Raw genomic sequence first — 62,046 nt, 5'->3', positions numbered from 1 at the left:
CAAAGGATATGACCAAAAAAAGGGTCAAAGGTAAAGGTGCATTTTCATGAAGTAGTAAGTCCCAGTTGGACACCGACTACATTGCATTAGTACATGCTAGAGTATGAAAGTAAAAATAAATAGTATGAGACTCTGAACGCAGCTCGTGTTACGCTTCCAGAGGCCTCACCTGAATGGAATGCGGCCATCATTAATCATCAGTCATCACTTACATCTGTGATCGATCACAATTCATGTCTGAATTCAGCCTGTAAACAGGTCACAGCCCCTTGTCACTGTTCATGAGGTTTTACAACAGACACCAACAACAAATACAGAAACTGAAGAGAAAACCTAAACTTCAGTCTGTAGCCACAAAATGACAGATTCCTACATTCATCAACATCAACCTCCACATCATAATTCTAACTGTGAAAGTCTCCGCTGACTCCAACATGGTGATAAAAAGTAGGGATTGTGGTGTTAGAGACAAACAAACATGAAGGTCTGATGTCAGAGAAATGTGCTGAAAATGAATAAACACACTAATCTTTCTGTTATGAATCCACCAGACTGAAGAAACATCCTTCAGAGAACCTGATGTTTCCAGGCTGAGCAGAGCCTTCCGTAAACTGATATTCATGTGCAGAAGGAGTGAAGTGCCCCTTTAATATGAGCCTCTGTTTCTAAATGTGGACTGGGACAGAGAGCAGTTTGTCGTCGCTGGTAAGAAGCTGTCTCTCTCATGAATCAGAGGATGTCTGCAGACGGCTGCGTGATGGCGCTCGCTGATTTTGTTAAACGTGGAAAAACTGTGCTGGAGCTGGCTGAGCAGCAGAGCAGCGAAGGTAGGAAACACTCTGAGAGGACATAAAAATAGACACAGCGGACGCTCTGCAGCTGGCGGATGATTTACGGGTCGTACCGAGAATTGGGGATGAGGGATGGGGGGCGGAGGGGCCGGGAGGCCTGTCAATCATTACACATGTAGAATCAGACTAACTTCATGTTGTGTTTCCAGGTTCTGTCCAGGAATACATCAGGCGGGAGATCAGCATCGAGCAGAAGCAGTCGCTGCTGGGTCTGATCGAAGCAGATGCAGATCTCTACAGAAGGTTCTCCGTCTCCACAGACGATATGAAAACTGTTCATACTTCCACTGCTGCTGTTTAAATATGTGGTAGAAGGAGGCTTACGGGCCTCAGAGGAGCAGACTCAGCTTTGCTCTTCTGTTTCACAGGCTCAGTGTCACCAGGAAAAAGGATGCAGAAGCTCTCTGGAGAATAACCAACAGTAAGAGGAAAAAACAGCTGCTCCTGGTCTCCAAAAATACACATTCAGCTTCTACGTTTATGGCCTTTAAACAGTGTATAACAGTAAATATACTGTATGTAACTCAGGCCTTTAAACAGTGTACAACAGCACATATACTGCTTGTAACTCAGGCCTTTAAACAGTGTATCACAATACATATACTGCTTGTAACTCAGGCCTTTAAACAGTGTATAACAGTAAATATACTGCTTGTAACTCAGGCCTTTAAACAGTGTATCACAATAAATATACTGCATGTAACTCAGGCCTTTAAACAGTGTATAACAGTAAATATACTGCTTGTAACTATCATGCATGTAATCATATGTTCCCCTCTACTCAGCCTAAAGTGAGTTCTTATACATTTTTTTTTAAAAACAATAAGGCCCAGGGTTATGTTTTGTTTTACTGACTGCAGCCGGTGTGTTCAGGTGCAGTGTGACACCCAGCGTTTGGATGATGAGTTACAACTGAGCTCTAAAACTATTTTGTTCAGTGTGTTGCTGCTGTGTTCTTCTGTGTTACTGTTGTGTTCTTCAGTGTGTTACTGTTGTATTCTTCAGTGTGTTACTGTTGTGTTCTTATGTGTGTTACTGTTGTGTAGTTCAGTGTGTTACTGTTGTGTTCTTCAGTGTGTTATTGTTGTATTCTTCAGTGTGTTGCTGTTGTGTTCTTACTGTTGTGTTCTTCTGTTTTTTTGCTGTTGTGTTCTTCAGTGTGTTACTGTTGTGTTCTTCAGTGTGTTGCTGTTGTGTTCTTCAGTGTGTTATTGTTGTATTCTTCAGTGTGTTAATGTTGTATTCTTCAGTGTTACTGTTGTGTTCTTACGTGTTACTGTTGTATTCTTCAGTGTGTTACTGTTGTGTTCTTATGTGTTACTGTAGTGTTCTTCAGTGTGTTACTGTTGTGTTCTTCAATGTGTTACTGTTGTGTTCTTCAGTGTGTTATTGTTGTATTCTTCAGTGTGTTGCTGTTGTGTTCTTACTGTTGTGTTCTTCTGTTGTGTTCTTCAGTGTGTTGCTGTTGTGTTCTTCAGTGTGTTATTGTTGTATTCTTCAATGTGTTACTGTTGTGTAGTTCAGTGTGTTACTGTTGTGTAGTTCAGTATGTTATTGTTGTATTCTTCAATGTGTTACTGTAGTGTTATTTAGTGTGTTCCTGTTGTGTTCTTATGTGTTACTGTAGTGTTATTTAGTGTGTTCCTGTTGTGTTCCTCAGTGTGTTACTGTTGTGTTCTTCGGTGTGTTGTTGTTGTATTCTTCAGTGTGTTATTGTTGTATTCTTCAGTGTGTTACTGTTGTGTTCTTCAGTGTGTTATTGTTGTATTCTTCAGTGTGTTACTGTTGTGTTCTTCAGTGTGTTATTGTTGTATTCTTCAGTGTGTTACTGTAGTGTTCTTCAGTGTGTTATTGTTGTATTCTTCAGTGTGTTACTGTTGTGTTCTTCAGTGTGTTACTGTTGTGTTCTTCAGTGTGTTATTATTGTATTCTTCAGTGTGTTACTGTTGTGTTCCTCAGTGTGTTCCTGTTGTATTTTTATGTGTTACTGTAGTGTTCTTCGGTGTGTTACTGTTGTGTTCTTAGGTGTTACTGTTGTGTTCTTCAGTGTGTTACTGTTGTGTTCTTCAGTGTTACTGTTGTGTTCTTCAGTGTGTTACTGTTGTGTTCTTCAGTGTGTTATTGTTGTATTCTTCAGCGTGTTACTGTTGTATTCTTATGTGTGTTACTGTTGTGTAGTTCAGTGTGTTACTGTTGTGTTCTTATGTGTTACTGTAGTGTTATTCAGTGTGCTACTGTTGTGTTCTTCAGTGTGTTACTGTTGTGTTCTTATGTGTTACTGTAGTGTTCTTCAGTGTGTTATTGTTGTATTCTTCAGTGTGTTAATGTTGTATTCTTCAGTGTTACTGTTGTGTTCTTCAGTGTGTTACTGTTGTATTCTTCAGTGTGTTACTGTTGTGTTCCTCAATGTGTTACTGTTGTGTTATTCAGTGTTTTACTGTTGTGTTATCCAGTGTTTTACTGTTGTGTTCTTCAGTGTGTTATTGTTGTATTCTTCAGCGTGTTACTGTTGTATTCTTCAGTGTGTTATTGTTGTGTTCTTCAGTGTTACTGTTGTGTTCTTCAGTGTGTTACCGTTGTGTTCTTCAGTGTGTTACTGTTTTGTTATTCAGTGTGTTACTGTTGTGTTCTTCCGTGTGTTGTTGTTGTATTCTTCAGTGTGTTATTGTTGTGTTCTTCAGTGTTACTGTTGTGTTCTTCAGTGTGTTACCGTTGTGTTCTTCAGTGTCTTACTGTTGTGCTATTCAGTGCGTTACTGTTGTGTTATTCAGTGTGTTACCGTTGTGTTATTCCGTGTGTTACCGTTGTGTTATTCAGTGTGTTACCGTTGTGTTATTTAGTGTGTTACCGTTGTGTTCTTCAGTGTGTTACCGTTGTGTTCTTCATTGTGTTACCGTTGTGTTCTTCAGTGTGTTACCGTTGTGTTCTTCAGTGTGTTACCGTTGTGTTCTTCAGTGTGTTACCGTTGTGTTATTCAGTGTGTTCTTCAGTGTGTTACTATTGTGTTCTTATATGTTACTGTTGTGTTCTTCAGTGTGTTACCGTTGTGTTATTCAGTGTTTTACTGCTGTGTTGTTCAGTGTGTTACTGTTGTATTCTTCAGTGTGTTACTGTTGTGTTCTTATGTGTTACTGTTGTGTTCTTCGGTGTGTTATTGTTGTGTTCTTCATTTAGTGTTGTGTTCTTCTGTGTGTTATTGTGTTCTTCAGTGTTAGTGTTCTTCATTCTTCTGTTGTGTTATTCAGTGCGTTACTGTTGTGTTCTTCCGTGTGTTACAGTGTGTTATTCAGTGTGTTACCGTGTTTCTTCAGTGTGTTACTTATTCAGTGTGTTACTGTTGTGTTCTTCAGTGTGTTACTGTTGTGTTTTTATGTGTTACTGTAGTGTTCTTCAGTGTTACTGATGTGTTCTTCAGTGTGTTACTGTTGTGTTCTTCAGTGTGTTATTGTTGTATTCTTCAGTGTGTTACTGTTGTATTCTTCAGTGTGTTACTGTTGTGTTCTTATGTGTGTTACTGTTGTGTAGTTCAGTGTGTTACTGTTGTGTTCTTCAGTGTGTTATTGTTGTATTCTTCAGTGTTACTGTTGTGTTCTTCAGTGTGTTATTGTTGTATTCTTCAGCGCGTTACTGTTGTATTCTTCAGTGTGTTACTGTTGTGTTCTTATGTGTGTTACTGTTGTGTTCTTATGTGTGTTATTGTTGTGTTCTTCAGTGTGTTATTGTTGTATTCTTCAGCGCGTTACTGTTGTATTCTTCAGTGTGTTACTGTTGTGTTCTTATGTGTGTTACTGTTGTGTTCTTATGTGTGTTACTGTTGTGTTCTTCAGTGTGTTACTGTTGTATTCTTCAGTGTGTTACTGTTGTGTTCTTATGTGTTACTGTAGTGTTATTCAGTGTGTTACTGTTGTGTTCTTCAGAGTGTTACTGTTGTGTTCTTATGTGTTATTGTTGTGTTCTTCAGTGTTACTGTTGTGTTCTTCAGTGTTACTGTTGTGTTCTTCTGTGTGTTACCGTTGTGTTCTTCAGTGTGTTACTGTTGTGTTATTCAGTGCGTTACTGTGGTGTTATTCAGTGTGTTACCGTTGTTTTCTTCCGTGTGTTACCGTTGTGTTATTCAGTGTTTTACCGTTGTGTTATTCAGTGTGTTACTGTTGTGTTCATCAGTGTGTTATGGTTGTGTTCTTCAGTGTGTTACCGTTGTGTTCTTCAGTGTGACTGTAGTGTTATTCAGTGTGTTACTGTTGTGTTCTTCAGTGTGTTATTATTGTATTCTTCAGTGTGTTACTGTTGTGTTCTTCAGTGTGTTACTATTGTGTTCTTATATGTTACTGTTGTGTTCTTCAGTGTGTTACCGTTGTGTTATTCAGTGTTTTACTGCTGTGTTGTTCAGTGTGTTACTGTTGTATTCTTCAGTGTGCTACTGTTGTGTTCTTATGTGTTACTGTTGTGTTCTTCGGTGTGTTATTGTTGTGTTCTTCAGTGTTAGTGTTGTGTTCTTCTGTGTGTTACCGTTGTATTCTTCAGTGTTACTGTTGTGTTATTCAGTGCGTTACTGTTGTGTTCGTCCGTGTGTTACCGTTGTGTTATTCAGTGTGTTACCGTTGTGTTCTTCAGTGTGTTACCGTTGTGTTATTCAGTGTGTTACTGTTGTGTTCTTCCGTGTGTTACTGTTGTGTTATTTAGTGTGTTACTGTTGTGTGTTATTCAGTGTGTTACTGTTGTCTGTTCTTCAGTGTGTTACTGTTGTGTGTTATTCAGTGTGTTACTGTTGTCTGTTCTTCAGTGTGTTACTGTTGTGTTCTTCTGTGTGTTACCGTTGTGCGTTCTTCAGTGTGTTACTGTCTCTGTGTCGTGCAGAACGGTGACACTGCAGAAGTTTCTCTGCCAAGGTCAAAAGACTCTGCTGGTGTTGATCCGTCGGTTCTCCTGTCTGCTCTGCCGTCTACATGTTCAACATCTGGAGAAGAATTAGGTAAAAAAAAAACACACTTTTTTAATGCTAGAAATTGGATTTGACATCCACATGAACCCATTTGTACGACTTGCTGTCGCTTTTCTAACATACAAACATCCTGCTGAGCTCCTGCAGATTCAAATTACAACAAATCTGGTCCATTAACTCTGTTTGTTTATAGTATGAACAGGGAATGATATCTTTAGTTTGTTTTCCTGCCTGTCACAACTGTAATGATTTATTAAGACTTCAGAGCGCTCTGTGAACACTTCGAGGCTGCAGTAATCTTCTGTTACAAGCACATAGCTCAATTGTTTCTTGTCTTTACAGCTGAAGACAGAAATCCTGCAGTGACTTTAATCAAAGATTAAAAAATTTAAATGAATCGACTGTTGCTGCTCAGTCTGTAATACACACACCTGGCCACTAGATGGAAGTGTGAGAAGAACACGGAGAGAAAGATAGTTCACGCAGTTCATGAAACATCGTTCAAATGCTCCTGTAGTCCATGTAGGAGGGTGGAGGGGTGCCTCGATGGAGTGAAAATCACAGATGTACACCCAAGAGGACTGGGTTTCGGGTCCCTGAGATGACAAAGGTTTTCTTTTTCCGAACTGTAACCATGTCGTTTTTTCAAAGACCAGAAAGCTGATCCAATAATTGATCAAATAATCAGCAGATTAATAGATGATGTTGCACAACTACTGAGTCACTGACAGCAAAAATGCTTTACATATATACCAAACTTCAACAAAAGGCAAAACAATGTCATGACTAAAAGCTGTTTGAGCAGCTGCATCAGGCTTTGAATGAAAGAAAAATATCAGCATGCTGACAAAAAGACAAAGAGACGAGCACATCATGTTCATCACGTTTATCTTCTGAGGGTGGATCAAAAAGTTCAGAGACTGTCCAAAGAACGATAGTCAGGTCAGGAGACACCAGCGGGTTTTCTTCGTCCCCCAGGGTCAGACTGTCAACACTGAGTTCTACTGGGACCTTCTGAGACGTCTGAGGTTAAAACATTCACTGTGAAACCACCCTAACTGCGGCGCCTTGGCAACAGGCTTCTCCAGCACGATGACATGCCGCTGACAGCACGTTGAAAAGGAGCGAGAAAGTCGCGCTGTGATGTTGAAGATAAAGCTGATGTTTCTCTTTTTGCAACACCAGCCGTCTCCTCACGTTTCGATCCACCCTCATATTCACCTTCTTCATCCAACATGTGAGGGTTTGTATTTGCTAATTAACTCAATGCGTTGCAGAGCTTTGGGCTGATGGAAGTGCTATTAATCTTGTAAGGTTTTCAAAGTGGATCACTTATGATTGATTATCTGGGATGATGTCATTTGGAGATATTACGCAGAGTTTTTGGAAAGTGGATTCATTCATGATAAACTCAAGTCCGATGAAATTATAGAAGATGGCGTAAAAACATGAGACCAAACAATAAATCAGTGGTCATGAGTGTGTGATAATGCTACCTGTTTAACTGCGTTAAAAGTTGACTGAATTCCTTGAAAATATTAACAGTGAACTGTGAAACAGGGACTTTGCCCAGCTCTCGGCCCCCTCAGTCCCTTTAAAACAGAGACTCCTCCGACGGCTTCAGAGCGCGGCTGCTTGAACCGACCGGAGATGGCAAACATCGACCGACTCATCGAGCACGTGGGAGCCTTCGGGACCTTTCAGAAGAAGATCGTCATACTGGGTTCATTTCTGTTGGTATTTTTTGCCTTTGTGCTCGTGGGAGTTGTTTTCTTAGGGCACGCGCCGGATCACTGGTGCCGGAGTCCCGGATCCAAGCGCCTCCGGCAGGACTGTGGTTGGACGGAGGTGGAGGTGTGGGAGGTGGCCGTTCCCCGCTCCGACCAGTCCGGATCCTTCAGTCGCTGTCTGAGGTTTGACGGGAACTGGAGCGAAAGCATGACTATGCGATGAACTGGAGTGGCAGCAGACTTTTAATGCCATGCATGTTCGATGGAGGCCACTGCACGGTTGTTTCTGAGGTTGGTACTTTCTGTTCTACTGAGCATCGTGAAACCAGTTAGAAGTCTGAAACAGGAGATCATTTATCTGTAGATACACTACAGGCTCTACAAAGGCGCTCTGCCGTTGCTTCCGTTGTACAACAAACAGTAGATCACATGTAATATTCATGTGATGACGTGCAAATGAACCGAGCTGCCGTATTATCCCCACAGACTGTATATAAAAGTGGACGTAGCTAACGGGTCTAAAAAGTGAAGCCAATGCAGAAGAGCCTTAAAGAGCAGTACCACTGAGGGCCACTAGGGGCTGGCTACAAAAAGTCTTGACCTCCTTGGACTCCCATTCAACTTCTCTCATGTGTTGTTAGCTAAAGTCACTCCTTCATATTAGTTTTCTGGTCCATCTGAAAATAATCCATCATTAATTAGAAAATAAGCTTCATAAAGATGTGTTTTTGGGGGCGTGTCTGTTTGATTGACATGCCTGTGGTGCAGTCAGGTTACAGCTATCAGTGACCGGGACGTAGTATCGTCAGATTTCCAATCAGATCAGTCAGATCCAGCGCTCGCTCCTCCTCCAGCTCATCCAAATATGGTCCCTTCCTGCTCCAAAGATAACGACGTCCCTGTCGGTCATACCGTGAGAATTTTTTAGATAAATTGTCTTCAGACTGAATTTTATTTGCATTTCTTATGTTGTAAAAGTTCAGCCTCGATTATAAAACCTTTCTCTGATGTAAACTTTTTAATTTGTGTTTCTGGATCTTCACTTATTTATTTATTGGTGTAATAATCATAAACTCACAATCTGTGCTAACTTTGGTTTTGGATGCAATTTCTTTCCACTCAGTTCTTAATGGTTTGTGAGAAATCCTGGCTTGCCGATCTGAATCAAGTTTTCTTGGCATGTGGATTTTTTGTCGGAGCGTATGTCACTGGTTACCTGGCCGACAGGTACGTTATGCTCCAACATTTTCCATGTGAGTTTTGAATAGTTTCGACATAACAGTCCTTGGTCTTTTTCCCAGGTACGGTAGGAAGCTGTGTTTCATTGCGCCGATGCTCAGCCTGGGTGTTTCAGGTGTCAGGGTGATGCTATCGCCATGGTACCCGCTGCTCCTCATCTTTCGATTTCTCCAGGGGTTCTGTGGGAAAGGAGCGTGGACGGCCACCTACGTACTCAGTGGGTTCAAACATCAGAAGTCAAAGTGAAGAAAATCTCTCTTCCGTGTCGAGCAGCTGAACCTTGTCTTGTTCAGGAGGCTACCACAAATAAAATCACATTTTAATGATATTTTTTTATGTTGTTCGGGGATCATTTTCTGTGATTCTGCTTCCTAAAACGATACGATCTTCTCTCACAGCGATTGAGTTCTTTGGATCCAACAACAGGAAGTTTGTGTCCATTGTGAGTCGGACTTTCTACTCCGTGGGCATGGTCATCCTCCCGGGCCTGGCCTACTCTCTGTCCTCCTGGAGGACTCTGCAGCTGGCCATGAGTCTTCCCTGCATCCTGTTTGTCTCATACCACTGGTATGGATGTGACTTTCCTTGAACATGTCAGTTTCTAGTTTCTATCCTGTTGATGTTGAGTATGAATCTGAGGTGTGTCTGATTTTTAAGGATCATTCCTGAATCTCCTCGCTGGCTGTTCTCTCAGAAGAGAACGGCAGAGGCCATGAAAGTCACTACGAGCATCGCCAAATGCAATGGGAGGTGTTTACCGCACAATCTTCAGGAGGTGAGACGACACTTTGATAGACTGGCTCTTTCTGATCGATCACGTCCGATTAATGGTTCATTCTGGCATTTTTCAGATGATTCTGTTGGAGGAAAAGAAAGAAGTGCATCCTGTGTCGATTCTGGATTTGTTCAGGACACCAATTATAAGAAAAAACACATTAATTTTAACTTACGCCTGGTGAGACGGTTTGCTTCTCATTTAATAAGACCTGATCCTCCACATGCTGATCGGAGGAGGAGCATGTGTTTGTAATTTCTAAAAATATTTCCTCCCTCCAGGTTCACCAGCACCGTTGTGTTCAAGGGTCTGGTCCTGCGGCTGGGAATCACAGGCGACAACCTCGTCCTGGATTTCTTCATCTCTGCTGTGGTAGAGCTTTTCACTGGACTGATCTTCTACCTGCTGGTTGACAGAGTCGGGCGGCACTCCCTCATGGCCATCACCAACTTCACCGGCGGCCTGGCGTGCCTCGTGGTGCCCTTTGTGTCCAGCGGTAGGTGCGGCCGAAGGGAACCGAGGCTCTTTATGGAGGCTTGACGGCATTGTGTTTTCACGTCTGTCTCCCGCAGATTTCTCCTGGTTGAAAAAGTCGATCGCCATCGGATTCGAGACGGTGAACTTTGCGAACACGGAGATGTATCCCACTCCTCTTAGGTGTGACATCACGCAGCGCTGACGGACATGAAATCATTACATTCATTACAATTCAAGTCTGCATTTACATTTATTTGTTCTACTAATTTTAGGAGGTCCAAATATTCCTCCATCAGGGCTAGTTTTCCAGTTTAAATTCTCCAGTTTTTTGGCTTTATCTAAAACTAACAACATCTCCATCAGCCTCAGCTGTAACTTGGGTTTAGAGCTACTTAGCTAATGTAACACTAACATGCTAATCTGATGGTAAACATTTCTGTTTAGCATGTGAGAATTTTTAATCGTGGGTATATTAGCAGGCTCGTGTTAGCATTTAGTTCAAAGCCCTGTCCAATAGGGCTGCATAATATAATCCTGATATTTTCCTCTAAATTAATTGTTCAATTTTAAGCAGGTGCCTAAAAAAATTTCACAATAAAAGCGTCATTAAGAAATTAAGGTTTTCTGATTTCCTGAGGGCTTTTAATTTCAAACCGATACAGGAAGTGTTTGTATTAATGGTGTAATGCAGTAACTTTAACAGGGCAAATGATAGCGGATGAAAACTAGGAATCGAGTTGACGTCGAGAATCAATCAACACACTTTAAAATATCAATATGACAACTTTAACTACTGCGTTTGTTTTTATCGACACTTTATGGATGGTTGCATCTTTAATGACTTAAAATATATAAATAAATCTAAATCGTATGTCGTTCGGGCAGCTCTACACCTGCAGAACACCCATCTTGGTTTTAAACCTTAATTTTTATGAAAAGTTCTCTGATTCACAAAAGAACAACCAACAATGAATTTAGAGACTATAATTAAATCTGTTTGTTTCTTACAGAAATCTGGGCTTGTCGGTGTGTTCATCCACCAGTGACCTCGGAGCGATAGCAGCCCCCTTCCTACTCTACAGGCTGGCCAGTGTCTGGCAGGAGCTGCCTCTTTTTATTTACGGTACATTTATCCTCCACCTGCTAACATTTTGTAATCGTTCATGTTTCTCCGTCCCCGAGAATAAAAAGCCTGCTGTGTTTGTCGAAGGTGTAATGTCGTTGCTGTACAGCGCGCTGGTGACGATGCTGCCGGAGACGAGCGGAGTCGCGCTACCTGAGACCATCGAGGACGTCGAGAACCTGAGAGGGTAAATGATGGATCACTGCTTATAATTTATCAGTCTGAGCTGACGTTCATCTTCGGAGGAGACGATACTAAACAACAAAAAGACAACAGGGAGACATGTCCGAGAAAAGACAAAGTTAAATGCTCGAAACAGAAAAGTGTTCACGTCAAAATTGACTGAGGTCTGAGAGACAAGAATCTGCTTTTAAATGTATATTTACAATCAAGCTGCAGCACAAAGATTCCTGCTCACATAATTAATGTGTTTTTTTGTGTATTTTTCTGCAGGAGTACAGAAAAGTCAAAGGAAGCAGCGGGAAACAATTTGATAATATGAAGACAGACGGAGGATGAGAGGTGGATTACTTCCTCCAGATAGCACGTAATGTCTACAAGTTAGACTTCTAGATGAAAAGAACTGTAAATATGAAGAACTGCAGAGTTTTATCAATACGACGTGTTTAAAGGTGTTCGCTAGACTTTTGTACTGTGAGGAGTTGAGACACAGCAGGTGGGAGGAATTCAAATGTCTTTGCGACTTCACACTTAAACTAAGAGAATTATTTCTGTCTGGAGAGACAACTTTGCGTCACATTCAGTTGTCAGTTAGAGCGACGAGTCACAGATTAACAGCTGTTATATTTGTCTGTTACTTGACAGAATATCTCCAAAACAGACTTATAAAACACAGAAAGTATCTCAGTCTTTCCAGGAGTTCACAGTTTTTTTGCAATTGTTTTAATTTAAAAATGTTTGATTTTGCGGTGGCTATTCCCCAAAATGTACGATGTCATTTTTTTTGTTTTAAGTGAGATCATATTTTGCAATTTCTTGGAGGGACTGTTTTGGGTCCAATGGTAAACTGTTTGTTCACTGTGAGATGCTCCTTTGTTCAGATCAACATGAGTGCTGTATTTTATTATTTTTTTATCATACTATATCAGCTAAAACAGTATCGAAGAAATACACTATTTACTCCTCCCCTTTGTTACAATTTAAATGTCTGTATCCATTAACCTGTTTTTAAATAAAATATTTAGCATGTTTTGGTTAATTTATGGGATTAATTTAAAGACCACCTCCAATGAAAATCCAGTTTTTAATCACTGAAAACACGGATTCAAACAGACAGGGTTTCATATGTCACACACCTAAGGACCCAATCGCATCCGCTTGGGGGCGGGGCTTATCAATAAACTACAGGCCTGCTGCAGAGGGGTGGGGAGACAGACTATGTTCACATTCATAGGCGAAAGTGTCGAGTTACATCTCGGCCAATTTAAAAATATTTAGGGATCTTTTTCCTAAAAACTTAATTTGATAACTTGAATGACTTTTTAGAGGTTTAATCAATAACAGGGTAGGTACTTCATAATAAGAATATTATCGATAATCACCAGTTTTATTCTTTATCCTAAAACTGTAAGGAATCGAGATCCTTATTATTTTTCTACTTGTATATTTCTTGCTTTAAATTTCTTCCAGTCTTCACCAAACTAACAAATATTACAGCTATCACCAATCAGATTAAAACTATCTGACACAACGTCATGAACTTGTTTCCAAAACGTATGAAACATGTATATATCAGCTGCAAACTCTGGACTAATGTTGACCATAAAGAGGATTGAGACATCCTTCAGAAGTCACATCAGGATTAAGGATGTTGCTTTAACTTTACTTAAAAAAATTATTATTATTTTTTTTTTTTCAAAGATGATGTAACCTCAGCTGTTATTCCCTCTCTTGGAACTAAAATATAAATAAATGATGAATTATCCCGAAGGACTGAAGCCTTTTTTTTTTTTTAACAGAAACCGTAATGTTTTCCCAACTAAAAGACCTTCAGTCATCCAGACAACAATCCCTTTATTGTTCCGTGTGTGTTTTTAGCTGTACTGTAGTGTATATCTAATTGAGGGTAGTTTTTGTTCAGGCTTTTGTTCCATTGAAGGTTCCCCAGAAAGCCAACAAAAGCTGCCCCACATACGTAGCGCTGCCTGAAAGGGAAGACATGTAAGCATAAATTGTGCTGAAAATCACTGGCATGCATGAGAAGTGGGATTCCCTGAAGCGTAAATATCCGTGTCGCTGCGAGAAAGAAGAGGAAAAAGATCTCTCAGGGTGCCCGAGGAAGTATTTGTGAGAGCACAGTGATGTCATCGTGAAAATATATTAAAGACGGTGAAATTGTGCAGTTCTGCTCGTAGAAATCATGAACAGACTGATTGTATCTGGTGGAGGAGGAGCAGTGAGGATGGGAATCAGATGTACGAAGAGGAAACTGTTTGCTTCACATAACAAAGATGCAGTGACCTGTTAAATGAGGGCTGGAGGGGCAGTGGGGGGCGGGGGAGTGGGGGCTCTAAGAGGGGATGAGGAAGGTGGGGATAAATTATGTTTAAGAACCCACTCCAGAGGACAAAGAGTTGATAACGAATGGGGGACAGATAGAAGGAGAGGTCTTCATAGCCCCAGCGCGCCGGTCGGGTCAGAACTTTTTCTGGTTACAAAACAAAATGCCGGAGGAGGAAGAACGAGAGAAATTAGCCAAAGTCATCAGACAGTGGAACAACAACAGACTGGACCTTTTTGAAATCAGCCAACCAGATGAGGTGAGTCGCCTGCAGGCGTCCGACAGGGTCGACGTATCACGCGGATAAATCTGAGTTTGATATCATTCACCTTCAGTTCTGTCTCTTTAAATGTGAAGCTGTGCAGTTATACAAGATACCAGCTGACTGACTAATTAGATGTTACATTTATAGATAAAATGATCAAACAATTCATCAATCGTTCAAATTGACAGACAAATTATCTGCAACTATTTAGATTATTGATTGTTTTAATAACTTTGTAAGCAAAATAAATAAAAGCGTTTCCAGCTTCCTAACCTAAACTACTCGTTGCTCATCTTCATCTGAACGTGCACACAGTTTCCTGAAGTTGAAGAATATTTCACATTAAATGAAACATCTCAGGAAACAGATTCTCTCTCGTGGTATCGACTGTGTTCCTGTTTTTACCTCTACTGAAGGAACATTTTGAAATCCTAAATCAAAGCAGCACAGGCTGACTGAACAGAAACAACAGGAGACCATTTAAACCGTTTCCCGACAGAAGCTGCAGTTCCATGGAGTGATGCGCTTCTACCTGGAGGACCCCGACGGAGACAACGTGGCCACCAAGTGCCTGCGCGTTTGCGGAAGCTCTGCGGCTCGAGTGGTCGTTGAAACTCTGTCAGAGAAGTTCAGGCCCAACATGAAGATGCTGACGACGAGCTACTCGCTGTACGAGATCCACGGCAGTAAAGGTGAGAGCTTAAATCCAGTCAACACAGAGAGGTGAGACTCCGAGTCCAGCTGCTGCTCATACCGCTGACCACTTTGATAATGGATTTAATGGTTTAAGGAGGATTTCCTGTTTTATTTCGTTCTGTGCGACAGTTGAATAAATCCTGGTTCTGAACTAATTTTAGGGACAAAACACCATGTCTGAAAATGTTAAATTGGGCTCAAAGAACTTTAAAAGATGAAAAATAAACTGAACGTATTCAGAAGATTAATTTCCATTTGCAGTCCTAATCTGTCCAACATGTTGCTGTATTAAGGAATCTGCTCTCTCTATTTTTATGTTTTCTATGAGAGCGTAAACTGGATCTGGATGAGAGGCCTTTAGTCGTACAACTGAACTGGAACTCAGACAACAGAGAGGGACGTTTTGTACTGAAGAAGGACAAGGACGGTTTGGAGGTGCCACATTGTGAATCAGGAAGTGATGTCGCTCAGAGGGCAGTTACACTTGTATCAGATGTAATCAGGTCTGTTTATGTGTTGGACGATAAAGGAAAAGTGTCCGGAGAAAGAGAAAGGGGGCATGATCAAAAACTTCAAGAGGACGCTGTCGAGAAAAGGAAAGAAGAAAGACAAGAACAAAACAACTGTAGCTGACAGAGATGAGGACGAGTAAATATTCTTCATCCATCACTCTGTATTAATCTGCACCGAACGGTCAGAATAACATCTGCTTTTTAAATTCATATTCAGGTTGACTGAAAACACACTGAACAACAGCGTTTGTTTGTCTGAGGCACAAAAACTCTGCGCAGAAAATAAGAAGCAACAGAAGCATGCGGCTATGGGTGAGTCATCTCACACACGACTACTACAAACTACTAAACAACTACTACAAACTACTCTAAACTACAACAAACTACTATAAACTACTACAAACTACTCAAAACTACTATAAACTACTCGAAACTACTACAAATTACTACAAACTACTCAAAACTACTACAAACTACTCTAAACTACTACAAACTACTACAAAACTACTACACAACTACTAAAAACTACTACACAACAACAAGCTGCTACAAAACTACAACAAACTACTACAAAACTACAACAAAACTACTACAAACTGCTACAAACTACTGCTTTCCATCCAGTTCATACAGACTATAATCTGCTCCATGAACATCAGAAACAGGATTTCATTTGTCCGTTTCTGACTCTTCAGATCACCCCGGACTACCAGTTGGGATTAAATTCTGCGACACCTGTGAGTGTTAATGTATTTTTTTAGTTTGACGCTTGCCAGTTGCGTCTCTGCGTCTCTCAATGCCCTCCTGCTGGTGTGTTTCACCCTGCAGCGGAGGAGGCCGTCCTGTCGGCAGTCATCAACTACGCCAACAGCTCCACGGTTCACTTCAAGCTGTCTCCCGCCTACATCCTCTACGCCGTGAGCCACTTCACTCTACAGCGACATCATAGCCGAGGCTCAGGACGCACACACAGCGTCACCGCCGTCACCAACAAGATGGTGGCCATGACGGGGAAGGTCATCCAGGCAAGCCGTTTTATTTGTTAGTGCGCGAAGGTCGATGCAGTTCAACCTCAAGAGTCTCACGTCGTCTGCCATGCGGGACTGTTTGTCTTCCAGAGGCAGCAGACCATCGCCGGGGCGCTCGCCTTCTGGATGGCCAACTCCTCCGAGCTGCTCAACTTCCTGAAGCATGACAAAGACCTGAGTCCTCTCACATGCCAGAGTCAGCTGGACCTGTCGCACCTGGTGCACGAAGCCTACAGGTACGCAGACAGAGTAGAACACTGTCTAGAGGTCCTCAAAGACGGCCTGCTCCTCACGGCAGCAACACGTCTCACAAAAGTTGGGACGGGGCAACAAAAGACACATTTCCGTAGTGGAAATCACTACGTTGGCTCAGGAACAGTTCTGAAAACTACTGTCAACAATACAATCATTTTTAACATTTAATATGTTGTCTTTGTTCTATTTTCAATGAAATACCAGTTTACATTATTTGCGAATCATCACATTTGGTTTTTATTTACATTTTTACACGGCCTCCCAACTTTTTTGAAACAAGGTTGCGCACCTTTACGTAAAATGAACAGATTCAAATTATGCAGCTTAACTTCGATACACTTTATGCAAAGTGTTTTGTCTTTACATGTTTCCATAGTCACCTGCTGCAGTGTCTACAGAACGAGTTGAGGAAACACCTGCCAGCTTTTCTGATTGACCCAGAGCAGCACGGCCCGCTGCCGGCTGGTATAGGTACACGTTTGACATGATTTTACTCGGTCCACCTCTCTAAGAAGAACTGCGAGAACCGTTTTCTTTTGTCTTGCCGCTGCAGAGATGGTGCTGAACACCCTGATGAACGCCATGTCTCTGCTGCGCCGCTGCCGGGTCAACGCCGCCCTTACTATCCAGGTCTTCTCCCAGCTCTTCCACTTCATCAGCGCCTGGCTCTTCAACCGGCTCATGAGGCCGGAGGCCGGCACCCCGGGCCTGCGCTCCCACTACTGGGGAGCCGCTCTCCGCCAGAGGCTCACCGCTATTGAGGCCTGGGCAGAGCGGCAGGGTCTGGAGCTGGCCGTCGACTGCCACCTGGGCCACATCGTCCAGGTACGAGAGTCCGAGTAGAAACCGGGCCTGAACCTGCGGGTCTGACACCACAAATACCTACAGATTTCTATCACCTGAATCGGGGCTGTTCTATCCATCAGCAACACTCAGGGCTTCATCTCAGAGCACACGTTTTGTTCATGTACGAGCTGTTCAGATTGCATTAATAGGCTGTTTCTAGGCAACCACGCTCCTGACCATGAACAAGTACTCAATGCAAGACGCCGAGGACATCCAGAGAAACTGCTTCAAGCTGAACTCCCTGCAGTTGCAGACGCTGCTCTCCGGCTACCTCTACGCCACCAGTGAGCCTCACATCCCCCCCGTGAGTACCTTCGGCCTCCTCTTCCTCTTTCTCTTCATCTCCTCTCGGGAGGGACAGACATCAAACCACTGAGGATGATGCTGAGCTGATGTTTTAGGGCCCAATAACACACAGAACATGAAGGTTTGTAAGAGTCTGAGTGCTGCAGCAGCAGCAGCAGGAGCTCAGCTGTACAGATTTAACAGCATGAATAATTGAAGATGATGAATATGATCATAAATAACATATGAAGAACTGGAAAGTGAGTTGTCACATTAGCCTATTGCTCCTGAGTGAAGTATTTCCCAAACATTGTGCGGTGAGGTGTGGGAGGAAAACTGTCCTTGAGAGACTAAGGTCAAAGGTCAAAAGAAAACGGGGGGATTATTCTGTAAAGAATTACAGTCATACTCATCTTCATACAGCAGCAACAACCCAGCTGGAAATATTCTACACTTCTGTCCACGATGCTCAAACCCAAACTCTGAATTTCTTTACTATAATTATCAAAAACACTCAACTGAAACTGGTCTTCAGCTCTTTTCCGTCTGAAAGTCCGGCCCCTCCATCACCGTCACCCTCTCTGCAGGGTCTGATGGACGCCGCGGTGACGGCGGCCGAGGCCTCGGCTGATAGGCTGCTCAGGAGTGAAGGACGGGACGTCCAGGCGGAGGAGAGCCTCGACCTCCATCTGCCTTTCCTGCTGCCGGAGGGAGGATACTCCTGCGACACCGTCACAGGAATCCCTCCAGGCTTCGTTGAGTTCCTGGAGCCGATCTGCCAGAAAGGTATCCAGACTTTATATTTCAGGGGCTGTGATGTATTTATTCTGATATCCCTGGACTTCTAAACGTCCTCCTCTCACAGGTCTCTGCTCTCTGACGTCACGGCTGAACTCCAAAGGGGATTGGACCGTGCACTTCAGTGAAGCTGCACCTTCTGAGGAGAACACATACGCGGTAATCAGATTACATCCTGCGGTCTCAGACGTCCGGAGATATGATGTAACTCTGAGGTCAAGTTCTTTACATCTTCCCCTCCGACAGGCAGCCGACAGGCAGCCGGAGATGGTGACCATCACTCTGAACAAACCTCTGAACAGTGGGATGGGTGTCAGCATCGTGGCCGCCAAGGTGAAGGTCCAACATCTGATTAAATGCTTCCTAATACCTGTAAATGTTTCAGTGAGTGACCCGCCTCCGTCCGGTTCTGCTGCAGGGAGCGGGGCAGGAGAACCTCGGGATCTACATCAAATCCATCGTCAGAGGAGGACCGGCGAAGATGGTGAGATCTGAGCTTACGATGTAAAACATGGAGAATCCTTTCATGAAGGTGACAACAAAGACTGAAGTAAAGGAGGCGTGTTTCCACAGAACGGCAGGTTAACAGCTGGAGATCAGCTGCTCTCTGTCAACGGTCGCAGCCTGGTCGGAATCAGCCAAGAGAGGTAGAACAGAATCGAACCGAACCGAACCGCCGGTTGCAAGAGAACCTTTGTGGTTTGAGCTTTTATTTTGAAACTCTTTCCTGACCTCATCGATCTCACACCTGATGCAGGGCTGCAGCCATCATGATGCAAACTGGCCCCGTAGTCACCTTACAGGTTGCAAAGTTGGGAGCGAGCTTCCACGGGCTGCAGGCGCTGCTGAGGGACCTGACTCCAGACAGAACCACAGGTAAGAACCAGCAGTCGGCCAAACTCCTGTTTACTTTTACTGCAACCCTGTTTCCAAAGAGAGTTGGGACACCGTGTAAAATGTAAATAAAAACAGAATGTGATGATTTGTAAATTGTGTAAACACTGATTTAATTAAAATGTTGAAATGGAGAAATTTGGAACAGGGGCAAAAGACAGAATTCTGTAGTGGAAATTACTGCACGGGCTCAGGAACACTTCCTAAAATCACTGTTAACAATAAAATATTTTCATTCTGTCTGAGTTTTACATGATTCACAAATCATCACTTTCTGTTTTTAATTTACATTTTACACGGCGCTTCCACTTTGTCGTAAACCGGTTTGTACCGAGAGTCAAACCTCTGGTTGTTTTACTTGCTGCTCTAATTAGACTTCGTTTTGCTCCACAAGGCGACCGAGACCACATCCGGCCAAACAGGAAGGCGCTGCTGCTGTACGGGGTCGTGGATCCGGGCCCCTCCGAGCGGCTCCACGGAGGCAGCAGAAGAAAGAGGGAGCAGATGATGCAGAGAAACCGTCAGCTTTATCGCTCCAACCCCAACATGAGCGGTGGGTACAGCCGCCGCTGCCGGGCAACTGAACTCTTCATGCGAAATAACGCTCGAGGGAGAGTCGGAGCAAGAACTTTGATTTTCCTCCTTATTCCAGCAGACGTTTGCCTGGAGGACAGAGATGAACCCGCCGACCCCGCAGTGAGAGGAAACAACATGGCGTCTGTTTCCAGCATCAGCCTCTGCACCGACGTGAGATTTCTAAACCTCCATCACATATTTCATCTCATTTCTTTCACAAACTGGTGGAAACAGACTCGAGAATCTTCGTTTAAATTTACATATAATTTTACTGTGTTTGGCCTAAATTTCTTTTCACTAAAATAGATTTTTTTTTCCCCCCCCCGTTTGCAGTTTTCTGAATGGTAAAATGAACATTCTGTAGAAGGAAAACAAATGATGACTCAAAGTGGAAGGAAATACTGCAGTGACTCAAATGTGCCGCTCTTTAACATATTTTGACTTTTTTTTTTTTTTTAAACGACCAATATTTTCTTTCCGTGTCTGTGTTCAGCCGTTTCACAGGGAATATTTGACACTTCCGACCCCTAAATCCCAGAACAGGGACGTTTCTGAGCGCAGCGGAACGCAGCAAACACTCAAAGTGTCTCTGAGAGACGCACAAAGCTGCAGTAAGAGGAGCTTCATGGTACGTTTTTATCTGCTCATCATTCATCATTCATACAGTCAGATAAAGCTATATAAACCCTTAATTTTCTACTTCACAGCATCGGGCCCCGTCACAGGAGGACCTGTGTGCGGACAGTGGACGCCCCCTGCTGGACAAACAGCAGAACATGCGTCCACGGGGTGCAAAGCAGACGACGGGGCACAACTCCTCTTTCCCGATTCGCTCGTGCGTTTCGACTCACGACCTCCTCTGTGACCTCGGCTCCCCCGCTAAACACCAGCAGGGCGCACGTACGAGCGGTGCCGGCATCTGGAGAACGCCGTTTTCACAACAATCGGCTCCCGCACCTTCAATCCAGCCAATACGCATCGACATTCCCGTAACCAGAGCATCGAGCTCACACTCCAATCCTCATCTCACCACCTTCCAGCACAGCTCCTCCTCACTGACACTGAAGATGAGCCAGACTTTGAAAGTCGGTGGACACCGACAGAGTCCTCACAGCCCGGCCGGTCCCGTTCACTCATATCAGGTTTCTGTAAACAAGAAGCTTCCTGCTCCCTCGCTGTCATCTCAGCATCAGAGATCCGACGCACGCGGAGATCGCGCGGCAAAACCCCAAGTCAGCATCGCTCCTACGAAACACGTCTCTTTCCAGGAGGCTCCGCAGAAGAAGAGCATCAGAGACCCCGGGGAGGCGCCGGACCCCTGGAGGAGGGAGGCCCGGGAGCCGCCGGGCCCCTGGAGGAGGGAGGCCCAGGAGCAGCTGGAGAAGCAGCAGAGGCTGCAGGCCGTGGAGCTCCTGCAGCAGGAGCTGCGGGAGCTGCAGGCCAAAGCCGAGCGCACGGCGGAGGAGAATGAGCGGCTGCGGAGGCTCAGCCTGGAGTGGCAGTTCCAGAAGCGGCTGCAGGAGATCCAGCAGAGAGGAGAAGATGACGAGGAGGAGGAGGAGGAAGACAAAGACTTGGACATGATGATGATGATACAGCAGTTGGACCGACGGACACAGGTGGAGCAGGTCTCAGGCCGACGTTGAGAGGGAAAACGCACCAAGAACCTTCCTCTTCAGACCCATTATGATGCAGACTGTTCATAAGAAATGCTTCGATGACGAGAGTCTCCTACTGGGAAGTCTTCCAGTTAAATAAGGAAGCATTTAATCCCCAAAACAACTTATAAATCTGCATATTATATCAGAAATATATCAGAACACGGGGTGGCATTTTTCCTTTAACCTTCCTTTCTATATACAATAACAACTCATAATTATATCTCAAAAACCTCCTTCAGTAAAGTTACAAGCGTTTTATGAACTTCACTCGTTGATATTTAAAAACCACAATAATCGACTTATTTTTTTGCTCGTTTTAGAAGAAGAGAAGCTGCGTAGGGGACGACGACAGGAAGACACAGGCAGCGACTCTTCTCTCCAAACAGGAAGAGGAAGCGGAGACGGGTAATAACTCACAAACACTTGAAAGAGAAATAAACACTTTTCTGTCAGTTTCATTTATTGAAAAAGTGCTCATCAGCTGGATTTCTTGTCAGATGGCAGACCGAGTCACCACGTCCACAATGAGGAAGCACACGTGTGAGTTCGCCATTTTTTGGCAAATTAAACATAAATTGAATTTAGTTTAATTAGCTACTTACTGACACTAAATGACCAGAAAGTATTTTTTTTATTCTTTCAAACACTTTAAAAGCATTTGAAGGAACATCCCTGAGTAAAATAAATCAACCATAAAGCACATTTTAAAACAGCTCGGGCCGTTTGTGTCCCCGTAAGGAAATAAACTTCAAGTTTTTCTGCTGTGACAGTTTTTTGTTTTTTGTTTTTTTTATGATTTGATGTCCGCAGAAACCAGGAGGAGAAAATCATCAGAGCGTCGGCTCCTGAAAAACTGACGTTCAGGGAGCGTCAGCGTCTGTTCTCTCTGACGTCCAGTGCGTGAAGAAGCGTCAGAAAAGAGGAAACCGTCCGAACGAAGACACGTAATCACGTATTTACGAAAGAAATGTTTGTCGCTCGTTTCAACATCTGAGCTCGGCACTGTTGTTTAATTTGAATATCATTTCTCATATTTTCTTCTTTCCCACATAAGTTTTTCATTTAGGAGTAATTGAGGCACTTCTTATTAATTATTTGAAGCTTTTTTTTTTTTTTATGTAAAAATCACATTGTTTTTACTTGGTGCGCTGATAAAACTGCATCACCGCTTTCTCTTGTTCGTGAGTTTCAATCGAACCTTCCCGGAGTCTTCGGATCTCGTTGATGGCGTCGACCCCCGAGATCTTCCTGGACTTCACCAGGTAGCAGGCCAGCATGGTCCCGGTCCTCCCGTGGCCGTGCATGCAGTGAACTCCGACACCCTACCGACAATAAACACAACGTTTATTTTACTTTTGCAACGTCATGAAAATAATAATGCAAATCGAGAAATACAGCTCAGCAAGAATGTCACCTGCACGAAGTGTTTCACATAAAAACAGATGTAAGAGAACTAAAAACACTTTAAAATGTAATTTAGAGATGCAAAACAAACCAAAAAAAATGCATAAAACAGATCAAATCAAAGACATATCACACATTGAGCATTAGCTTCTGGATATTTACTGAAACAGTCTGGTCTGATGTGATGTGATGTGATGTGTTTAAGTTTTAAAAGACAGAACATGTTTTTTTATTTTATTTTATAGACAAATCTATGATTTGGTAAATTGATTAAAATAATGGTCAGACTGTTTGATGATGAAAGCAACTTGCAAGGCGGGCAAAACAAAACCAGACACTCCAGAAGTGAAGTCTAGAATAATCCTAAAGCCTCGCGTACTTTTTACTCTCTGGACTTTGTAGGAGCCGCAAGGTTGTGAAATATTTATTTTGCTGTTCCAACGGCGGATTCTGAGGCAGCAGACAACACGAGGCTCGGCCCCCTTTATAAGTCTGTCTGTATCCGAGATCTTACCTCCCCCTTGGCGTTGGCTTCCTCCACGATGGACAGAAATCTGTCGATCTGACTCGGAGAAGGAGGAGTGAAGTCCGCGATGTTGACGTGGTGGAGCTGTAACTCCGGGCATGAATCGTAGTGGGGCGGTTTCCTCTCGCACAGGCACACCAGGTGTTGGATGCCGTTGTCCAACAGGTACCGGTACTCGCACAGCATCCTGGGCAGCGCCAGTCCGGCCAGTTTGCCTGGTTCCACCCAGGAGAAGTTGTGAGGAGCGCTGGAGGCCATGAGTGTCGGACTGAGGAGAGGACACGGAGGTGATGGGCTTTATTAAAACACGAAATACATGTTCTTTATGTGGCTAAAACACACATGGATATAAAACAAAAAAAATTACATGACGATGCTCCTGATATTTCTGAAGTTAGTACCAGTGGTGGAATGTAACAAGTATAAATTCAAGTATTTAAACTTCTACTTTCCATTACGTGCAACTTTATACTTTTACTCTTCTAAAAAAGGTCAACCTTTTTACTCCTCTATATTTGTCTTGTTACTTTTCATACGTTTTTCTACCTCTCAAGATAAATACACTGTTTAATAAACTAATTGTTGTCTTAAAACAGCTGAAAAATGTCACAACATAATGTGTACCTTTACTTTTCATAATTTAAGTACGTTTTTCTGGTAATAATCACAAACTTTTACTGAAGCAAGGATTTAAATTAAACACTTGAACTAATAAATCCTTCTGTTTCTAATAAACTGAGGGATTTAATGTTCCTGGTTGAGAAACTTCCATCACTCGAGCTAAATAAACTATTTATTAAACGAATTATTATCTTTTTAGCAAATAGTATATTTTCAACTCTAATTCAAATGAAGAGTTTAGAGCAGGGGTGTCCAAACTTTTTGCAAAGAGGGCCAAATTTGGTAAAGTGAAGATGCCCGCGGGCCAATAGTTCCTTCTGACATTTTTTTTTTAACCACAAAAGTTACATGAAAATACACACTGTTATAAAACAATTTTCATTGTCACAATTACCTTTATTTTTCAAATGACAATGTCACCAAATATAAGCCACTCAGGCAGACTTGAACAACTCTAAAAACACAATTCTGCCTTTCATTCAGTCAGATAACATTGAACAAACTGTATAGAATACCTTCAATTTCCATGAGTTAAATATCTTTGCCTCATGAACATTTTAAACAGGAGTTATAAGTAATGCAAAGTGGTCTGTTACCATTCAACTTTAAAACAAGTGAATTTTGCCTTTGTCTTTTACAAGATCTTTCAGAAAGCAATAGTTTGTGTCACATCTACAGGTACATAACATCAACAGTTATAACACACATCTTATTCAAGAGTTTAATAACATAAGTGCCATAAGTCCAAGTGCATTAGTGTGCTTTAGGCTTTCCACTGTTAATAGTGACAGATGTTACCGTTCAAAACACTCAATTTCAGATTGATCAAGGAACAGATAACTTACTGACACTAATGTCACACATTCATAAATTCTTGCTTCTTCTCAGGGCAAATGTTCTCCACCATTTTTATGACACAGTCTTTGATGAACGCACCTTCAGTAAAAGGTTTGCCATGTTTAGCTATTAACATGGCCACTTCGTAGCTGGCTTTTGTTGTTTTCCTTTGACTCAAGAGGCCGGTGAAGACTCTCTGTTGTGATGCCGGAGCAGCTTGGAGTTGCTTCACTTTTTCAGCGCGGCCTCTCCCTGTTAGCTTGCCGTACGTTGTCGCATGTTTAGTCTCGTAGTGTCTCTTTACGTTGAAATCCTTAAACAAGGCAACCGCCTCTTTACAAATTAGACAAACACAATTGCCTCGATTTTCAGTGAAGAAGTATTGTAATTCCCACCGCTCCTGAAAGCGGCGGCCCTCACTGTCAACTTTTCTCTTTTTTTTTGCGGTTGCCATGGCAGAAATGATTTGAGAAGGGTTCGCAGCACGGATGCAGAGCCAGATAGCATGAGAACGGTGCTGCCACCGTGTGGTGAAAGGAGGAATTACATCTTTACATTTGTATGATTTATTTATTCTGACAGAGCGAGCGAGCCATAACGAACACATTATAAGACCGAAGCTGCGGGCCGTATGAAATCTGACTTTGGACACGCCTGTTCTAGTCTTATTTTTAAGACTTCCAGTGAAACTAGGTGGAGGCAGCTGAGTCCTGCAGGGTATTTCCACACCGGACCCGTGTTTTTATTCTGTTGACATGTGAGCTGCTGTTAAACTAATCCCTTTGAGACACCGAACGGTTCCGCCCAGCCGGTGAAGTTATGCTGATGTTGACTGAACAAATATTTGCCCCTCCTGCAGGTCCGTTTACTCTTTAAACTCTTTAAACACTTTCAACTCTCTAAACCAGGCATGTCCAAAGTCCGGCCCGCGGGCCAATCACGGCCCGCAGCTTCGGTCTTATAATGTGTTCGTTATGGCTCGGCTAAACATGGCAAACCTTTTACTGAAGGTGCGTTCATCAAAGACTGTGTCATAAAAATGGTGGAGAACATTTGCCCCGAGAAGAAGCAAGAATTTATGAATGTGTGACATTAGTGTCAGCAAGTTATCTGTTCCTTGATCAATCTGAAATTGAGTGTTTTGAACGGTAACATCTGTCACTATTAACAGTGAAAAGCCTAAAGCACACTAATGCACTTGGACTTATGGCACTTATGTTATTAAACTCTTGAATAAGATATGTGTTATAACTGTTGATGTTATGTACCTGTAGATGTGACAAACTATTGCTTTCTGAAAGATCTTGTAAAAGACAAAGGCAAAATTCACTTGTTTTAAAGTTTAATGGTAACAGACCACTTTGCATTACTTATAACTCCTGTTTAAAATGTTCATGAGGCAAAGATATTTAACTCATGGAAATTGAAGGTATTCCATACAGTTTGTTCAATGTTATCTGACTGAATGAAAGGCAGACTTGTGTTTTTAGAGTTGTTCAAGTCTGCCTGAGTGGCTTATATTTGGTGACATTGTCATTTGAAAAATAAAGGTAATTGTGACAATGAAAATTGTTTTATAACAGTGTGTATTTTCATGTAACTTTTGTGGTTAAAAAAAAAATGTCAGAAGGAACTATTGGCCCGCGGGCATCTTCACTTTACCAAATTTGGCCCTCTTTGCAAAAAGTTTGGACAAACCTGGACTAGAAGAATGTAGCATGTAGCTTTACGTTAGCTAACGTATCATGAAGCTAGCTTCGCGGTTCGGTAAACGTTGCCAGTGCGACCCATTCCAATGTTAGCTGTCAGTTTAAGTGAAGTAATTGTAGTAATTGCCTTTCTATTACTGAACACAGTCACAACAACACCACACACGTTACCCGGGGGAGATACTTACATTTACGTCGTGCTGTGATGAATGAACGAGCCGCAGCTACCTTGCTAGCTAACTACTTCACTTAAGTGCTCCGCTGACTGCTGGCAGCTAGTTCAGAAACTAACGAACTACCTTTAAAAAGCGCAGTTAGGTTACATAACCGAGGCTCGTTAGAAGGTGGAGTAGAATCACTGAGACAATATATCACTGGAAATCAGCTGTCATTCAGATATGAGAAGAAAAACCTTCGTCGCAACGGGATGGAAAGTTAGCCAGGCGATGACCATTAGGAGAGCCCTCTGACGTCAGAGCAGCATCTTCACGACGACGCATCGTGTCCATTCATTTTGTTCAAGTGTCTTATAATTTATATTATCTAAAATATTAGACCCTGTGAATGGTCTGATATAGTTGATAATAAAGAATGATCTTATAGTAATTTTAAGTCAGGATGGCCGAGCGGTCTAAGGCGCTGCGTTCAGGTCGCAGTCTCCCCTGGAGGCGTGGGTTCGAATCCCACTTCTGACAGTTAGCTTTTTTTTCACATCCTGCGTGGTGTAGGATGTAGGTAGGCTTTTCTTCTGTTTTTTTATGTCATTGTATATATTGGATATTATTATGGAGTAGTTTTGGCTTTTTGCTGAATAAAATCAACAATAACATAAACTAATAGCACCAGTTTTGTTTTGAGTGACCTTATTTATCCCAGACACAACAATGACCTGCTCTTAAATCTAAATGGACTGGCCCTTAATTTTACAAATGCAGCCTTCCAATAATTCTTACTTTACCTCTAAAATAGGTAGGCCACAGCGCAGCCGTACCTGGCTTCAGGACTGTTCGGGCGGACAGAGACGTTGTTCGGAGCGGCAAGAAGAAAGGTGGAGGGATTGCAGTCTATGTGAACGAGAGGTGGTGCAATCCCGACCACGTGTGTGTGAAGGAACGTTTCTGTAGCCCAGACATTGAACTGCTAGCCATGGGGATGCGCCCTTATTACTTGCCGAGGGAGTTCACGTCCGCCATTGTTATAGCTGTGTACGTTCCTCCATCAGCTGACGCAGAAGCAGCAGTGGACACCATCCACTCCACTGTGTCCAAACTGCAGACTAAGCATCCCGGGGCATTTTTGGCAGTTACTGGAGACTTTAACCACACCAGTCTGGCTAAAGTACTGCCAACTTTGCACCAGTATGTGAACTGCCCCACACGGAACAATAAAACTCTGGACCTACTGTATGCTAATGCCATGGATGCATATAGTACTACTGCCCTTCCCCCCCTTGGTAGATCAGACCACAACCTGGTCCTGCTGACTCCCAAGTATGTCCCCCTGGTGCAGAGGCAGCCTGTGACCACCAGGACTGTGAGGAGGTGGACACAGGAGGCTAAAGATGCCCTGCAGGACTGCTTTGAGTCCACGGACTGGGATGTGCTGTGTGGACCACATGGGGAGGACATCAACAGCATGACGGACTGTATCACAGAATACATTAAATTCTGTGAACACTCCACCGTACCATCCCGGACTGTAAAATGCTTCCCCAACAATAAGCCGTGGATCACCAGTGACCTGAAGGTGCTTCTTAACTAGAAGAAAGCAGCCTTCAGGTCTGGGGACAGGGAGGAGCTCAGGAGAGTTCAGCATGACCTGAAAGAGAAGCTCAGGGAGTGCAAGGACTCCTACAGGAGGAAGCTGGAGGCCAAACTCCAGCAGAACAACGTGAGGGAGGTGTGGACCGGTATGAAGGAGATTACTGGGTTCAAGGGGAGAGAGAGACAACCAGGGGGCTCCCTGGAGAGGGCCAATGAGCTAAACTGTTTCTTTAACAGGTTTAGTTCACCACCCTCATCTGTCTCCTCCACACCTCACACCTCTGCTGCCTCCCCCCTCTGCGCCCCCTGGTGAACTGCATAGAGACCTCAATCTCAAAGGGCTCTTCCTCCATCGACACCTCGACCTCCCCCCCCCCCCCACACACACACACACCCCTCACCCCCCTCTCTGTGACGACTGACCAGGTTAGGAGACAGCTGGAGAGAATCCACCAGCGCAAGGCTGCAGGACCTGACGGCATCAGCCCCGGGGTCCTGAAGACCTGCGCCGTCCAGCTGGCTGAGGTCCTACAACACCTCTTCAACCTGAGCCTGAAGCAGGAGGAGGTCCCGGTGCTGTGGAAGACGTCCTGCCTGGTTCCAGTCCCCAAGAAGATGACTCCATCTGGCCTCAACGACTACTGACCGGTTGCCCTCACATCTCATGTGATGAAGGTGCTGGAGAGGCTGGTCTTGGCCCACCTCAGGCCGCTGGTGAAATCTTCTCTGGACCCGCTGCAATTTGCATACCAGCCTCGTGTGGGAGTGGACGACGCCATCATCTACCTGCTGCAACGAGTTCAGTCTCACCTGGATGGAACCGGTGAATCTGTGAGAATCACTTTCTTTGATTTCTTCAGTGCATTCAACACCATGCAACCACTGCTGCTGAGTGAGAAGCTGCGGGTGGTGGGGGTGGACGCGCCCACCGTCTCCTGGATCAATGACTACCTGACAGACAGACCACAGTTTGTCCGTCTGGACAGTGTGCTGTCTGATACGGTGGTCAGTGGTATTGGAGCTCCTCAGGGAACTGTTCTGTCTCCCTTCCTGTTCACCTTATACACAACTGACTTCCAGTACAACTCAGAGTCCTGCCATCTGCAGAAGTTCTCTGATGAATCTGCAGTGGTAGGATGTATGAGGGATGGACGGGAGGATGAGTACAGGGCAGTAGTGGAAGACTTTGTGGAGTGGGCGGGAAGAAATCACCTGCTCCTGAACGTGGCCAAGACCAGAGAGATGGTGGTCGACTTCAGGAGGAAGGCAACGGCTCCACAACCGCTGAGAGTCCTGGGAGAGGAGGTGGACATGGTTGAGGAGTACAAGTACCTGGGTGTGTCCATCGACAACAGACTGAACTGGAAGACTAACATCAATGCTGTCTACAAGAAGGTGATGAGTCGACTCTTTTTCTTGAGAAAACTTCGATCCTTCAATGTGTGCAGCGAGATGTTGGAGATGTTCTACCAGTCTGTTGTGGCCAGTGCATTGTACTTCGCTGTGGTCTGCTGGGGGAGCACCATTGGAGCCGGAGACACCAACAGACTTAACAAACTGGTTAAGAAGGCCGGCTCCATCATCGGCTCCAAACTGGACAGCCTGGAAAAGCTGGTGGAGAGGAGGACGCTGAACAAACTATTATCCATATTGGATAATCCTGACCACCCTCTCCACCACCTGCTGCAGGGACAGCGGAGCACTTTCTCTAAAAGATTCCTCCAGCTCCGCTGTCACAAGGACAGATACAGGAGATCATTCCTGCCCACTGCAATAAGACTGTACAATAACTCACCTCTGGCAAAATCCATCACAGTACAATAACACTGTTGACTGTGTTTCTTGGTTTGTTTGTATATAATATATATATATATATATGTTGACTGTGTTCTTGGTTTGTTTGTATATAATATATATAGATATATAATGTACTGTATAAACTGTGCATTTTATATTTTATATTGCTATTTACTGCTATTTTATTGCTTTTCTATTATTCTATTCTATTATTTCTATTATTATCTTATTGCTTCTGTATGCTGCTGTAGCGAAAAAAAAAATTCCCCACGGGAATTAATAAAGTAAATACCTACCTACCTACCTAAAATGTCAAATAGTCTTAGAATGTTTTATGTGCGTAGTAGCATATAGGGTACCTGTAGATGGCAGCAAAACGGCAATGCATGTTGGGAAAATTTAATTTCCATGAGTGTGATGAAGCTATGAAAACAGAACATGCAGATTGATAATAAAGATTTCTAAAGATTAAAACTGTTTGGTATTTAAGTCCATAAATCTGATTCCTTACTGCAACTAGTCATCTAATTTGCCTGCTTCCGCTCCAGAGTTATTTATATTTGAGAGTTTGTATTGAATCAGTCTTGTTTTAATATTCTTTCCCAGATTAATGCTGCTCTGTTTCACCGTCTCCACATGACAGGAAAGAGAGACGGCCATCGGTCTGTTTCATGCATTCAGTTAATGACACGAGCAGACACATTGAGATCTCACAGCACAGCACAGTTTACTTGCTAGTCATTTTATACAAAGAGTAGAAAGAGGGTTGGTATCTGAAGGAGACAAACTGCATCACATTTGCCAGATAGATGTTGATACACAGAGACTGAGTTTGTGAAAGGTAAAGGTGTAAATAGCCACAGAGTGTTTCAAACATCCTGTTAAAAAAGCTTCCACTAACCTGTCGGAGTAAAAAAAAAAAGAAAAAAAAAAGATTTCAGTAATCACGGACAGTTATAGAAAGATATCTAGGTAAAGTTAGAGAAACACAAAATAAACTTAAAAAACATTCCAATAACCGGGTGGAGTCTCGCGGTAGGCGGAGCTTAGACCGCCATCCCACTGAGCTCGACCCGCCCACACACCATTAAACAGAACACCTGGAGGTCCCGACAGAACCACGAAATATTTTTTATTCTCATTTTATCAATTTTTTTGTTTGTACACATCGCAACCAGACGACATCGGTTGTCAGTCACGTCTCTGGGTGGTCATCATCTTCATCATCCTCCTACTCTTCCTCCCTTAAACATTCCGTCACTAAGCAGCCCCCCTTTTACCCCCCCACGGATGGTTACACGTTAAATGCTGTGGTTTTAATGGCTGCACTCGTTCGGTACCGTTCGACAAAGGGGGAGGGGGGAGGGAGAGGGGGGCAACACTCGCCTGTGCCCCTCCCCCCTCCCCACTAGAAGATTTTCTACGTATGTTGAACGTCCGCGTTCAAAGTCCAACACCGAGCCGGCTGCTGAGGGGCGGCGCCGGTTCTACAGGATGGAGCAGAAGAACTTCTTCTCCCTGAACGGGTTCTCCGACGCTGGCACCGGCGACAGCAGCGGATCCTCTTTGGCATGAGCTTCACAGTACGACATCAGGTCTGCTGCTGCTTTAGACACCTGCAGAGAGAGAGAGAGAGACACACACACACACACACACACACACACACACACACACACACACACACACACACACACACACACACACACACACACACACACACACACACACACACACACATTTAGAGGGATCAATAGGCAGATATATATATTTTCTTTAGAGTAGGAACTAAGAATCTTATTTTCATGAGCTTAGAATGAGTTCTTAACGTGTAAACAGGGAGACGGTCGTCTATCGCAGAGCTGACGTCTTTCTACAGGAGCTCAGAGGGGACAAACACGATTTACGTTACCTTTGAGCCCAAAGGCTTCTGAGCAAGTGATTCACAGCTGACTGACTGAGGTGAAAGGTCAAGCCAGGAACCCGGCCTATAAGCAGACGGTTCAGTTCTGACTAAGAAACACTGGGACGATGGGGACTTGTGTTTTTGCTGAATTTGAATTTGATTGAAAAATGAATTTTGGATTGTTCACCTTTATCCTGTCGATGTTGGCCTCCATCTTCAGCTGCTCCACCAGCTTCCTGGCCTGTGCGATGCTCGCCGTGTTGTTGCTCGCCATCGGTCCGTTCTCTGCTGCTCTGCTGTCTGAGAGGAGGAAGACATTTAAAGGACAATTTAGTTCCCTGGAACACACTGCAGAGAGGAGGCTGTTTAATATCACACACACACACACACACACACACACACACACACACACACACACACACACACACACACACACACACACACACACACACACACACACACACACACACACACACACACACACACACACGCATATTATTTATGGGGTCTGTTGCTAGGCAGCCGTGGACAGTGAGGGGGAGAATGTGGGGGCGGGGCTTCGTCCAGCACTATATTTAAAATAGATAAGAAACATTACTGCTGTCAGACAAAAGGGTTCAAAGGTGAAAGTGAGGATGTAAATACACAACTGCACCTTTAAAACACTTTATTCTGTATGTTAGTTGATATACTGTATATTAATATATCAATAATGTGTTCTGTGTTTTCTTCAATTTGATCTGTTCTTATGCATTTTATCTTTGAGCTGCATTTATTGTATAAAAGGTGATATATAAATACAGTTTATTGTTATTATTATGTATTTTATGTTATTTAAACGATGGCATTTACAACTAAATGCAGATTTTACGTGTTTTAATGTTCTTGATTTTTCACGTTGGATCGAGTCCTTCAAAGGATTTAAATACTTCAGGAGTTTAAACTGTTGCATGTTGGGAGAAATTTGAGAGCATCTTCATCGCTCCTCTTCCTCGGCTCTACAAACCTCTGAAACTCTACCGGACAGACGGACATCTAACACGACACGTTGATCCAAACATCTGTTCATTCCTCATGTCTGTGTGTCTTTAGCTTTATGGCCTCGGCTGCCCTCTAACCTCTGCCCTCTAGGATCAGAAGGATGAAGCTCTCTGAAATATTGTCATCCTCAGTGTGCGTGCCCCCCCCACCCCCCATCTGTGCACCGCGGTCTGACTCAATGAGGAGGGACTCCTTGATCTCTGAGGTGAATATTAACGTCCTGTGGAGTGACACCTGCAGCAGGTTGGATGATGATGATGATGATGATGATGTGTTCAGGTGGACTGGTTGTTAAAGAGCATCAGCTGAGTCTGACTATAACACACCCGTTTCATTTCACCAGTTTCCTGATGCAGATATTAACCTGCTTATTTCTTACGACTGACTCATATTCAGAACATTTAATGTGATTCATCTAAAGTTGTTCATTTTAATGGGTCATTAATTGTTTTCAATTGGACTTGAAGTGTCTCCGATGGTCGTCTACCCCTCCCAAGTCGGCATTTCATCTGAGCCAGAATTGACCATATTTGGACGATGTGCGAGGAAGCGAGGAGGGTGGAGCTGACACTATGCCCCGCCCACCCACAGCTGAAACCTGACTGAACCTCAGACCTGTCAATTGAAGAGAATTACAGTTAATAGATCAGTTCTTCTTTGGTTAGTGATCATAACTTAGTTCTTAAATCGGAATTGAATTGACATTTTAAGTGTTTATTTCCCACATTTTAATGTCCGAAACATTTCCTGTGACCCGATCATCTGGAATATCTCAGAGGGACGTTGGTACAAACAGTCTGAGGAGGACCGATGATCTGCTCAGTGTTCGCAGGGACTCAAACAGGAAGGTTTAGAGGAGCAGCAGAGCAGCACCTTGTACGGTCACAGAGTCTGCTGTCCTGTTTGCTTATTAAAGGCTTCTTAGTACACGCTAATTATTCATTTGTTTTAGTTATAAAGACCAGAGACACTGAAGAAGTAACGGGGAGAATATCAGTAATAAATCACAACAGACAGTCCAGTGTTTTAATTTGTTATATGGTTTTTGAACGTACATTTTTGGTGCGTTTACGTGAGAATTATGTCGAAATATCTGCTCACAAACCTGATCACCAAAATAAAAACAGGGCAAAGACTCAACATAGGAACAATTCACCAGCGGAAATTGAAAAAAATTGGTGTCGTTCTCATCGAGGTCGTGATATCGTTTCAACCCTCGAGGGAGACGTGGAAACAGGCCGTCAAGACTATTGATAGGGACACGTCATTCTTTAGGGTTTCTGGGATGTCTGTGGAAAAGTAGGTCCTCTGTTTTTACATAAAATACAAAGGTACAACAGCCTGGTTTGTGTGGAACTGATAGCTGCAACCTGACTGCACCACAGGCCTGTCAATCAAACAGACACGCGGCCCCAAAACACAACTTTGAAGCTCATTTTCTATTTAATGACGGATTATTTTCAGATGGACCTCCAAAAAACTAATAAGAAGGAGCGACTTTAGCTAACAACACCGAGATAACTGGTGGAGACATTTTATTCACTTTATATTTGATGAGAGAAGTTGAATGTGAGTCTATGGAGCCGGAGGCTTTTTGGAGCCAACCTTTAGTGGCACTCGGTGGTATTGCAGCTTAAGGCACTTCTGCATCGGCCTCATTTTTCAGACCGGGAAGCTACGAACACTTATATGTACAGTCGATGTTCACAACCGTAATGTAGCATGTTAGCATGCTAATGGTGGAACCAGAGGTCTCAGATCTCTGCAGACGTGGCTGTGCTGAAATAAATAAATAAATATGGAAGGAAACCATCCTTCCAGCCGAGCATCACTGAGTCCATGAAGTCACTTATTATCGTTGGAGTGTGTGAAAATGCCACCGTGACATTTTCATATCTGTGGGGGAAGGAGAGGATAGGGGGGGTGAGAGATGATGTTGGACCGGCTGGAACCTTAAAGGAGACCGAGAGGTTTTTAAACAAACAGAGTGCGTTGTTTTATGTGCTTTTACAGTTCCCCGTTTTCAGCATCATTAAACCTGCTTTCCGTCAGAATCCCTCCTCAGATGTCTCCTGAGGTGTCGGCCTGCTGATATCAGTGACGTCATGACAGGCAGATGGACTCGCATCTGAACTCTGTCACCTTTATGCTTGCAGGCTGAGGTCATCTCTGACTGCTCCAGCTGTCTGCCTCTCCTCATCACGCCGTGCTGCTTCTTCCTCTCTCATCCACTCACCTCGTCTTCTCTCTCCTCCGCTGTCTCTCTGCTCCGCTGTCTCTCTGCTCTTCAGTCAGCAGTTTGTGTCCACTGCTCTCTCTGCAAACAAAGAGGAGATAAAAGGAGGGAGAATCAGAGCTCTGTATGCAGGTAAATTACTCCTTTGTCCTCTGATCACTGGGAGTCACAAGCCTCATAAACACCACAACAAGGTGCATAAACACCACAATAAGGTGCAGAAACACCACAACAAACTGCAGAAACACCACAACAAGCTGCAGGAATACCACAACAAGCCTCATAAACACCACAACAAACTGCAGAAACACCACACGCTGCAGAAGCACAACAAACTGCAGAAACACCACAACAAACTGCAGAAACACTACAACAAACTGCAGAAACACCACAACAAGCCTCATAAACACCACAACAAGCTGCAGAAACACCACACGCTGCAGAAGCACAACAAACTGCAGAAACGCCACAACAAGCCTCAGAAATACCACAAGCCTCATAAACGCCACAGCTAGCCTCATAAACACCACAACAAACTGCAGAAACACCACAACAAGCCTCATAAACACAAACCTCATAAAGACCACAACAAACTGCAGAAACACCACAACAAGCCTCATAAACACAAACCTCATAAAGACCACAACAAACTGCAGAAACACCACAACAAGCTGCAAAAAACACCACAACAAACTGGAGAAACACCACAACAAGCCTCAGAAACACAAGCCTCATAAAGACCACAACAAGCTGCAAAAAATTACTCCTCTGTCCTCTGATCACTGGGAGTCACAAGCCTCATAAAGACCACAACAAAGTGCAGAAACACCACAACAAACTGCAGAAACACCACAACAAGCTGCAGAAACACCACAACAAACTGCAGAAACACCACAACAAACTGCAGAAACACCACAACAAGCTGTAGAAACACCACAACGAGCTGCAGAAACACCACAACAAACTGCAGAAGGGAAACGCTGTCTCCTGAGACAGGAGACAAATTACAGTACAGCTTTAAAGAAATATCTAAAAGTGGAACTACTCCTTTAAGCTGCTGTGTGTCAGCGCTGACCCTGACTTGACTTCCTCTTCTGCTCCTACAGTTTCATTCTTAATGCATCTGTGACTCTGCAGCGCTGCACCGCTGAAAAATGGGCCGATTAGCCCGCATGAGCAGATCTGCAGAGGAAGGGAACTCCAGCCGCCGTTAATCACAGCGGAGTGCCACGTTAAAGCAGTGTAGGGCCGAGGCGGCCATTAACGAAGCCTTGATGACAGAGAACGAAGTCCTGAGAGGAGCTGAAGCTTCAGAGTTCAGATAAGAGACCGGATGAAGGAGAGCAGGAGAGACTTTCATCTACACTGTTATAATGGTAGCAGGTCAGAGAGTCTTAAAATAATGATTCAAGAGTCAGCAATTATATTTAATGAAGTTACCAAAAACAAAACAACAAAAAAGAACAAAAAAAGTTCTCAAACGCTGCACACAGGATTATTTTCATGACTGATTAATTTGTAGATTATTTTCTCGGCTCTCTGAAGTGACGGGAAAACATACGTCACAGTTTAACAGAAGTCAAAGTGGCGACTTAAAATCTCACAACAAAAGAGTTCTTCTATACGGAAACAAAAGCAGTAACTCTACATGTTTCCTTATTCTCCGACAGTTAAACAGCAGCAGATTATTTTTGTCTTCGGTCTGACTAACTTCTTTCTGCAGGTTCTTTCATGTTGTAACAGGATGAAGCTGCATGTGTCTCGAACGTCTTCTGTGCATCTAATCCCCGTTGTTGACTTTACTTTCCCTGCGCACACAGCGACCAACAGTCAGTGTCACATGACCTGCGTCTCGTGATGTTTTTTCGGAGCACGTGTTGGACCGCAGGGACGTCCCGCTTGTCACTCATCTCGGGTCCTGGCCATCTTTCTCTGAACAACTGGAGCTGTTAACTGTTTGCTGCAGGTTTTTGGAGGTTCTGCAGCCAAATGACGGTAAAGTTGAAGGTTTTCTAACGTTGCGGGATCTAGTGGGAATTGTTTGGAGTCCTTTTCTTGTCCATAATCACGTTGTTTTAATGAGTGAGCGATAAGACGTCTGTGTTTGATATATACGATGAAAAAGTTCTGGAAGCGCCGGCCACCAACCAAAACAACGAGATCAAAGATGGAGGAGAGCTACAGCCGTCGTGCGACGTTCCGTTGGTGATGGAATCCAGCGAGAAGCTGCAGAAAACGTCACCGTCTTTGTTTTTTCGCCGATCTTAGATCAGCAGACTCTCTGCTGCAGAACATCCGAACCGCTCTTAAAGAAGTTGCTGAATGTGATTTCCCCCTGAACTGTGCGTGTCATCACATTTGTGTTGCAGAGCAGCAGATCAGAGGAAAGATGCAGAGTTCAAACTCACAGCGCGATGTTTTTTATTTTATATATTAATTGTTCTTGTCTTTCTTCAGCTGAACTCCTGAGGGGAAGAGATGCATCCTGGGAAGTGAGATGATCCGTTTCTCTCCTGTGTCGCAGCCTTCTGCTTCCCTCCATGGTCGACAGGTGTTTATTGACGGGCCAGAGGCCCCCCCAGCCGTGCCGTCCTGCTGCGAACAGAACCGGATCGGTCTGACCCCCCGAGCCGTCCTTCCCCTGCCATTTGGACTCTTTTTGAAGCCCTTCCTGCGGGGGGAGGGGGGGGGGTCTGTGTTCATGGTCCTCCACAGTGATTAAAGGGTGATTAGACGCCACAGGAAACATCTGAGGAGGAAAATATAACTCCTGTCCTGTCGATCTCTGTCGGACTCCCACACACCTCCTCCTTCTCCTCCTCCTCCTCTTCTTCTTCTTCCCCCTCCTCCTCCTCCTCTCCCTCCTGTAACACCCACCTTATTATCCCGTCCTTTTTTCTCTCCACTCCATCCAGAGGGAGAAGTCACGGTGGCCCTGCAGCGAGTGTTTCGTCCTCGGGTGTGATATCAGAGCGTGGTAATTAAAACTGTGTCCCCGGCTCAGCCGTCTGGACCCTGGAGACTGATTAACCTGCGCCAGTCCGCAGGGACGGCGGGGAGTCGCCCGGCTCCGAGGGGACGTTTCAGGGCCTCTGGAGCCTCGTGGAGGGGAACGCATGAAAACAAAGGAGCGTTCCAGGACCGAGACCTGACGTCCGTACGGACTGATGATACACCTGGAAAGTCTCACAAGCACAGTCTGTATATAAAAGTGTTCATAGCTTCCGGGTCTGAAAAATGAGACCGATGCAGAAGTGCCTTAAACTGCAATACCACCGAGTGCCACTAGAGGTCGGCTCCAAAAAGCCTGCGGCTCCATAGACTCACATTCAACTTCTCTCATCAAATACAAAGTCAATAAAATGTCTCCACCAGTTATCTCAGTGTTGTTAGCTAAAGTCACTCGTTCTTATTAGTTTTCTGGAGGTCCATCTGAAAATAATCCGTCATTAATTAGAAAATAAGCTCCAAAAATATGTTTTTGGGGGCGTGTCTGTTTGATTGACAGGCCTGTGGTGCGGTCAGGTTACAGCTATCGGTGGGTGGAACGTAGTATCGTCAGGTTTCCCATCAGATCAGTCAGATTCACCGCTGGCTCCTCCCCCAGCTCGTCCAAATATGGTCACTTCCTGCTCCAAACCACTCCGAACTAGCAGAGACAGTGAAGGACAGGATGTAAAAGCCCCACCATGCGCGCAGGACGTTCGGTCCTCCAATGAGACCGTACCATCCCGCACGTGTCAGAGGACAAAGAGCTGCTCCCTGCGATGTCCCGGTGAAACCAGAAGGTCACACTGAGCTGCAGAACTCAACGAGCGGTAAACCGAGAGGAGACGAGCACAGAGAAGAACGCGTCCAACCAAAGGCTGCTAATAAGAGAGGCGACGGTCCTCCATCCTCCCGGAGACGCTTTCACCGCGACCGCAGGAGACGTAACACGACCCCGACGACCCCTGACACAAGTTATTCATGAACACACGTCGAACTACTGAACGTAACGGAGCACCGACCTCTGACCTTCAACGGGAGGAAGGACGCAGCTCGGCACACGGAGAGTGTACTCGCGGAGATCAGACAGGGACACGTGGAGAAGTTTAAATATTCTGCCCAGGACGTCTCTGTCCTCAAACATGACAGATAGAAACACAGAAATGTTAGTGATAAAGTGATCAAAGACCTTTTTCAGTGTCTCCGACTGTAAAACTGCTTTCCTACAACGGCAGTTTCTTTTAAACAGGTCGGTTAACATCTCAGCCACGAATCAAACTCTGAACTGAAACATGTTCCTACATTGAAGGAAAATGTTTTTATATTTGATATTTAGCAAGTCAGCTGTGACCAGAGTTTCGTACGATAGATGCACCTCAACGGTTTGGATCTGCTGTTGTGTTTCTTTCGGGATATTTTGGGGAATTATTGTTCCCTAACATTGTGTTGGTTGAAGTTTCTGATCATTAAAAACGTTAGTTTAAAACCTCATGACTCTGATCAAAGCAGAAACCAGCAGTGACGTCACTTGGAAAGACCAGCATAGCTACGTCGTTACCATGGCAACCCATGCAGAGCAATGTCTGGATGCACCAAAACAGAAACAGTGCAGACAGTTGTCAAGGTTTTCTGGTGAATTTTAAGACTTCCTGTATGTCGGACTTCCTGCGTTTATAAAAGACGGTTCATCACGTGTTCATGAGCTCGACGCTGCGGTATGACATGTTTCCTAAATCTGCTGTTTTATATTTTGTTATAAGAACTGTTGGAGCACTTGAAGGTGCTGTTGGTCCCCCATTATTCAGCGGTTAATAAAAACTAAAATAATCCACAAAAAAACAGGCTCAAATTAACACTATCAACAAAACCGCTTTGGATCAGAACCAGGCAGAAAACGACAGATTTCTGGCGTTAATTCAGCGTCTAACGGCAGGTTTGTGTTCGACGGTGATGAAAAGACGTTTTCGGAGACTTTCGTCTCGTTGTTGTGCGAATGTCTCCTAAATGTTTCTTTCAGTCTTTCAGCTCTGTTCCTGTTGTGGCGTCTGATTTTCCTTCCTGGATATGAGAAGCTTTATTCTGGACGCGTAAGCCTCTAATAAACTGAGCATGAACTCTTCCTCTTCCTCCTCTTCCTCCCTCCTCGTGCCGCTGCTTCTCGGTCAGACCACCACCACCCATGATCATTTCAATTAGCCCGGACATCTGTGCCACCCCCAGCATGCCCTGCCCATCCTGCCCTCCCAGGCTGTGTGTGTTCCGGTGTGTGTGTGTGTGTGTGTGTGTTGGGGGTTAATCTGTGTCCCAGGAAGAGGGGATGGGTGGGGGTGGGGGGGCAATGGCCCAGGAAATTATGCTTCCCCCGGGAGTGAAGGAGGCAGCAGGGAGTAGGCCGACTGCTCTGGGGAGCTCCAATGTGTTCTATTATGTTTATTAAATGAGACAACCGACGCCTGCGAGGATCCTCTTTTGTTGGATTAAAAGCGCTGAGCGGCTTCTTTTCTTCTCCTCACACGGTTCAGACCTTTACGTAATGCGGTTAGAGGTGGCGAGACGATGCTCGCCATCAGAGGAGCAGGGGGACAGTTAACAGCGGAGAAATGACGTTGAAAGAGCAGCTTCTGTCTGTACAGCAGGTTTAAATGGTCACTTCCTGTCCCACATGTCATGTATGACCGTCTCACCAGCGTCTGTTTGTCTTCATGACACTCTCTTCTTTGAATCTGAACCGAGAGGAATTTGCAGGAGTTTAATCCTCCAGAACAAACTTTTCCTCTGGAGTTAATCAGGAAGCAGCCAATCACACAGCTGCAATGTTAATGACATCCCAAACACTTGGGTGGGTTCTGGTTCTGGTTTCAGACTGTGACTCACTTTGACTGCAGCTGAAGAAGAATCTGTGTGTTTCTGCGTGTCACAGATTTCATCCAAACAAGACTTGAGACCTGAGACGAGTCTGATCTCGTGTGTCCTTTTCAAGGGACAGAGATTTAAGTGAAGAAGACACGAGAGACCCGAGTCACAGAAAGCAGGACTTTGGCCTGAGACTGGACCTTCTGTGGTTGTTCTACGATCTAATGACCGTAAAAACTGAACCAACGCTGTTAGAGGCAGATGAGAGCGGCGGGCTCAAAGGTCAGAGTCCTTCAGCCCTTCCTCACTCACGCCACCTTCCCTCTGATGTCTGTAAGGAACCAGTTGGTCCATCCCTCCTTCCACTCCTCCATCCCTCCCTCCTCTCCTCCATCCTTCCTTCTTCTCCCCCATCCCTCCCTCTTCTCCTCCATCCCTCCTTCCTCTCCTCCATCTCTCCCTCCTCTCCTCCATCCTTCCTTCCTTCCTCTCCTCCATCCCTCCTTCCTCTCCTCCATCTCTCCCTCCTCTCCTCCATCCTTCCTCTCCTCTATCCATCCCTCCCTCCTCTCTTCCATCTCTCCTCCTTCCTATCTTCCATCTTTCCTTCCCTCTCACCCATCCCTTCCTCCCTCCTTCCATCTCTCCTCTCCCTCCCTCTGTAAACTCTTCTTCCTGTTTATTGCTGCAGACGCTCTCATTGAAGACAAACCCGTCTTCAGAGACAGTCGTCCCTGGTGGACGTAATGAGCTCTTGTGTAATTCTGCCTCTCAGTGTGTATATTAAACTGTAACTCAACAGCTGATTGGATGTTTAACGTGAGCTTCACATGACAAACACTTCGTGTGCCGAGCTGAGAGCGGGAAAGAAAAAAAAAAAAATAATAATCACCCAGCACATCCGTGTTCGTTTTCTTGTTTTTTTTTTTTTTTTTAATCGAGCTGCTGTCAGCAACATGAAAACGCCCCCCCCCTCCCGGCCATCTGCCTGATACGGCCACTACACGGAGCTCGTGTGTGGCCAACTCCGTCCTCTTTGCCGTACAGAGGGCGACAGGAAGCTGGCGGGATTCCTCTCCGGTTTACCTGCCCCCCACCCGCCCCCCATCTCATCTCCTGAAACAGATGCTCCTCGTCATCACACTGCCCGGTCCTGGAGGAGGAGGAAGAGGAAGAGGAGGAGGAGAGGTGTCTGTTCTCACACATGTATGATCAGGGGGATGTGAAGAAGCAGCTTTTCAGTGATTTCAGAGGGAGGAGGGGATTCAATGATGTAAAGCAGCCAGCAGCATCCATCTAACTGCCCCCACCCTCTTCCTCGGGAACACACCCTGTTTGGATGTGAGTAACCCAGAAGCCTCCGAACATAAAGAAAAAGAGAAGCCTTACCTCCGTCTCTGTTTCTTGTCCTCCCGACGTCAATCCAGTCATGTGGAGTCGTTCCGTCTCGTTCTCTGGTCGTCGTTCTGAAGCACACACCCTCCGTCAGGCAGACAACTACATCCACCACACACTCCTCTCTCTCTTTCTCCAGCTGAGATCCTCCCTCCTCGCTGATGCTCAGTCTCCACCCATCACCCAAGAAACCACCCTCCTCCTCTTCCTCCTTCCCTCCCTCTCCGTGTCTCCTCTCCTCCGCTGTCAGGACACACTCCCTCCGTCTCCCAGAGGTCCACAGGAAAAGCCTGGACAGTAAACAGATGCATACCAGGACAGCTGAGCGTCTCCGTGACGACGGCTCGGTTTCAAACGGCCGCAGAGCTTCAAACGTCCTGAATGAAACTGAGCTGAGGTTGTTTTTATTTTATCTACAGTCTGACAGATTAAAACAGAAAGCTGCACATCCGTGTGAGTTTCATGACTCAACATTTAACAACACAGAGAGACATGCGCGTGTTCATGACAACACACTTTGTGTTACCTCAAACAAGGAGGCTGTTCACGTATGTTTGAACATGTTAAGGTGTCTCCTGGCGTCCCGGACATTCAAAACCGGTTCCAGCACATTTAGACAGGTGGAAGATCAGAGGATGAATTCTGAATCCTGCAGGCGGGAAACATGTCAGACAGCTCATGATGGAAATCTGCTGCACACATTTACATCACTTCAGGAAGTTCAACTTTTCAATCACAGTTGATCGAAGATGAAGATGAAGATGAAGATGAAGGAGGGGAAACACTCCTGGTTCTGGTTCTTTGGACACTTGAGGTTTTCTTACTCCAGCTCCTGAAGGTCTCTTTAAATGTTTCTCAAGTCTAAAATGTAAAAAACACGCGTTTCCGTTCAGTCTGAGGAATCCTGTCGGGTTCATGAAATATTGAAATGTCTAAAGTGGAGGTCTAATCAGGTCTTCATCATTGTGAGCGAATGACTGTAAAGCTGCTGCAGCTGCACTTTCTGTTTATTGATAATCATCAGTGTCAGCAGGCTGAACTCAGATGGAAGCACGGAACAGAGAATTAACTCAAATCTTTCTCGCAGCGCGACAAACTCTCTCGTATTTTGTGCTTCAAATTTCACTGACTCTTCATCAAATTCCATAATAATTTTTTTCTATAAGTCTGAATTAATATTATTCTTTTAAAATTGTCTTATATGTGCATAAGATGTCCAACAAGGTCCCAACATCTCCAGGAGTTGTTCTCCTCGCTGTTCTCTGATATTCTGGATATTAATCAGTAACTTTCATTATTCATTTCACTTGTTAATCCTTCATTATAAAACTCTATCACCCGTTCGTTGCAGTAAATTTTCTCCTCGTTGCGCTGAGCTTCCTACAGAAGCCCCTCCCCCCTACTCCATGGCTGCAGCAGAGATAAATCCAGAGATTTGTTTATGTGTAATCTGATTACTATGTTTTATTATCGGCTCTGGGGATCATCTCTGAACCTTTTGGTGTCGGTGCAGCTGTTTGGGTTAATAGGCTGCTTTATTACGGGCCATTAATCTCTGAGGGGACTCTGTGGGCCTGTCGGACTCGGTGTCAGTGACACGGCGTTTTCTGCTGCAGCTCGTCGTGATGTTTGTTTTCAGGGTAGAGACGAACTCAGACGGGTTTTCAGGAACCGGCAGGATTCAGGATTTCACTCGGTGTCGTTTTAGGTGAGCAGGAGGACGATGACGAATGTTTGGACAGTCCGCTTCATGCACTGTTTGTGTTTGTGTTGTGTGTGTGTGTGTGTGTGTATGTGTGTGTGCATGAGGGGAGGGGCTAGGCGAAGGCAGGGGAGGGGCCTCGATTTTTATCTCTGATTTGTGACCATCTGCCTCCTGCAGGCAGCTGCTGGAGCCGAGCCCCGCCTCCTCCTGCCCCATGGGATTTAATGAGAGGTCAGCGCTGCTGCTGGAGACATGACTGTCACCTAATACTGTCCAACAATCAGCTGCAATGATCGCTCGCGCACACACACACACACACACGCACACGCACACACATCACGCACAGTATCAGAGATGTGTGTGACAGTGGCTCAGCAGCACATGGCTCTCTCTCTCTCTCTCCAAACTGAAAAACAGGTTGGGGGGAGGGAATGGATTTCCCCCCTCAGTGTTGCCATGGTGACAGCAGTGGATGGTGGATAATTTCCTGTACAGCTGTGGAGCTCAGAGGAAGGGGGGGGGAAGAGGTGGAGCTCGCCATGTTTTTACTCTTAAAACTGAATGTGGACACAGGCAGAGGTTAAAGAGACAGACAGAAAAGGACGAGAGACGAAACATCCATCAGGTCCAGACCACCAAGAGACAAACATGTCACCTGGTTTCTAGCTCATCGTCTTCATCAGAGGACAGCAGAGGCAGAAGGACCGACGGACAAACTGCAGATTAAACCGATTAAAAACACTCATATTAAAAAATAAAATAAATTAGAAACACGTCTGTCTTTACAGACCAAACACAGAACCTGAGAAATGTACCGAAAAAATATCTTTATGTTTCGGAAAATTAATTTGTATTTCTTTATAATAAAAATGTTTACTTTTATCCATTTTAATAATTATTAATCATTTTCACGCATCTGCCCACTTCCTGATGATAAATTAATTTAAAAAAAAGAATTTGTTTATTTTTAGATAAAAGTAAAATCTCACCACATATATGATATCATATATATCACATATCTATCTGTAGTGAGCGTAAAGCCTGTTATCTTAATCAGGAGTTTAAGTGTTTTTCTTTAATCTAAATCAATGTATTATATAATTTTAATAATACTAACGATGACAGCTGGGATATTTGGATATCAAATGTGTAATATTAGATCTATTTGTCCTGAATGTACCACCACGATTCATTTAAATACAGTTTATAGTTGTGACTTTATGGTTCTATTTCTTTTATTCATTTGTTTTTATGATATGATTGTATTTGTACATATATTAAAATATTTATTACATATGGTTGGTTGCTGAGCGTATTAATCAGTTAATTTAATTTCATATTGACAGACACAGCAGTAACAGTTTTCTATCGGGATTTCTATTCATGATCTCTGCTGCCCTCTGGTGGTCACGACGGTTAACTACACGCGTTTCACTTTTATTTTAAACTATGCAGTATATGATTATATACGATTATATTTTATATGATTTCTTCTCATTTGCAGTTTAAGCCTTTAACCGTGATATTACCCTGTTTAACTATATTGCTGAATATTCCATCTTAATGGAAAATTTTCTGTTTAAACTTTACTACAAAATACGAGCAGGGCAAGTGGAGAAGCTAGCTAGCACTCCTTGTTCATACCGGTGGAGTTTTAAAGTAAAGCGTCTTTTTTATGCAGCAAATTTCTCACTGCAATTAAAACATACAGGTTTTAGGTAAAAATATCCGACATGAGAATAAAATTATGCAGATTGCAAACAGATTATCACTTACAGTTTTGCTGGTTTCAGTCACATACTGGATAATTCTGCTTACGAAGCATTTTTATTGTCACTAAAAGTTGCAATTGTGAATTAGACCTCTTTAAATTAATAGACGGGACCTTCTAAACTAAAAATAATTTTACTAGAAGAGAAAAATATAATGCGAACTGACCTTCATGAAGACACGCGGTCCTCACCTGTCGAGTGTTTTGTACGCTGCAAAAAAAACACAAAATAACCTTTATATCCAGTTAGCTAAGCTATAAACTGCTCTTCTCATCTAAAATGTCCGCCTAAATTCGGGTTAGCAACGGCAACGGCTTCTTCAACTGCACCGGTTAAACGGTTAGTCCATCCATTCATACGTACACGTCACTTCCGCTACCCTTTGTTGCGGTAGTAAACTAATCCTTGCCGGTGGAGAAGCTCCTGAGCGCTACTGCTAGCTCGGCTGTCACAATTTAGGACACAATTTCATATAAATATTTTAATTCTGACAAAAAAAAAATGTATTTTATTATAGGTTTTATTTAGGATGTTCTAACCGGATGTATTTTGTATATGTCATTTGTCTAGCGTTACACCGTTGACACTGTAGTTGGTCCCTATGTCCACTAGAGGGCAGAGAAACACAACCTTTGAATATAACGTCTGTATAAATATACGGGTGCCGTTGAGGGTGTGAGTTTAGATGGCCTGAACCGGTCTGACGGTGTATCATACGGTGACCCATATACGTATATATGTCTAAAGGATGAACCCCGAACCTGATTAGCACAAATGCTAACCGCTTCAGCCACGTCACCCTGCCACAAACACTTCCGGTGAAGACTTTTAAAATAAAAGATTCCAGAAGAACACGTAATATGTACATACTTTCAGTAACTTTTTCGTCTCCTTTAGAGTTAAATAAATGGCAAGTAATGAACTGGAAAAAAACTGATTTAATAACAATAATTTTAGCTTCTGTAAATAAATGGTTTGGTTGTGAAAAATTGTACTTTATTATATTATATATTATTTTATTATTATTTTACTTTGTTTGTTTGTTGTTTGTTTTTAATATTGTCCAATATCCACATTCAGAGATGCAAATTTTCTGGATCCAAATATTCCTTCTAGGACCTCAGAGTGGTTAATACATTTCAACTATTCAGTTTAAAAAAATAAGTAACGTACCACTTAAAAACACAACTAGAAGAGTTTATAATTGTCCTCATTGTGTTTTCTATCGCACTTATATTCAGGAAATTGCACCTGTGTCAAGAATTATGCACTTGGACAACATCAATAAACCAAATGTGGCTTGTATATCCATTCATCCACAGCTCTGTTCACAGACGCGCACCTGAACACAGAATGATGTCACTTCCTGTGTTAAAGCTCCAACTTGTGTTCAGTATCGGAACTGCAGAAATATGTGACTGTTTCTGCTTTTTGTTTACATTCAGTTTTTAGTTTGATTTGATGCATCAGCTCATCAGAGGAGTCTCATGTGTGGTACAACACTGCCACCTCCAGGTCAGAGTGACACTTACATGACAGAACGTTGTGTCCACCAGGGGGCAGCATGAGGTCAGGGAAAGCTCTGAGCATGTGCAGTAGAGTTTTACTGTGTTTTAGAGGTAGTTTTATAGTTTGTGTTGTAGATATTTGTGGATTAAAGACAGATAAACTTTATTAGAATCTCTGTGAACAGACGAGTCAGCAGAAGCTCTGGTAGATAAATGTACCTGTTTATTGGATATTGAGGGCGTTAGTACCAGAAGGCACGGACCAGACTTCATCTTTTTTTTGTTTTTTTTGTTTCGTCCTTTCACAGAAAGGATGAAGGACACACACATACAGACTTTTACACAGTGTAAGTTAGAACACATGATGAACACATTAAGGACACGGGTTATGGCTGTATGGCTGTGTACCCCAACACATGCTGTTTTAATACGAGACATCGCTGTCCTTTAAAATATGACTTAAGACATTTTCCATTAATGAGTTGTTATAATTTTAAAATGGAGGAAAAGAGGAGATTCGTGTGTTTGTGTCTCTTTAAAAAAAAAACATCGTTCTGGAAGCTGGAAGAATAAAACGGAGCTCAGACCAGCAGGACTGAGTTCACAAAGTCACAGCTGACAAGTTTGTGAGCTGACGGAGGTAAAACTATTAAACCGTTTGTCTCCTCGCGTCTGTTTTCGGCTGAACGACCGAACGGTCGATACGTAAAGGTCAGGTCGATGCGTCTCGGCTTTTAGAAGCTGTGACATCGGGATGATGTGACATCAGTGTTTCCTGTTTTTAAAGGCTGTGTTACAGGAAACCCACCGAGGACATACACGTCCGACAGACAGAAAAAAAAAAAAAATACCATCCTGGAAGTCTGCGGATGTCCAAACAAGGTCCCAGTCAGATGTATTGGACGTCTCCATGACGTGTTTTTCTGAACCCGTATAGACGGTTCTGTCACCGATCATCTGCTCACCGCTGATAAAAAAAAACAACTGTCTGCAGCATCATCAACATCTGTATCCAGGTGACGTTTGATTGGCGTCTGTGTCGCTCAGTCGAACCTCGACATCTGCAGGTGAGGTTCACACCTGGGTGATTATACATTATTATTGATCTGTTTATTTATTTTGGAAATTACATTTTTGCGTCGTTGATCGATTAATTATTTAATTATTGCTTCTTACTTCCTGGTTATCCTTCCTGTTATTTGGGGCTGAGCGGGTTAAAAAAACAAAAAACAACAACAACCAACATCTGTACTTTTAACGAGTATGAAAATAAACTTTAAGCGTCAAAGTAAAGTCTGACATGTTGGAAAACAAATGACTGAGAGGTAAATTCATCTTTAGCTTCGATTCGCGTAAAACCATGGAAACACATCAAAAGCTCCTGATTTAACGTGTTATTCACCAACATGTGTTCACGCGTCAAATATAAAATGTGTTTCATACTTCATGTCCTGTCACGATGAAACGGACACGACATGACGAGTTGTTAGAGCTACGGAGGAGCTGGAGGACAGATGTTGTCACCTCTGGACCGAACGCAGCTGCTTCCTTCATGCTGAGTTGAATATTAATCTGACAGATATGAAAAAGAATCAGCTTGAAAACTGACATTATTGAAAGAAAACGGTCTGAAAGGGTTAAACTCCGGCACTTTGTCTCGTCCTCGTTTAAACGCTCAGAGGATGAAAATCCGGTTACTGATTATTGAAACACTTCCTGTCTCCAATTAAAACCACAAAACCGTAAAAGAGTCTTTGTTGTTCGGGAGCTGCGTCCTGATTCCTGTTCCTCTGTGACACTGAAGAAAATGTCCGACATGTCGTTCACAGAGAAAACCCAACGTCTCCGCGGGCTTCAGGTCCAAGAGGAAAATAAAACTCCAGTTCAAAGGAGAAGAGGAGGAAAAAGACGTTTGTTTGTTTTGTCTCGCAGCCAATCAGGCTCCATTTTGAGTCCGTGTCCAGGAGGAGGTTTTTGCGGCTGCGAGTCCGAACGTGTCGGAACTCGCTCAACCTCATTCCTGCGGAGGAACTCAGATCTCGAGAGGACGCTTGGAGACATCGAGCGGTTCGAAGGCTTCTGATTGTCGAGGCGGGTTCGTCCTGCGTCGATGACGAAGGCACGTCGGCGGTTCAGTCTGAGGGGCGTTTGGCACGCTGCACTTCCTGCTGAGGTAAAACAGGAGGAGAGAGACGGGGAGTGGGGGTGGGCGGCGTGGCCTCTCTCTCCCCGAGGATTATGGGTGTTCTCTTTGAAATGCAGCTGCAGAAGTAACGTGGACTCTGAAGCAGGTGCGTCTTTGGTTTGTAGCTTCCTGTCGTCCATAGAACGCCTTCGATCGGCTCGTCATGTCGCCGCCGCTCTGAGTAACTTCCTGTGGTTCAGGAAGCAGTTTGGAGGCGAGTTAGAATTAAAAAAAAAAGAAGAAGATCCCTTTGTTTCCTTTGACGCCGGGAGCAGTTTTTTGTTTCAGTTGTTTGTTCTGGAAGTTTCACCCACAATCCTCCATGTTTGTTCATTTCTCATATCGATTCCATGTCGGCTGCTTCGCAGCGGGAAAAGTCTGCTCCCTGTCAGTCTGCTCATCGCTGCTCTGTCTCGTTCCCTGAGGCCTGACATGTGTCCAGAGGTCACCCAGAGGTCACCGTGAGGTCACACCACGAACTCGGGGACCTCCTCGCTGGTCAGATCTAGGGAGAAGTACTTGTTGGTTCTCTTGATGGGAAACGGGTGCTGCTCTCCGAGCATGCCGGCGCGCTGATCTGCCAGGTTCTGGTAGCCGCCGCCGCCGCCGTCGCTCAGCTCCTGAGCGCAGCCGAATGTGTAGCTGTGGGCGGTGTCCTGGCAGAGCTCCGCCCACTGCAGGCAGTCCTTCTGGTAGAGCCGGATGTCGTCCAGCGACTGGCTGTGGCGGTCAGTGGAGGACGGAGGCTTCCTGCACGCGGACGTCTGGGAGGAGGAAGAGGAGACAGAGCACACCATGAAGCAGCCAATCAAACAGAATGTCACATGACGACGTCAGACGTTAGATTTCTCAGAGCTCAGCTGCGGTATTTTTATAAAAATGAAGACATTGCAGTGAAAATAAAGGTGAGCGACCTGCGGCAGCGACTCGATGCTCTGTCCTCTCATCTTGACGACGGTCTCTGAGGAGCTGGAGGTGGACGAGCTGACGTCTTTGACTATCAGTCCTGGAAGGAAACCAGCGAATGTTTCAGAATGGAAATGATTTTCACAACCCTGCAGTTCTTCGGGTTCGTTAACACGCTGCAGTTTGAAAAGCATCCTGCAGAGGCAGCGGTAAGCGCAGACAGGAGGAGCCGTGACGTACCTGAGTATCCATTGTTCTGATCCGGAGACATGGTCAGCATGTCCTCGGTGATGTGGATGCAGAGCTCCTGATCCAGAACCATCTCGTGGAGCTCCTCGTAGTCTTTGGGGTCGTCTACCAGCATCTCGATCTCTGCAGGGACCGACGTCACAGTTATGAAGTCTCAAAACAGATGGGACCTCTCTGAACCTGCAGCTTTCTGCCTGATACCAGCCGGGCGAGGAGCCGTCGATGTTTGTGGTTCATTCTAACACGTTTTCCTAATCATTGAAATGTATCGTTTTTACCCTCATCGTCGAGGATGCGCTCCTTGCCGCTGCTCTCGATGCCCGAGGTGTGCGAGCTGCCGTGGCTGGTGGTGGACGAGCTGCAGGTCCGGAGGGGCCGGTGCGGGGCCTGACCCGGGGCCCGGAAGCTGTCAGTCTCGATGCCGGAGGTGTGCGAGCTGCCGTGGCTGGTGGTGGAGTGGCGGGACAGACGCTTGTGGTGAGACACGCTGCCGGCGCTGCTGCCGCTGGCGCGGGAACGTTTGTCCAGCTGCTCCATGTCGAGCTCCAGGGCGTCGCTGATGTACGACTCGCGGTACTGCTTCTTCTCTGAGGACGGAGACACACACACACGCACGCACACGCACACACACACACACACACACACACACACACACACAGTTTAATGGTTAACACACTGGATGGAGATCAGGATGTCTTCTATGTGACAAAACTCTGAATAGTGACGTTAAATATTCAGTTAGACTTTTTTTGTTTCAAGAGTAAAAACAGGAATGAGACATTTGAAATGGCGCGACGTCCTCCGGCGGCTCTGATGTCATGTTTGTCTTCCTGTCGACGTCGCCAGCAGCCCTCTGATCTTGAAACTTTACAACTCCAATGTTGTTACGTTGAGTAGCAGGGCGACCTGAACGTACCTTCGTTCTCCTCCAGCCGGCGGACCTGCTTCAGAACCGGCTGCAGGTTCATGTAGAGCCGGTGACTGTTGCTCAGCAGCTGCAGGAGGTGACGTGAACGCAGTGGACAGCCGGTGTAGTACATGAGTTTACGAGCTGAAGGCAGGCCGTCGGGGAGGATCTCAAACTTCTTCCCCTGAGAACACAGACACACGAGCGTTGGCGAGAGGATTTTCTGCCGTCAATAAATGAAGATTATAAACAGGAAGCTGGATCTGGATCCAGCAGCAGATTCAGTCCTTAGGTTGATGACTTCATCTCAGCTGTCAGCAGCAGCAGATCAAACACTCCCCCTACTTTTAAATCTTGATGCTAAGGATGATCTAAAGTCCTTCTAACTGAAACCATCCGATCATGTGGTATTCGTTGAGCCTCGTCCCTCCGCCCGCTCCGTTCTCCGTCTCCCCTGCAGCGGAGGTGGAGGATGACTCGTGGGGTTTGGTGGAGGGGAGCGTCTGTTATTGTGGAGCAGGGTGTGACGGGGCCCCGAGAGGCCCTCAAGAGTCCACAGTGAAACCACAGCCACGCCACCGCTCGCTGCAGACTGCAGAGAAACCACCGACGAAAACAGGAAGTCTCTAACGTGAGCCCATGAACCTAAATTAAGACCAAACCAGAACTTTAAACTCTACAAAACAAGGCCTGCAGAGTCCTGCAGAGTCCGATCCAACAAAAAACACCAGACGAACACAAAGAGACATGAAACAGATTCACAGCAAGCTGCTCGGCCTCCCTGTGGTTACTGAAGTAAACGAAGCTGCGTTCAGCTTCATGATTCAACTTCAGATTTAACAGGATCTGATTTAAAGAGCACCGACACAAAACATGGAATATATATATATATATATATATCTATATATATTAGATTAAATTAGATTTAGACTTTATTAATCCCACAGTGGGGAAATTTAGTCGTCACAGCAGCATAGAAAAACAAAAAGGTGCACACAATATGAAAACATTTACAAACACTTATAAGATATAAGAAATAAGACTATTTATTTCTAGAAAAAAATAAGAGCTATATGTATATATATATATATATATATATATATACACACGCACAGTGGTGTGAAAAAGTGTTTGCCCCCTTCCTGATTTCCAATTTTTTTGCATGTCTGTCACACTTAAATGTTTCAGATCATCAAACAAATTTAAATATTAGTCAAAGATAACACAAGTAAACACAAAATGCAGTTTTTAAATGAAGGTTTTTATTATTAAGGGAGAAGAAAAAAAATCCAAATCCACATGGTCCTGTGTGAAAAAGTGTTTGCCCCCTCCTGTTAAAACATAACTTCACTGTGGTTTATCACACCTGAGTTCAATTTCTCTAGCCACACCCAGGCCTGATTACTGCCACACCTGTTCTCAATCAAGAAATCACTTAAATACGACCTGCCTGACAAAGTGAAGTTGACCAAAAGATCCTCAAAAGATAGACATCATGCCAAAATCCAAAGAAATTCAGGAACAAATGAGAAAGAAAGTAATTGAGATCTATCAGTCTGGAAAAGGTTATAAAGCCATTTCTAAAGCTTTGGGACTCCAGCGAACCACAGTGAGAGCCATTATCCACAAATGGAGAAAACATGGAACAGTGGTGAACCTTCCCAGGAGTGGCCGGCCGACCAAAATTACCCCAAGAGCGCAGCGACGACTCATCTGAGAGGTCACAAAAGACCCCACAACAACATCCAGAGAACTGCAGGCCTCACTTGCCTCAGTTAAGGTCAGTGTTCATGACTCCACCATAAGAAAGAGACTGGGTAAAAATGGTCCGCATGGCAGAGTTCCAAGATGAAAACCACCGCTGAGCAAAAAGAACATTAAGGCTCATCTCATTTTTGCCAGAAAACATCTTGATGATCCCCAAGACTTTTGGGAAAATACTCTGTGGACTGACGAGACAAAAGTTGAACTTTTTGGAAGGTGTGTGTCCCATTACATCTGGCGTAAAAGTAACACAGCATTTCAGAACAAGAACATCATACCAACAGTAAAATATGGTGGTGGTAGTGTGATGGTCTGGGGCTGTTTTGATGCTTCAGGACCTGGAAGACTTGCTGTGATAAATGGAACCATGAATTCTAATGTCTACCAAAAAATCCTGAAGGAGAATGTCCGGCCATCTGTTCGTGACCTCAACCTGAAGCCAACTTGGGTTCTGCAGCAGGACAATGATCCAAAACACACCAGCAAGTCCACCTCTGAATGGCTGAAGAAAAACAAAATGAAGACTTTGGAGTGGCCTAGTCAAAGTCCTGACCTGAATCCTATTGAGATGCTGTGGCATGACCTTAAAAAGGCGGTTCGTGCTGGAAAACCCTCCAATGTGGCTGAATTACAACAACTCTGCAAAGATGAGTGGGCCAAAATTCCTCCACAGCTGTAAAAGAGTCATTGCAAGTTATTGCAAACGCTTGATTGCAGCTGTTGCTGCTAAGGGTGGCCCAACCAGTTATTAGGTTTAGGGGGCAAACACTTTTTCACACAGGGCCATGTGGGTTTTGATTTTTTTCCCCTCCCTTAATAATAAAAACCTTCATTTAAAAACTGCATTTTGTGTTTACTTGTGTTATCTTTGACTAATATTTAAATTTGTTTGATGATCTGAAACATTTAAGTGTGACAAACATGCAAAAAAATAAGAAATCAGGACGGGGCAAACACTTTTTCACACCACTGTATATATATATATATATATACAGAAAATCCTGCAGGTGGTTACAGGAAACTGAATGTAGTGTAGAGAGTGAGTTTGTGTGTGTGTGTGCTCGTGAGAGAAAGTCTTTCTAAATCCTTGATTGGTTCCAGAGGACCTGCAGGCTGCAGATAAAAAGCTGTTGGACGTCTCTGAGCAGCAGCGAGGCGTTCACAGACCTCACTGACAGTCAGTAAAAAGGAAACATGTTTATCTGCCTGTGACTCACCACAAACACTAGCTTGCCCACGTTGGTCCAGGGGAAGTCGTACAGCAGCTGCCTCACTGAGCCAACGTTCTGCAACACATCGGGGGGGGGGATTTTAAAAGGAGAAGCAGAGAAACTCTGCATCCTGACAGCAGCTTCGTTCAGCTCAGTGACATCTGAACGATTAATTGATGTCTGTTTTGTCCAATCAGAACCGCGAGGGCAGCGAGGTGCTGCTGTCTGTCTGATTGGACATCTGTCTTGTCTTCAGTAGTGAGAGTTTACAGGCTGAGCTTCCTGTTTTCTCTCCTATTGAGTTCATTCAGACTTTGTGTTTTATTTATTTATCCTTTATTTATTCTGTTTACTGTTGAATCTCAGGTTTCCCCCTCTTTATTTTTTTGAAAATAAATATTTGAATTGGCTAATCTTCACCTGTTTGTTGGGGCAGACACATTATCATCGACTCAGCTGTATTTATAGAGCACCTTTTATCACCTTATAGCCCCTTATAGCACCTAATAGCACCTGGCAGCCCAAAGTACTTCAGATCAGACCACACACATTAAAACAAATGCAACGAAACAGACAAATGAACAAGCTAACAAACAGAACAAGTTTTAAAAAGAGATGTAAGTCAGAGTAAAATTAAAACTGTACCTGGAATATTTGGATGCCACGCAAAGTCAGTCCCAACGTCAGAGACGCTTCAACTTCTTTTTTGTCCTGTTTAAACAGAGAAAACTCAGATGAAGATGAAGGAGAAGAACCTGAATACGCCGCTACACAACTGAAAACACAAATTGATATCTCCTTCAACAATAAAACTGTGTCTGTGATGGTACGTCCGACCTGGAGATCACCTGATCTCTCACCTTGTAGAGTCTGTAGTAGTGGACCGTGACGTCATCGAGCTGGGCACTCTCCTTGATGTACTTGAGGTGAGCCTCTGAAGCGGTGAGGGCGAACTGGTCTTTGTGCATGTTGGGGATGTGTCTCAGGATGTACTCACGGCCACGCTTGGCGATCACCTGATCAGGAACAGAAAGGGAGAACCATCAGACCTGAAGAGCTCCACTCAGGGTACCAGAGAGGGAGAACCATCAGGTCTGAAGAGCTCCACTCAGGGTACCAGAGAGGGAGAACCATCGGGTCTGAAGAGCTCCACTCAGGGTAGCAGAGAGGGAGAACCATCGGGTCTGAAGAGCTCCACTCAGAGTACCAGAGAGGGAGAACCATCGGGTCTGAAGAGCTCCACTCAGAGTACCAGAGAGGGAGAACCATCAGGTCTGAAGAGCTCCACTCAGAGTACCAGAGAGGGAGAACCATCAGGTCTGAAGAGCTCCACTCAGAGTACCAGAGAGGCAGAACCATCAGGTCTGAAGAGCTCCACTCAGGGTACCAGAGAGGGAGAACCATCAGGTATGAAGAGCTCCACTCAGGGTACCAGAGAGGGAGAACCATCAGGTCTGAAGAGCTCCACTCAGGGTACCAGAGAGGGAGAACCATCAGGTCTGAAGAGCTCCACTCAGGGTACTAGAGAGGGAGACGGAGCTGTGAGCTGCAGAACAGACTGACGTCAGAACCAGAGACACTCACACTGAGCTCTGAAGGTTTGTAAAGTTACAGAGCTTCTTAAGCTCCTAAATCTGAAGGAGATTTACACTCTTCATCTACTGGAGGGCAGAAAAACACTCTTCATCATCAAACTGTTTCCTGTCACCGCTGCTTTCAGGGCCGATAAGGAGGCAGGAGGCTAATCACAGGAAGTGGAGGGTAATCAGAGGGGTGGGGCTGTTGGATTCAGAGCGTTGGGGGGGTGGAGGGGTGTCGCCTTGGTAACTGCAGCATTTCTCAAGATTAAAAAAAAACAGAGTGTGCCACTTCCAGGGACAGAAATAAACTGTGTTCCAGTTCGCATCATCACACAGACTCAGATGTGCGTGTTATAATGGAGGGAGACCGTGCGAAGTGTTCAGGTCAGAGAGACAACGCGTCACCTTCTGTTTGTGATATTAATGTGAGATGATAACGAGGTGCAGAACAACAGGAAGCGTCAGTCAAGACGTGTTGGACGCACTCACCCACGGGGGGAAGTAGGCCTCCGGTTCAAAGTACTTCCCAAAGTGCTTGTTGCGTTTGAAGTTTCCGAGGTCGGCCTGCAGGGCGAAGGCTGCCAGCAGGAAGTAGGCCTCCTCCCTCTGGATGCACTGAGACAGCAGCACCTTCTTCCTCAGGTGCCAGTAGTAGTAGTACCTGGCTACTCGGTCGCTGCGGGCGGACAGAGAGCACGTTTATAACAACGCCTGCGATGGGTGAACTAACAGGGGAAGCAGCTCCACTGACCTGATCAACCTCCCGTTCTCCACGTAGTACTGAGCCCGGAAGTGGATGATCATTGGCGGCCCAAACTGATCGATACCCTGGAAAACAATGAACGGAGGTTTGTTTACTGAGAGCAGCAGAATCTGACGTCCGCGAGTGAGATGAGAGCGAACGAGACGTTAGCTTAGTGTAAAGGATGACATGAAACGGTTTGAAGATATGTCTTCCAACAGCTCTGAAGTTAGCTAGCGTACGATCTGTCCGTATTCAGACATTCATATTCAAAAGACAGATGTATGGGCTGCATTTCATGATGATTGACAGCCGTGTTGTCAGGCGCGACACCAACTGCGTGATGACTGCATAGATCTGTGAATTATCTGTGGTTTTGTGCAGCTCCACATAAGACTATGAAAACATTTGAGGCTCTTTTAAATGTTCAGATTCCTGAAGCGACGTTTGACCTAAATTCATCCTGCAGAAGGACGACGATCCGAAACATCCACAGTCGTCCCCCCACCCCCAGGACCCCGACATCCACATCACGGGGTCAGTCTGGGGTCACATCCAGAGACAGGTGACCCTGAGAGACACCTATTTGTCTGTAAACACACATGCAGCTCTTCTATTCCTACTAATCGAAACCTGTCTGACAGTGAGCATCGTCTGTGTAAGATTACTGATCATCAGATCATCTCTCACCTTGCTGGCTTCTCTCTTCCACTCTTTGGGGCAGTATTTGGACAGTTTCTGATCCAGCTCCATGTAGATGTGTTCATTATCTGCAGAGAGAGAGAGAAAGAAAGAGAGAGAGAGAGACCAGAGACCAGAGAGCTTTAGACGAGTCTCATTTAACATATTCCTCATTCCAATCATAAGACCACATTTCCCACAAACCCTGGCGCTTTCTGTTGTTGCGGTCAGCCGGCATCAGTTTGTTTTGATGGTGAGAGGAGAAGGGGCGGAGCCTCGGTGGTTGGAAGTTTTGGTCATAAAGTCTGTTTTATTTTGAAACTTTGTGCTTTGTCGTGAGTTTTGCAAAATTGCAAGCTGCTGCAAATATTATGGAGATTGTTTGAATTTGCGTCTAATTATGGAGAAAATAAAGATTGTGATTTCCTGGAGGGACTGAATCTAAAACCCAAAAGATATTCAGTTTACAATCAGCGACTGTTCGAGCTGGAAACTGTAAAATCTTTGTGATTTTTCTTTCATGAATGACTTCATTACTTCAATTATTAAAGAGCTGCAGATTCATTTGAAGTAAAGACAGCTCAGCTTCTTGGACATTTAAACCAGCCAGAAATCAGCAGCTTTTATTATGTTAACAACGTTCAGACTCAGACGGTAACAGAAAAGAACTTTCCTGCCTCATTAACTCTGGATATATTTCTATATAAATGTTTCTATTATTTCAGACATCTATCTATAAGATATTTCTATTAGTTTAGTTTAGTTTAAATTCATATTATTGTATTTTTATTTGTATATAATGTGCATTTACATTTTTTTATATTTAATATTTTTTTACTATCTTTCTTTTTTATTGTAAATTTTTTATTGCTTTGCCCTGTATATGCTGCTGTAACATTAAAAAAAAAAAAAGAAAAAAAAAGCCCTTTGAGGGATTAATAAAGTATCTATCTATCTATTTCTATCTGATCTGTCAGTGGATCTGCTGTTGTCAGGGGACAGAGGGGGACACCCAGACAGATCTGATGGGGTCGGGGGACAGCGGGGGACACAGAGAGGGTGGGTGGCCTCTGTTTGCCTTGGGGATTTCACGCTGTTCAGACAAGCACTTCAGGAATGTCCCACAATCAGACTCATTGGCTCCTGCTCTGCTGACCCGCGATTGGCTCATCTGCAGGCCAGCTGTCCGAAAACACTGCCGGTGCAGTTTCCTCTCCCTCTGCAGCTGCCAGCGGCCATCAGAGCGTCTGACCTGCGGCTGCACAGAGACAGTGACTCATCCCCGACGGACGACGCTCTACGGGGCGACTCACTGTCAAAAACAACTCCAGGCCTGAAACAATGGGAGCCAGTCAGGACCGGGAAGACCCAGGTCCTGGGAGACCACCTGGGAGACCGCTATTACGGACAGGTGAGAGGTGCTGCGTTTACACCTCCTTCCTGTTACCAGTCTGTTTGGTGGTGTTTGGTGGTGGTGTGTGTGTGTGTGTGTGTGTGTGTGTGTGTGTGTGTGTGTGTGTGTGTGTGTGTGTGTGTGTGTGTGTGTGTGTGTGTGTTACAGGTGACAGTCCTTCAACCTCAGCAGGTCACAGACCTGGACCAGCAGCTCCTGGCACAAAGTCTTCACCTGAGGAGGTTCAGACACAAACAATCACAGGCCGTTCGGGAGTATGTGACGTACGAGTCAATGGAAAAGGAATATGAAGTTAGTCAGCTGAACTTAGACAGGAAGCAGAAGGAAGCAGGAAGTCTGTCTTTGTTTGAAGGTAATAAAACCTGCATGTTCCAGCTTAACTTACACGTTTTATCTTGTTAGTTTTATCCACACAAAAACTAAACTCTAAAAACAGTTATTTTAAACAGATTTGAATTCAGATCCTGTGCACAGCTAAACTAACTTCAGATTTATTGTACACATGACGACGATGATGATTTCATCTCAAATCTCAATAATGTCAAACTTTTCCTTTAAAGTTTGAAGGAGTGGAATCTATGAATGTAAAGTTTCTTCTGTTGTATTTAAACCAGATGTTCTTTGATTGACTCTGTGTACCGATTGGCCTGCTGTAAAGTCTCCTACTCACATTGACGATGACGTTGAGGGTGTCGTCGTTGGGCAGAAAGACACAGACACAGCGGCGGTCCTGCATGGCTTTGTTGTTGTGGAAGTTCAGTTTGTTCATCTTCGTGTGGCGAACACAGAACAGACCTCTCCACCTGCTGTCCAGGCTCCGGGACACCCCCCACCCCACCCCCCCGCCGCCCCCCCGAGACGACCCGGGTCCCCTCTGGACCTGCTTCAGCTGCAGCCCCGGACACACACACCGAAGGGCTCAGCGGGCCGGGCAGCTCTCACAGGACAGGGCATGAGGACCAGAGCTGCAGGCGGACACTGAAGGGGGGACATCAGAGAGGACAAAGGACGTCATGTTAGAGCATCTCGTATGAAAACCTTTTCAACAGAAAACATCTGCACCGAGAAGCCTGACAGGAGACGTGGAGGACCGGAGAGAGGACGCGAGCGCTCCAGTTTATGACGTGACATCACGTCAGTGGGGGAGGAGAAGTGGGGTGGGTGGGGGACTCCAGAGGAACATGTGAACGTGTGTCTACACAGGAAGCAAGGACGCGGAATAACAGCATGAAGGAAACACTAGACCGCGAGGCTCCAACCCAAAACCGGCTCCTCTCGGAACATTTCTGTCTCCTCGTTGCTTAAACGCGCTTTAATCCAGCGGAACAACAACACGTTGGCACTCAGAGGTTCACATGCTGACTGTGCGGCATCGCCCTTGTCAGCTCCTCCTTTCCGTTGATGCGCTCTTCGCTGTTCGAGTCCGTCTCGCGCGAGTCAGACTGCAGCAGTGTGCTGCAAAACTCTTTCAGTTTCTACTAAAGTCCGAGGGATGCCGACAGGGAAATACGGGCAATAAAAACACGCGCAAAACCATCTTTAATATCGATACGAACTCCTTCACTTAAAAAAACAACCAACATCAAACCGTTTGGAGGATTTCTCCGCACTGACGTTTAAGTTGTGATAAATTGTGACTTCTGCACCTGAGTACAAGTCAGGTTAATTAATAATAATAATAACTTTCTTTATGTAGCACCTTTCATACATGAAATGCAGCTCAAAAGTGATTTACAAGAACAAAATCACATGCAGCGCTTCACATAAAGACATTTGAAAGTATAATAAAAACATATCAAATGTAGTTTACAAATAAGAAAAAAATAAAACGCATAAGAACAAATAAAATTTGACACAAGACATCACATTCATAAATTTAAATAGGGTTAAAATATAAAATATACCCATTTTAAAGGTGCAGATTTTACTGCATGCTTACCAGGGCTGCAAATAATTATTAATTTTATTATCAATAAGTAATCAATTGTCTGTTTGGTCTTTAAAAATGCAGAAAAATGTCGCCTAAAATATCCCGACCTAAATATATTCAGTTTATTATCATGAAGGAGCCACAAAACAGTCACATTTAAAAATAATTCTAACATGTTATTAATCGATCAACTCGCGGACCAATCACAGCAGCTCTGACGCTCACACCTCTGTTCCCTCTGTTATAAACACAACTGGATCTTTCCCCCGCTGGCCTGCCAGTGTCTCACAGCCGAAGGGTGTGAAAAGTCTCAGATCCGACAAAAGAATATTAAAGAACAATCAGTTCGCGTGATCACTTCTTCCTGTGGACAACCTCCCACCTGGAAGTCACGTTGTCATTCCAAACAGAAAGGGACGGGCAGCAGGAAGGGTCCCGTTGCGGCGCGAGGAGCGATCGGCGTGTCAGGAGAGAGTTCGGGGGTTTCACTGCAGGGTGACAACCACCAGATGTCACGCAGCCATTTTTAGAAGCTGCGACGACGTGAGTCAAAGTGTTAAAACTCTCTGATGTCACTGATGCGGACAAACGGCCTCCTTCCCCCGAGGCCCGGACCTCTGCTGCAGTCAGGGGAACGGGCTTCGGACCCGCTCGGCTCTCCTGCGCCTCTGCGGGGACGAGCAGCGCCGTGTGCACGGCGGCCATAAATACACACTCTGTTGACATGCGGCATCGCTTCTCATCACGGCTGCTCGTTGGATACGCAGCGAGGCAGCAACCGGCCACTCAGCAGAGTGTGCTGATGAGGCGTGACAGTGGCGGATCCCGGCGCTGCTGCTGACCTCGAACTGAACGCGCCGCCGCTGCGCTGCACAGACACACACACACACACACATCAGGAACAGGCTCTGTGGCTCTGTTCCTCTGCTGCCAGCTCCGTATGTC

General features: G+C 44.5%; 5 protein-coding genes and 1 non-coding gene across 13 annotated transcripts; 3 read left to right on the top strand and 3 right to left on the bottom strand.

Annotated features, from left to right (window-relative positions):
* Window positions 1-7,443: 7,443 nt before the first annotated feature.
* On the top strand, window positions 7,444-11,659 carry slc22a3 (solute carrier family 22 member 3). Its single transcript, XM_069717712.1, is given in 12 exon segments — window positions 7,444-7,711; window positions 7,714-7,814; window positions 8,647-8,750; window positions 8,825-8,979; window positions 9,161-9,329; window positions 9,420-9,537; window positions 9,614-9,717; window positions 9,819-10,033; window positions 10,110-10,194; window positions 11,025-11,137; window positions 11,225-11,324; window positions 11,591-11,659. Coding segments are annotated over 12 exon segments (1,581 nt in total). The 3' UTR covers window positions 11,640-11,659.
* Window positions 11,660-13,704: 2,045 nt separating this feature from the next.
* Window positions 13,705-22,644, top strand: LOC138632269 (afadin-like). The gene is made up of 24 exons (XM_069717707.1): window positions 13,705-13,917; window positions 14,423-14,615; window positions 14,948-15,054; window positions 15,149-15,267; window positions 15,349-15,443; window positions 15,827-15,868; window positions 15,960-16,156; window positions 16,250-16,395; window positions 16,791-16,885; window positions 16,968-17,239; window positions 17,421-17,564; window positions 18,133-18,331; window positions 18,411-18,502; window positions 18,590-18,676; window positions 18,762-18,827; window positions 18,917-18,990; window positions 19,101-19,219; window positions 19,632-19,790; window positions 19,893-19,984; window positions 20,307-20,441; window positions 20,521-21,432; window positions 21,795-21,879; window positions 21,972-22,014; window positions 22,285-22,644. Exons 1-24 carry the CDS (start codon window positions 13,822-13,824, stop codon window positions 22,376-22,378), a joined length of 3,663 nt encoding a protein of 1,220 aa, XP_069573808.1. The 5' UTR covers window positions 13,705-13,821; the 3' UTR covers window positions 22,379-22,644.
* On the bottom strand, window positions 22,529-27,108 carry dusp23b (dual specificity phosphatase 23b). Of its 4 annotated transcripts, none has more exons than XM_069717709.1 (3): window positions 26,760-27,108; window positions 23,393-23,699; window positions 22,529-22,796 (listed from the first exon to the last, which is right to left on the bottom strand). In XM_069717709.1, exons 2-3 carry the CDS (start codon window positions 23,660-23,662, stop codon window positions 22,611-22,613), a joined length of 456 nt encoding a protein of 151 aa, XP_069573810.1. In that variant the 5' UTR covers window positions 23,663-23,699; window positions 26,760-27,108; the 3' UTR covers window positions 22,529-22,610. The 4 variants fall into 4 exon arrangements, with proteins under 4 accessions (XP_069573810.1, XP_069573809.1, XP_069573811.1 ...); XM_069717708.1 differs by having other exon boundaries at window positions 23,393-23,672; window positions 26,760-27,106; XM_069717710.1 differs by lacking the exon at window positions 26,760-27,108 and adding an exon at window positions 24,962-25,329.
* A 75-nt stretch (window positions 27,109-27,183) lies between these two features.
* trnal-cag (transfer RNA leucine (anticodon CAG)) lies at window positions 27,184-27,266 on the top strand. The gene has a single exon. It is a non-coding gene; the product is annotated as a tRNA-Leu (tRNA).
* A 3,567-nt stretch (window positions 27,267-30,833) lies between these two features.
* On the bottom strand, window positions 30,834-42,702 carry LOC138632262 (guanine nucleotide-binding protein G(I)/G(S)/G(O) subunit gamma-2). 5 transcript variants are annotated; one of them, XM_069717696.1, is made up of 5 exons: window positions 42,542-42,632; window positions 35,312-35,392; window positions 32,525-32,603; window positions 32,222-32,334; window positions 30,834-31,747 (listed from the first exon to the last, which is right to left on the bottom strand). In XM_069717696.1, exons 3-5 carry the CDS (start codon window positions 32,526-32,528, stop codon window positions 31,619-31,621), a joined length of 246 nt encoding a protein of 81 aa, XP_069573797.1. In that variant the 5' UTR covers window positions 32,529-32,603; window positions 35,312-35,392; window positions 42,542-42,632; the 3' UTR covers window positions 30,834-31,618. The 5 variants fall into 5 exon arrangements, with proteins under 5 accessions (XP_069573797.1, XP_069573798.1, XP_069573799.1 ...); XM_069717697.1 differs by lacking the exon at window positions 32,525-32,603; XM_069717698.1 differs by lacking the exon at window positions 32,525-32,603 and having other exon boundaries at window positions 32,222-32,330.
* A 5,031-nt stretch (window positions 42,703-47,733) lies between these two features.
* On the bottom strand, window positions 47,734-60,006 carry frmd6 (FERM domain containing 6). Its single transcript, XM_069717630.1, has 13 exons — window positions 59,842-60,006; window positions 59,317-59,384; window positions 57,767-57,869; window positions 57,086-57,162; window positions 56,824-57,010; window positions 55,615-55,770; window positions 55,400-55,465; window positions 54,761-54,829; window positions 51,789-51,963; window positions 51,151-51,459; window positions 50,864-50,995; window positions 50,632-50,723; window positions 47,734-50,481 (listed from the first exon to the last, which is right to left on the bottom strand). Exons 1-13 carry the CDS (start codon window positions 59,938-59,940, stop codon window positions 50,185-50,187), a joined length of 1,830 nt encoding a protein of 609 aa, XP_069573731.1. The 5' UTR covers window positions 59,941-60,006; the 3' UTR covers window positions 47,734-50,184.
* Window positions 60,007-62,046: the final 2,040 nt, after the last annotated feature.

Source organism: Brachyistius frenatus, unplaced genomic scaffold (assembly GCF_029030835.1).
Source record: "Brachyistius frenatus isolate BFR_SWC_R1_liver_20210118 unplaced genomic scaffold, ASM2903083v1 Contig_178, whole genome shotgun sequence".
NCBI classification, from domain to species: Eukaryota; Metazoa; Chordata; class Actinopteri; family Embiotocidae; genus Brachyistius; species Brachyistius frenatus.
The sequence above is the reverse complement of the archived record's forward strand: the minus strand, read 5'-3'. Positions and strand labels throughout refer to the sequence as shown.

Bases quoted from the DNA above. Each gene is read 5' to 3' on its own strand.
- LOC138632262 (XM_069717695.1), bottom strand. From the start codon at position 35,275: ATGAGGAGAGGCAGACAGCTGGAGCAGTCAGAGATGACCTCAGCCTGC. The intron at 32,335-35,217 runs GTGACAGAGTTC...TCCTCCTCTCAG, and splicing joins CTCAGCCTGCAAGCATAAAG to ACAGCAGAGCAGCAGAGAAC. The intron at 31,748-32,221 runs GTGAACAATCCA...CTCTCTCTGCAG, and splicing joins CCAACATCGACAGGATAAAG to GTGTCTAAAGCAGCAGCAGA.
- LOC138632269 (XM_069717707.1), top strand. From the start codon at position 13,822: ATGCCGGAGGAGGAAGAACGAGAGAAATTAGCCAAAGTCATCAGACAG. The intron at 16,396-16,790 runs GTACGCAGACAG...ATGTTTCCATAG, and splicing joins CTGGTGCACGAAGCCTACAG to TCACCTGCTGCAGTGTCTAC. The intron at 19,791-19,892 runs GTGGGTACAGCC...TTATTCCAGCAG, and splicing joins CTCCAACCCCAACATGAGCG to ACGTTTGCCTGGAGGACAGA.
- frmd6 (XM_069717630.1), bottom strand. From the start codon at position 59,940: ATGAACAAACTGAACTTCCACAACAACAAAGCCATGCAGGACCGCCGC. The intron at 57,163-57,766 runs GTGAGAGATGAT...ATTGTTTTCCAG, and splicing joins GGAAGAGAGAAGCCAGCAAG to GGTATCGATCAGTTTGGGCC. The intron at 54,830-55,399 runs GTACAGTTTTAA...GATGTGTTGCAG, and splicing joins GTGGCATCCAAATATTCCAG to AACGTTGGCTCAGTGAGGCA.
- dusp23b (XM_069717709.1), bottom strand. From the start codon at position 23,662: ATGGCCTCCAGCGCTCCTCACAACTTCTCCTGGGTGGAACCAGGCAAA. The intron at 22,797-23,392 runs GTAAGATCTCGG...TATTGTCGGTAG, and splicing joins AAGCCAACGCCAAGGGGGAG to GGTGTCGGAGTTCACTGCAT.